This window comes from Helianthus annuus, chromosome 1 (genome assembly GCF_002127325.2).
Source record: "Helianthus annuus cultivar XRQ/B chromosome 1, HanXRQr2.0-SUNRISE, whole genome shotgun sequence".
Lineage (NCBI taxonomy): Eukaryota > Viridiplantae > Streptophyta > Magnoliopsida > Asterales > Asteraceae > Helianthus > Helianthus annuus.
Window position 1 is genome coordinate 55,020,091 of NC_035433.2, and position 72,089 is coordinate 55,092,179.

Here is a 72,089-nt window from a genome sequence, read left to right on the forward strand (position 1 = left end):
GAAATTTGGTATGCACTCACTGAGGAAGCTAGATAAGTTATATCGTTTGTTGGTTTTCCTGGGGTGTCACAGAAAAGATATCGTCTGATGTGCTTAAAACTATTAGTATTAAATCTAAAGATCAACTCGCGGATATGTTTAAAAAAGGTCTTCTTCCTAAAGCGCATGTTGATATATGTGAGTGCTTGAATATAATCAATCTCTTTGCCCATATAAACTGAGGGGGTTGTTAAATTATAAAGTGTTTTTATTCAGTTTATATGTTCCTTTTGTCTTTGTCTTATTTGTTACTATCTAATTCGTGTTTCCTTTTTTGAGAGATTTATTGGGCCGTTTGCCTTTGTGATGGGCTCGCAATGGGCTGCTGGAAAAAAAGGTTGCCTCCAGCTAGTCTTTCTAGGGTTGTGCAGCTTATAAACTTGGTCTTGGAGGTTGTGCTGAACACATCGAATTATTGGCTCCCCAGTGGTCTACCTTCGTTCCAGAAACTTCTTCGATGCTTATCGCTGTTCACTTAATATCACAGCTTTGATTCCTTTTTTTCTCAACTTGTATTTCGATCGTGTATAATCGATCATCTTCTGTTTGCCGAACGGTCGCTCTTTGTTAACCGATTCACAGCTTATTCATATTTCAATCTAGAGTTTTGTTCAAGTTGTTGCATCGAACTTGTGTTTTTGACAATATTTAAGAATGTGCATCACGTATCAACCCGTTTAAACCAAATCATATAACCGTGACAAAAATTGGGACTGTGATTAGCCAAACCCAAAAATTGGGACTGTGACAATGGTAGCCACTCCAATAGCGACTAATAGCGAGATGTTGTGTGTGTGTGAGGTCTTAAACAAAGGGAGCGCTATTGATGGGAATAGGAATAAGGGACTCCATCCCGTACGGTGTTATTGAGAAGAGGCAATAAATCCCTATGGTTGACGTGGCGCATACATGACGGAATGGAGCCCCTACCACCTCCAAACCATACCGTGCGGTCTAAGAATAAAATTGGTTTTCCAAATCAAACTTGTATTTTATTCTATTTCTATAAAAATATATAAGTACTCATTCCATTATTCCTGTATCTTCATTTTGACTGCAAAAGGGTTTTCCGCAGAACCAATCCACAAATACCCATCTCTCTCCATCACTTCACTAGCATGTTTCCATACTTTACCATTTACATCCTCCAAGATATTCAGTATCTCACCATCTACCCCCAACTTTGCTGCCAATCCTTCACCCCCTAATTTACCAACAATGTATGAACTCAATCTAACAAGGTCAAATGGAAACTTACTCAAAATATTTACAATCCAAGGATTTGAGTGAATCCAACTTAAAACTTCTCTCTTTCTTGAATACATTGCCACCCAAAATTCGCCTTTCTCGTTTATTTTAATATTGTCGGGGTACCCTGGAAGATCAGCAAACACTTCAAGTCTCCCAGCTTTTGGCGTTTTAAGCCAAAGTCTCAAAATTCTACAATTTGTCGTCTCTGCCACGAGAAGAAAATTTCCATCTTTACTTAATGCCACACCGTTTGGAAACGTGAGGTTATGAAGTACAACGGTCACATCTTTGCTTTCGATATTGTATTTTAGTAAGCTTCCTGTTTTGTCACCTGTTAGTGTGACAAGCATGTGCTCCCTACATAAAGTTAGAAAATACACTTTATGTGCTTGCAAGTTTCAACCCATGAAATGAGGGCAGTAAAGTGGGTCGTATTTATGGGTTGGCGAGTCAAACCCGACACAAACCCAAAAATTTGTGTTGCATGAACTCAAGCACGACATGAATTTTAGTAGGTTGACATGAAAATTTCTCACTTTTACATGAAATATTAATTTTGTTTTATTTGTTAACATATTTATACTCGAAAGATACAATTTAGAACCAAAAATACAAATGCCTACAAAATAACTACGCCAGTCTACAAAACCTAATGCTTATTCCGTTTTCGTCATGACATGTATCTTTTCAAAAGAAATTGTTAAAATGAATGGTCAAACAGGTGAACCAAGTATGGTCGACCCGCACATTTTAGCAAAACTTGGAAGTGGGTTCCACCCGAAACTTAACTGACCCTGTAGAGAGTAAGCCTAAAGCGAGCGAATTTCATGTTTAGTTACAACAAAAATTCACACCCCTACCTATGATCTACAATTTACAAGTCAAGTCTAACAAAACCTACGACGCGGATTCAAGATGATCGGATTCGTGACACTTCTAAATACCAGTTTAGGATTCTTTTTTTTTTTAAGAGAATTAGGACATAAATGAACATACCTACGGGTGTAACGCTGACTGCTATCTGTAAAATAGATGAATCCATTGGTGTAGTCAATGTCTATACCGTTGGTAAATTTTAATGGGAGTCCTTGGACTTTTGATACTAGTGAAGTGGCTAACCCACCATTTGGGCCCAATTCAAGTAGTCCAAAATATGCATCTGCAACGTACAAAATACCACTGCTTTTGTGAAACTTTAAGCCCAATGGACGTCCACATTTTTCCTCCATCGCTGGCCCATCACATGACTCCCTATCAATAAAATATATATTTAGTAGTCATGTATTTCAAATTCATTTATAACTAGATTTTTACCCGTGCCGCGCGTTGCGGCGGCAATGTCGCATTAGCAACTTCGTTACACGCGTTACGATGATGACATTAACGTGTGACGCTTTTGGGTGATATGACTTGTTTTAGACTTTGTCACACGCGTTACGTTCGTGACATTAACATGGTTAGACATAGATAAAGGAGAGTATAATGTCTCATACGTTGCGATGTAAATTCGTAAAAGTAATTTAAACAAAAGAATTGAAATGCTGGTGAAGATGAGGCGTGAAGTTATTAAGTAGAAAAGATTGGGGTCAAAGTTGACAATTATCAAAAGTTAGAGGTCGATATTTCACTTACCAAAAGATGTGGGTTGAATGTATAAAATATATGAAGTTGAGGGCTAGCCTGAAAAAGCCATGGTCGACACATGTTTTGTTCGTTGGTCTTTTTATCGTTTAACTAAAAAAACTATATAACTTTTTCGTATTTTATTTAGCTAAATAATTTAAAAAAAAAACACTAATGACTTAGTGGCATTGTATTTGGTTCAACACAAAAATAGTGTGAATTTAAATATTTAGTATAAAAAAACAAAATAAAATAAGAACTCAAGTTAAAGAATAATAGAAATAATGACTTGATAATTTATTGATTTAATGACTTGATTATAATTTATTAATTAATTAGGTGCAAGTATCAAATTTTACTAAATAAAATATGAGCTCAGTTACAAAAAAGAAAAGAGAAGCAAGTCATGATTACATGCACTTACAAAAAGAAATTAGAAGTAAGGTTCGAACCATTGACCTCTTGTTAAACTAAAACACCACCAACCAATAGAGCACTTTAACATTTAGGCTCCTATTCCACCGAAGATGTTTATATATAGAAGATTGGTGCCTTTTAAACAAAAGACATGGTCACCGACCATGCTCTTTAAGAATATATATATAATTTATTGAAAAAATATGTTTCATTTTCAATAATAACACCGTTTGGTTTGGTTTGCTAATGAAATATATAAACTTTAAGATATTAGATGAGATAAAACAATCTTAATCTGCTAAAGTTGCTCAGCGCTCACATTAATTCGTTTACACAGATAAATGAAATAAATGAACACGAACAAAGAGATTTGTTCTCATCCGTTCATTTAACTTTAGCTTAACAACTGAAGAGTTAAACAAACAAATTTTCTTATTCGTGTGTTCGCTCATAAAAAAACTAGCGTATTTGTGTCCATGCTCATTTATGTTCATTCATTAATGCTCTAAATATACATGTTCATTCATGGATGCTCTAAATATACATAAATGAACGTAATGAACACGAATGAATATAAATGACCAAAGACAAACAATTGATGTATGAATTTATAATAGGTTTAGAGTGTGTGTGAGCTAGCTGCTTAAAAAATGAATTTAGCAAATTCGAAATAATATATATCACACACACCAAATTGTTTCGATAAATAGTAAAAACAAAATTCTAAAAGTTTAAATTTAACCTCTTATGCTATAAATTATGTACTCTTTAAAATCATGCAATTTTATAATTAAATTCTTTATTCTAATAAATTGCGTTTGTTGAGTTTTCAAAAAAAAAAAAAAAAGAAAAAAAAAAAAAAAACCCTAAACACGCATTTCTGCTAAATCCTTTTTAAGTGTTATAATGAACAAAATCGATACTGACCAAACAATCTCCGTACCAGTGTCAGTATTAGTATTATTGGAACTGGTATTGGTATTTAGTCTTATGTTTGCGATCGAAGTAAAACATATAGTTTTACTCTTTTTGACATATCACGATTTTAATTTTTGATTTTTTATCACACCATATGTGTAGTTAAATTTAATACTACTGAAGTATTTTTTATTTCCTAATATACATTTACCTAGTGGCGGCTTTGATGGTGTGCGGGGAGCCGGGGAGGACCTCTGCACAAGGCCCGTTATTCAAGGGGCACGCGATTTAAAAAAATCCAATGTGTACATGTTATTTTTTTTAAATAGTAAACACATATCAAATCGAATGCCCATTTACAAATCATTTTTTATGGTTTAGAACTTAACACACTTGGCATTAGGTTTATTGAGCCCAATACTAGTTTGATATTTTTTTTTAATAATAATAAAACATTACAGAAGTACACATTTTTTCAAGCTCAAACATGATACGTAAATTCTCAGAGACGCCTCTGCATCTACCCGAGAGTATGAAACCTACTAGTTATGATCGATCACTAGTAGGAGCGAAGTATCAAAGGGGCGGGAGGGGGCACCCGACCCCCCGAACTTTTCGCTGAGTAGTGTTATATATGTAGTTTTCGTATAGAAGTTTTTGGGTATATACGTTTTCGACCCCCCGGTTCTATAGAAATTTTTTGGTATATACGTTTTCGACCCCCCGTCATTCGGGTCAAGCTTCGCCACTTATCACTAGCGTAATATTCTGAAAACAAATCGTAATTTTCCGTAATAACATATGTTTCTTTTCTCTTTGATGGTCTAAATCGATCGATCACTAGCGTAATATTCTACAAACAAATCGTAATTTTTCATAATAACATACGTTTCTTTTCTCTTTGATGATGAGCAGTTGATGAACAAATTTTAATATATTAATACTACTAATAATAATAATAACTAGAATCTACATTCACCTGTTCATCGAAGTAACGGCAAATTCAGTCCAGTGGCCTTCACTCTGCACCAATTTAACAATCTGACCATCCGAAACGCCGGTGTATGGACCCGAACCATCAACTGGATTGAAATCGAAGCTCTCGGGTCCAAACGCACCATCGTTGATCGGAATAACTTCGAAGTCGTCATCAGCGGAGTGATTATTTGATGGAGATCCGACGGATAACAAGAGATATATGATAAGAAATTGCTTAAAATTAAGCATGGTTGAAACAAGGGTTTATAAATCAGTTTCGTACTTGTTCTCATTCACCTCCCTATAAACCGACAATTCACACCTTGTATGGATATCGAATTTGAAAACCACGTGGAATAAACGTGAGTCATAATAGATGGTTCGGGTGGGGTCAAACTTTTGATTGGTTTCAAACGTTAGTGTGGAATTGACCCCTTAAAAGTTGGTATTTGGTAAGATAAGTAATATTTTTATTTTGAAATATTAGATTTTTATAATTATAATCTCTAACTATTTGTCGTTGGCTGTCAACGGTCTTAATTTTAAAAATAAATACTGTCAGTCCCAACTATTAAAATGTTAGCCTCCAATGGACCCTGACTAACATACCCTAACGCCGTTATTCTCCAGTCGCTGAAAACTCAACTTTTTCGTCCTAAACATCTTTGTAACCTTATTACGGGCCTTTAGGAATCTTTTTCTATTAAAAGCCCCAATAACTAAAGTCGCCGGAAAACTAAACTTTTTGACCGGAAAATTCAACATTTTTGTCCAAAACCTCTTTGTAACCTTAGATCAGACCTTTAGAAACCTTTTTATGAACAAAAACGAACAACGTTAGGGTTCTGTTAGTCAGGGTTCATTGGTGGCCAATATGTCAATAGTTGGGACTGCCAATGGTTATTTTTGAAGTTGGAACTTTTACGGCCAACGACGAATAGTTGGGATTATTAAAATCCAATATTCCTTTTATTTTTCAAGGATAAGTAATACTAGTAATATGATCCGCGGGCGATGCGTCGCGGGTCCGTTGCAAATATCGAATGGATTAGTTCATGCGTTAACCATATCAAAATGCATATTTTGGCATACTTGGGTCAGCTCATTGTAACCTATATAAGTATCGCGGTTAAATCAAAACGTAAAGTAAATTGAAATTACAATAAAAGGTGTATAGAGAAATAACTGACATGTTTAACCATAAGAGGCTTATTATATGATTTTTAGTATAGAGATATCGAAAGATTGACTAACTCGAATTTATATCGTCGAATGAAAATGTATTATACTTAACCGTACTTGGTTTGATACAACATTTATGTTGAAACGTAGACCAACTGGAAACGTATATAAAATAAGCACGAAAACGTATTATATTTGGGCTGACTCATTTCCAATACAAAATTTTTTTACGTCTAAACGTAAACCAACTAAAATTTATACCGACGCGTACATAAAAATACTTGCGTAAAAATTTAGTTTTTTGAAGTAAAGCCACGGAAATGATAAAACTCCAAACTTAAAAAGTTAAGGAGACCCATAAAATTTATTCAAGTTTTTATTGATTTAGCTTTCATTTGTTTTAATTTCCTTTTAAGTAACTTTTGGTAAAGTTACTTTACTTAATATATAAATATCTTTGAAAATGAATTATGAGTCCAACTCGATTAATAATAGGATTCAACTGTTTTGAGAGATCTGATAGGAGGGTGGAAAGGTAGGATTTTGAGTAGGAGTTTACAATTTTTATTTAGAAAATGCAGTATAGTTCATATAGTTACAGAACTACAGAATTTGCATTACAATCTTTTTTTTTTTTTTATATTGACTTGGGATGAAATTAATTATCAGATATTGCTACGTGACATGCAAGGGACTTAAATTGTAGTATGTTAAAAGCCTGTGGTTGTCTATGTATAATCCACCGACTTTTCAATTTAAGATAGTATAAATTTTACAAAAATAATATTTTTAGCAAATAAATAATATTAATAAAATCCAGATTTTTCTGCTAAAACAATTTCAAAAATTAAATCTAATAATTACAAAACTTGTTTTACAAACTTCACTCCAAATGCAATAACATAAATTTAAGAATTATACATTACGATACAGTTCTAAAATGATTAACTGTTGGGGTTGAACATGGTTTGATCAGAACATCATCATCATTTAGATGATTCAAACGTCTGTTGGCAGCGGACATACTTGACATATTTAACAAACAATAACGAACGAATGGACAGACAATTATCGAAGAGAATTGAGTGTCTTGGTACCGGTTAATGTTGCCGGTCCTTACATTTATATACTTGACAAACTTGGCGGTTAATTCAAGCGGGAAAACTGTCATTGGCAGTTTTGAATTACCCGCTTATAATACCCACCATAACTTATCACTATGATCCGAGTTCTAGCTATCATAAACATAAGTACATATACATATCATAAATTAAGTTTAATCGTTTCTTCTAATACTTCCCCCTAAACTTAATTACGTTTAGTAACACCCTTGAGAACGCTTGCATTTGCTTCTTCAACAGCTTTTCTTGCATGATCAAAATTGAATTTTCTTCTTTTCTTGTGTGCATTCCATGCTCCTTCCCAACTGTTTTCAGCATACAGTGCATACGATTCCATTTCAGTTGCCTTCTTGAGTTCTTCAGCACTTGTGCTCCTTCCGAGACTGCATTCAGGTACATCTTCCCTTTCCTTCATCCTTTCTGATTCGTTGGCTCTTGTCTGCACATCTTTAAACTTATAATAATACACTAGGATATCTAAATACATGGCATAAACGGTCCGCATGTATTCACCATCCTTGTATTCAAAGCCCATGTCTTTAGCGATAATCGGCCAGAGATTATCTTCGGTTACACTGTTGTAACCACCATCCCGTTCCACAATCATGTACAGACTCAGCAAATCAACTTTCCTGTTCTCGGTCATCACCGGAGGTATTGGCCTAGTTGTTATGCCCAGGAAAGTTATAACAAACCAAGACACCATTTCGTCGAATTTCTTTTCTAATTCGTACTTGTAATGGAACACAAACTTGCCATCCTCTAACATATTTAACAGATTCACACAATCTTTGAAATCATTGAATTCCAAAGCCCTTATGATCATAACACTCCAATCCGTTTCATCGGAGGAAACGTGTAAATCTTCAAAATAGGAATTAAGGTATTCCTCTTTATATTTTTCATTCACATCATTTAACCTTATCACCTTTTGTTTTTCTTTTAGGCCTAATTCATCTTCCTTCGACAGTCCCGTTATTTCGTTGACAGTGTTCTTGATAGGGGATGAGAACATAGGAAATATTTTGCAAGTATCTCCATCCTTTTTAACCGTAAAGCCTTGCATTGTTAACTGATTTAGACTGAGTACATTTCTATCTAATTCCGGTGTGTATAAGACACCCTGAATCAACAACTTTTCATTATTGGACTTGACTTCTACAACCCCTATGCCCCGCATAAACAAGAAATCGTTTTCCCCCGAGTTGGTTTCAACCCCCACTAAATGTTTGATACGCTTGAAAACATTTAGATTACCGGCATAGTGTTGTGTAAATGAAAGACTAACATACCATATGTCTCCCCACGTTCCGCCCTCTGATCCAGTCACAATCATCTCATTCCTTTCTTCTACCGATTCCCTTTGTTTTCGTATCCCTGCATTTACCGCTTGAGAGACAAGTTGTGTGTTTTCATCATTCTCCTTTGATTTGCAATCGTATATGAAGTGGCCTGGGCGATGACAGTAATAACACAATTTTGTCCGATGAATTTTCTTTTGCAGTCTGGTTTCTTCATCTTGGCAGTGTTGGCATGGAAGGGTTATCACCGTGGCTCTGATACCACATGTTGGGGTTGAACATGGTTTGATCAGAACATCATCATCATTTAGATGATTCAAACGTCTGTTGGCAGCGGACATACTTGACATATTTAACAAACAATAACGAACGAATGGACAGACAATTATCGAAGAGAATTGAGTGTCTTGGTACCGGTTAATGTTGCCGGTCCTTACATTTATATACTTGACAAACTTGGCGGTTAATTCAAGCGGGAAAACTGTCATTGGCAGTTTTGAATTACCCGCTTATAATACCCACCATAACTTATCACTATGATCCGAGTTCTAGCTATCATAAACATAAGTACATATACATATCATAAATTAAGTTTAATCGTTTCTTCTAATATTAACCAACAAAACTAATACAATTTAACACACTTGTAAAAAGATATCCAACAAACTTTAAATAATAACTAGGAGGGAACCAGTTTTTTCATAGCCTGGATTTTTTGTTGAAAATCTTGTTTTGCTTTCCTTTCATCTTTAACTGTTGAAATTCTTGTTTTGCTTTCCTTTCATCTTTAACACCAGCTTCGATTTGTTATAATAAAGTATAAGCGTATGTACGATTTGTTCGCCGTAAACCGCCGTTGCGGCGGAAGAAGCGACAGACTAACAACCTCCGTACCACCACACCCACCAATCGTCCGGTGGTTATGCTGTAGTGGCGGTGGTTCAGTGGTTGTGCGTTGATGGCGGTGCGGTGGCGCGTTGTGGTGGCGGTAGTTCAGTGGTTGTGTGTTGAGTGTGCGTGTATGTGGAGTTGATTACTTCTCCGCTTGCTCCCCTTTCCGACACAATTATAAATAATAAATTAATCCAGCCCAGTTGGTTCCCAAGTGGTTGGTTGGGCTGGTTCCTCCTTGGAGGTCACCGGTTCGACTCCCGGCTGCGGCGTATTGGGGGGGGGGGGGTCGTCTCAATGACGGATCGTTTCCTACTGAGGCATGGTTCGATCCGGAGGGCAACCCGGTTTTACCCAGCTGTTACCCCAGCGAGTCTCTCGTGTGAGGGCATTATGGTTTCCGGGCGAAGGTCAGTCAGAGCGGCAGCCGGGGCCCGATAGAACATCGCATCTGAGAATGCTGGGCTGACGGGTAACCGTCCTTGACGGGGACCCGGTGACCAATGGTCCATGTACATATTGAAAGTCACCTTTTAAAAAAAATAACAATAAAAAAAATTAACATTTAAATATAGTAATAAATTTTTTGTCACAAATGCGTAGCAAGTTGCTATGCATTTTGTAGGCGTTAATTAATAATAAAACTAATTAAACACTAAAATATAATTTAAGTATAATAATAAATGTTTCGTCACAAATGCGTAGCAAGTTGCTACGCGTTTCTGACGCAACAATTAATATTTAAATGAATTCAACATATAATTATAATTCCAATAAATAAACAATAGTTTCGTCGAAAATGCGTAGCAAGTTATTACGCATTTCTGACGCAATAGATAATAATGATAATGATTAAACGTTTAAATATAATTCAAACGCAAATATAATTCATCCGTTGTAAGTGCGTAGCAAGTTGGCCAAAAAAAATCAAGGCTTTCTTTCCGCAGGAAATGCGTAGTAAATGTGTCAGAATTTGCGACACATTTTTTTGCGTAGGAAATTTCCGTAGCAAAATGACTACTTTTCTAGTAGTGTAAAGGTTTTATTTTTTAATATATATTTTTAAACATTTCACGCATGCATTAAGGAGAAGCACAAATAAAAAATACTTAGGATTTTCATGTAATGATTAGCCACATATACTTGTATGTACACATGGATAGATTTTACAACCATGATCCTGGCTGCTAAGGATGCTAGAAAGTTAAAAGATCATCATCACTCGCTTGAGTTTCTATGGTAGAGTTTTCAAAGTTTAATCTAGCTTCAACTGGTTTTGTTTCCTTTAACCCGGCCCATTGATGGTCATGCATCGCAAGCTATGTTTTTTTGCGTGCTCCTGATGGTTAGTAGGGTATTGCTGATTAGTTGATATTATATCAATAGCCAATGACAATTCTTAGTTAATCCAATCATTGGTGGAAAGCATTGAGTTTCTCCTTTAACTTTTTAATCTCTATTTTATGATCCCCTTGCACCTGTTAAACATAATAAAATACTATCAATATCCTTATCAATATTTTCAAAGTAAATTAAGTAGACCATGTCCAATTAATACGTGAATTGTGAGACAGAATATTGTATATGTACCTGAAGGTGCAACGTGCTTAATTTCATCCCTTCTCCTAAACGTTTAAAGTCGGTTGCATTTTCAAAAACAAATCCATCTTCCTGCTCTAAGTGCTCCAAAACATTTGACAAATAATTCTTATTCTTGGTCATATGATCAGTTGGGGAAATCAGTTGAATGACAACTTCTTTGTCACCTAAAATGTTCACTGAAACTTTAGTACTTTGTTCCTTTATGCCAAGATGCTCTTTCCTTGTACTAGCAGATGGATGGGATGACAATTTTTCTTTTTTACGTTTTAGTATATCCACTTCCTTTTGTAGTTCGGGTATGTATTTTAGCGCACGAGATACTGTCCCCGGAATGCTCATATTTTTCTGTTGCAAAATGGAATTATGTATGGCTTTAGTACCACCTCAAAAAGAGAAATAAAATACTAGCATAGTTAGGAAAATAATAGCCTTTCTTTTGTAATAAATCAGGGAGGGAAAAGTCAAGTATTCAAAAGAGAGATTCTCAGGGAAATTGATATAAAACTGAATAAATAAACCATTATATGCGGTGTTTTTTTTATAGAGATCATTAAATTTGGTAGGTTATCTTAAATTTCGAGTTTACAAGTTGTACCGCAATTAAAAGATAAATAAACGTGTAAATTAAGACGCTCATTGGGTGACAATTCGTGGCCTTATTGATGGAATTCGGATCTACAGACGAGCCAATTTCATAGCTCCAAAAGGAAATAATATAAACCATTATAAAGTTCGAGTTTCATATTAACTAGTTGATGCCCGCCGCCCGCGTTGCGGGGCGATGGTCGAATAATCCTCAACCAATTAAAAAAAATACTATATTTTATTTTGAAACGGGGGCAAAAGCATAATTTTGAACCGATGGTAAAATCGTAATTTTGAACCAGGGGAAAACCATATTTTTATTTTGAACTGAGGGCGAAAACGTATTTTTGAAATGAGGGTAAAATCATATTTTTTAGCGGGGGGCAAAAGCATATGTTTATTTTTAGGGGGGGGGGGGACGTAATTTTAGTAATTTTAAACTGGAGGCGAAAAACGTAATTTTAAAGTAGGTGTAAAATAATAAACTGGTGTAAAATCGTAATTTTTAGCTAGGGAAAAACATATTTTTATTTTGAAATGGGGCAAAACCGTAATCTTGGTTGAGGGTCAAATCGTATTTTTTCAACTAAGGGCAAAATCGTAATTTTGAGCTGAAAAACGTAACTTTGAACGGACGGCAAAATCATAATTTTAAAGCAGGGATAAAATCATAAATTTATTGGGCCAATTGGTAAGTGTCAGGCAGGTGCCTGGCACTATTCCCCTTGCCACCCCTTTCCTCCAATCAATTGGAGGCACTATTCCCGTCGACCTTTGTATTTGTTGTGTTTAGGTAATTGGTGGGAGGGGGGGGGGGTAAAATCATAATTTTTAACTAAGGCAAAATCGTATTTTTATCTGGGGGCAAAAACAAAATTATATTTTGAGTTGAGAGCGAAATCGTAATTTTAAATTGAAGATAATATCGTAATTTGGCAGGACTATAGCTGGGGGCAAAAGCATTATTTTATTTTGAACTGAGAGTAAAATCCTAATTTTTAGTTGAGGGCAAAATCGAAATTTTATGCTGGGAATAAAATTATAATTTGAGAGAACAAATGAAGAAGTGGGAAACCGCTGGTTGACATTTCTCCATCTCCCTTTTTTAGTTATAGATAACTATCATATACTAAATAAAAAAAAAAAAAAAACCATGACCGTCATTTTTTGGCCAATAACCAAATAATACTATTGCTCTCCACTTAAATGTATATGTAGTAAATAAATAAATAAATTGGATGATCATAATAAAAATATCATTAGCTAGTTGAACACAAATAGGCATGATCAAAATAGTATTGGATGTCTAATTAACTTGAAAATTATAATTTTGTGATGTATTCAAGCAATGATCTAAAAGTTTCATAAATACAATATATAAGTACCTTTTGATCACTTGAAATGGGTAGCAATGAACGAAGAAACGCATACAACTCGTTAACCCTCTTACGACGATCTCTTTCACTTGCGTTATGATTGAGCTTCTTTTCCACCATCATATTGTCTCCGCCACCACTATTTACAGCTCCCCCAGAAGAAGTGGAATGATCCGGAAACGATTTATTCTTGATTTGATCATGTATTTGTAAATCAAGAAGTGAACTATAGGAGTTTGCTTCATTGCAATCATATGGAAGATTGTTGGCAATGAGCTGATCCTCCATGGGCCATCCATAGGTGGTTGAAAACAAGGGAGGGGAATGTGCTAGCATCTTTTACTTCTATGTTATATTAGGAAAGATTCTTCTTGTTGGTGGTTTGATAACATAGGGGATGATAAGTTGGTGTATTTATAAATGGTACATCTATTTATGCATACCCACTTGCATTATAAAACTTTGTTGATAAGTTTAAAACTGAAACATATTTAAAAATGATAAAAGAAAAACATATAATTTTTCAATTTCATTTAGTAAAAAAAAAGTTGCAATAAACCATGTGTATATACTACTATACAAAAACGACCATTTGAAACCATCAAAACGGTCCCGGATGCCCTTTTGCAACTCGTTTGCGACCAATTTTGAAGATTGATTACACCTTGGTCAATAATTACATTTGCAATTAGTTTTTAGGGTTATTGAGTTTTAATAATCCTAATTTTCACCTGTTAGCCGATAATAATCTAAATTTTAAAAATTCCCTCCAACGATTCCAACTTGTAAGAATTTGGTCCTCATTAATCCTTTTCTAACATATAAGAGTCTGGTCTCCTCAATAGATTTAAGTGCACCCGCAGACTCCTTAAATGATTTAAGTGCACCTAAGTTGGAAAAAGAATCAATGGGGGGCAAATTCTTACAAGCTGGGATCGTTGTAGGGAATTTTTAAAGTTGGGATTATTATCGGCTAACAGGTGAAACTTAGGATTATTAAAATCCAATAACCCTAGTTTTTAGGACCAGTGTTTGTGACCGAATTTCTTGCGACCGAATATCTTGCGACCGAATATTCAACTGGTATAAGTAAACTTTTCCACTTCCACATCGATTTTATTACTATGATACACCATAACAATTTCTACTTTACAAACTCGTTTCATCATGCACATTATGTTTTTTTGTGTCACTAATATACTTGTGTTTTCTATTGAGACGCATTAATCCCAAGATGTATCGTCTTCTCGTCTATGATCATCTAGTGCATCATGTTCCTTTATATCTTCTTCTAGTTCATCGTTTTAGTATTGTAGTGTTAGGATTAAATACATATAGGTTTTTAACATGCTAAGCATATAAATAATACTACAGTTCTTGAACACATAGGTTTTTAACATGCTAAGCATACAAATAATACTACAGTTCTTGAACTAGAGTAGCTATAACTTTACTTCATCTTTTGTAGTGTACGTTCAAAACTTTTGAGTAATAATAATTACTCTGGCTATATGTACGTTTGGTAGATTAATTCCATTTGTACAAGATCTCACCATAGTATTGTATAACAATGACATGTCGTTTTTCAAATTGCGAAGCACCAAATTTATAAAACAGAATCATGATGTAACAAAGTATAGATATAACCATGATACATTGCTAACATGTAACTATTGCCATAGGTTGACACCATTATCTTCAGAGTAAATTACAAAAATCGTTATTTATGTATGTCACTTATTGCAAAGTGTGTCATTTGTCGTCAATAAATACAGAAAACGTATTTGATGTTTGCAAACCCTTGCAAGTTATGTCTTTTAGCCCTAACTCAGTTACTTTTTGTGGTTAAATCTAAACAAATGGACCCAATATGAGAGTATTTATGTGGTTATATCTGACCAAATGGACCCCACATGAGAGTAAAAATACCAAAATACCCTCATGTGGGGTCCATTTAGTCAGATTTAACCACAAAAAATTAACTGAGTTAGGGCTAAAGGACATAACTGGCAAGGGTTTGCAAACATCGAGTACGTTTTCTGTAATTATTAAAGATAAAGGACACAGTTTGCAATAAGTGACATACATAAAGGACGATTTTTGTAAACCGTAATTTACTCTAATCTTCAAGCTCACAATCATCACTTACAGGGCCGGCCCAGAGGGTGTGCAGGGTGTGCCACCGCTCTGGGCCCAAAAATTTTAGGGGCCCAAAAGAAAATATTCTCATTTTATATGTATAAATAAAATATATATAGGCCAAAAAAAATAAAAATATTGATGCAGCTCAGATGGTTTGGCACTCCTAATAGCATATGTGAGATACTAGGATCGAAACCTGGTATCCCCTAACCTTTTTTTGTTCCCTTTGGGGCCCATGTTCTCTTTTTGAGCCAAGTTAAAAGATGAATTAACAAAGTTTGCTTCATTCTGTCTACTGCAAATTAGATAATTTGATTGCACCAAAGTAAAAAAGTATTGTTTTTTTCCATGTTATGGCTGTATTGTATGTGGGCTATGCAAAATTTCTTTGAATAGATTCTAATACAACTTTTGAAATTGAGTTGTTAACCATCTCGAAGTGATGAGACTTTGTGTTGTATGCCACCGCAACCGCAAGTTAGTGAGTTCTTTTTAATAGAGATCGAACACAATTAATGTATTGGAGAGATATTTGATGAAAACATTTTTCCTTTCCATGTTGTCAGGTTGGATATACTCAAATGAAATTTTTGTGTTAAAAACTATATTTATAGTGAACTTCTTGTTACGCTATTTTTGTTAATTTGTTTTATCTATTTCATAACAATTATCGTTGTATTATGGGTTTTTAGTTTTTATATATATGTGATTGAATCATTGATGAGTTTATATTACATGGAGATTTACGAATAGGGCCCACATTTTTTTATCTCGCACAAGGCCAAAATTATTTTTGTGATTTTCGGAGACGGCCCTGATCACTTACCAATAAAAACCGGCAATCTCTCTTCCTAAATACATCTAGAATTTATTTAAATGTATGTTTAATAATAAAAAAATAAGTCCTTAAAATAAAATGTCACCAAGTGACATGGTGTTTAAATTGAATAAACAAAAAAAAGGTGAGCACACCACACGCTATGTACACTTGCAATAGAGACGCCAACCAAAAACTTGCGTATGGCACGAACTCCACACGAATACATCCTCCCAGGGGTTTCTTAATTTTTATTAATGGAATAAATTAACATAATAAATAAACTAACTTGTGTGAGTTATCTTTTCTTGATGGCATGTAGGGATTTCTATGCATGTATTCTTTTGGGTTACAGGGGCGGACCCAGGTTGTACCCTATGTGGGTGACCGTACCCCTTGAAAAAAAAAATTAGTATATTTTTAAACAAAAAACCTGACCACACCCCTTGACAATATGTTTGAACCACTCATACACACCCCCAGCAAATAATTTTGGGTCCGCCACTTATAAAACCGGCTTAAAACAATATATTTAGGAATATGCATCGTGTAGCGACCCGGGGGGGGGGGGGGGGGATATTGCACGGTCCTCCCAACCGCTGGAGTGATCTCACTCCACAAGGTAGCTTAGCCCCATAGTTGTCTGGCGGTTACTACCCAACCGGAAGCGAAAGCCTGGAGGAAACTGTGCCTGCCAGGATTCGAACCCGGGTCCTCTGGAAAGAGGAGGGTGAGGCTGGCCACTGGGACACCCCAAGTGGTTGACCCGTTTAAACCAAATCATATTACCGTGACGAAGAACCAAAATCAGGACTGTAATTAGCCAAACCCAAGATAGTTAGTTTCGAGCTTGTAATATGATAATTAGCCAAACCCAAGATAGTTAGTTTCGAGCTTGTAATATGAAACCGATGCTTCTATTGAGTTTAGTGGCCAGGTATACGGTTAAAAACCCGAATGCATCGAAAGGGTGGTATCGTCAATTTATATATTTACAAATAATAATTAGTTTATATAACCATAAAACTTGCATTTTATTCTATTTCTATAAAAATATATATGCTCATATAATACATATACCTTCCCTTATGTTTCCTCATTCCATTATTCTTGTATCTTCATTTTGACTGCAAAAGGGTTTTCCACAGAACCAATCCATATATACCCATCTCTCTCCATCACTTCACTAGCACATTTCCATGTTTTACCATTTACATCCTCCAAGATTTTCAATATCTCACCATCTACCCCCAACTTTGCTGCCAAACCTTCACTCTCTAGTTTAGCAATAATGTATGAAGTCACTCTAACAATGACAAATGGAAGCTTACTCAAAATATTTACAATCCAAGGCTTTGAGTGAACCCAACTTAAAATTTCTCTCTTTCTTGAATACATTGCCACCCAAAATTCGCCATTTTCGTTTATCTTAATGTTGTCGGGGTACCCTGGAAGATCGGCAAATACTTCAAGTGTGCCAGCTTTTGGTGTTTTAAGCCAAAATCTCAAAATTCTACAGTTTGTCGTCTCTGTCACGAGAAGAAAATTACCATCTTTACTTAACGCCACACCGTTTGGAAACGTGAGGTTATGAAGTACAACGGTCACCTCTTTGCTTTCAAGATCATATTTTAGTAAGCTTCCCTTTTGTTCCGCGGTTAGTGTGACAAGAATATGGTCCCTACATAAAGTTAGAAAATACTTTTATGTGATTATGGGTTGGCAGTTCAACCCGAAAATTGTGTCAGACACACAAACTCGATCACAACATGAATTTCACGACTTTAGAACATAAGAAAATGACGTGTTTACCCTTCTATTTTAAATTTATTTCTTTTGATACTAACACTTTAAAAATACCATTTGCAGAAGGAAAAAAAATACAAATGTGTTGTATAATAATTACTTCTAAGGTATAAAACCTAATGTCTCTTTTCTCTTTTTCGTTAAAATTTTCGCATAAAATATCCAGCCAACTTAAATTACGGCGTAAAATATATCCTTTGAAAACTCATAAAACTAAATTATGTTAAACGGGTAAACCGTGAACCTGTCAGGCTGACCCAAGCATGACCCGTTTCAACTACTTTGGATGTGGGTTTGACCCAAAACTGACCCGGCCATGTTCAAGTAAACATGTTAAGTTATGACAAAAATCATAAATTTAACAAAAACAACTACGATAAGTATTCACAATAACTGGATTCGTGACATGTCCAGAAACCATTTTAGGGATTTTTTTTTTAATTTTTAGCGAACTGAGACGTAAATGAACATACCTACGGGTGTAACGCTGACTGCTATCTGTAAAATAGATGAATCCACGGGTGTAGTCAATGTCTAGACCATTGGTAAATTTTAATGGGAGTCCTTGGACTTTTGATACTAGTGAATTGGCTAACCCACCATTTGGGCCCAACTCAAGTAGCCCAAAATATGCATCTGCAACGTACAAAACTCCCCTACTTTTGTGAAACTTTAAGCCCAATGGACGCCCACATTTATCCTCCATTGCTGGCCCACCACATGACTCCCTATCATAAAATTTATATTTAGATGTCACATATTTCAAATTCATTTATCACTTGTTGAAAAAACTTATGCTTGAAAATTTTGTATTTTATCATTTGTTGAAAAAACTTATGCTTGAAAATTTTGTATTGATTTATAGTATTAAACACATACCTTTTTTTAATGATAACACGTTTTATTGATACAAATTAAATGATAATAACACATTTGGTTGATATAGATCAACTTTTATTCATTTCCTAAGCAGAAAACATTTATTAATAAATTTATATATAAACCTTTAAACACTAAATAAAAAAGCAAATTATAAGAACTTAAAGTAGCCCGTGAGAGGTGTTTACCCTTTAAAAGAAGCAAATGAACACGAACACAAATGGTGATGGCTTCGTGTTTGTTCAGCTTCATCCGAACAAACACGAGCACTTAAACAAACTTTTTTTTTTTGCTTGAGTTCGGTTTTGAAAGAATGAATGTGTTCATGTTTGTTTATGTATCTTATTAATGCTTCAAATGAACATAAACAAACACCAATTAAAAGTAAACAATACATCCAAACTAAAATCTCAAAAACGTCAAGTGACATTTTAAATTTAAACTAAACAATATGGGTTAAAACAGGTAGAGCTAACTCATATGAATGAATATGTAAACGAGCATAAATGTAAATGAACAAACCATACATATATTCATTTTCATTCATTTAGTTAATCGAACGAAAATTCTATTCATGTTCATTCGCTTAATATAAACAAACATCTCGCCAAACATTTACTGTGCGGCGAAGTGACAACCCAAACATAAATGAACGAAAATTCTATTCATGTCCATTCACTAAGCATAAACGAACTTCTTGACGAACGGTTTACCTGTAAGGCGAAGTGAAGCCAAAATCAGTCCACCGGCCTTCACTCTGAATAAATTTAACAATCCGGCCATCGGAAACGCCGGTGTATGGACCCGAACCATCAACGGGATTGAAATCAAAGCTCTCCGGTCCAACCGCACCACCGTTGATCGGAATAACTTCAAAGGCATCATCACCGGAGAGATTATTAGACGGAAATCCGACTAATAACAACACGTGTATGATCAGAAGAACCGTAGATGCTTTGAGAAATAGCTTAGAATTAAGCATGGCGGAAAGTGGGGGTGTTTGGCTGTTATAAACTGGTGTCGTGTTGTTCTCATTCATCTCTTAAACCGACAATTCACACCGGATTCGTGTTTATGGGTATCCAATTCGAAACCCACGTGTAATGGATGTGAGTCAATATAAGCGGACCGGGTCGGTTAAGATGGTCAAACTATGATCGGTTTCTAACTTTAGTATCGGATTGACCCGTTAAAAACATGTAGGAAAATATAGGAGTAGGATCAAATACAAACCATATTTTGCATACAAACTGTAAGAACCATTTAAAAAGTGTCACGTGTCATCCAAAAAATTATAGAAAAATGATAAAATAATATCCTAAATAATATTAATTATATTGAATTCTCTATAAATATGCTAACAAACAATTAATTCTTTATTTGGATCTTTCTTTTGTTTTCAATGTGCTGATTAAGAAAAGTGCTGATATCATTCAAATATGTGCTAAAATCAATTACCTTGATTAATTTTCATGTGCTAATATAATTCAAAAGTGCTACTTTTATGTATGTATTGTTTTGATATGTGCTAACTTAACTTTTTTTAAGTGCTAGGATCTGTTCTTACAGTTTGTAGGATAAATATGGTTTGTACCGGAACCAAGCCCGGAAAATATATACTTTTCTTTTTTAATCGGTTTCAAACTTTAGCTAGAAATTTCCGTTAATATGCTACATTTTGGTACGGTAAAAAGTTAAAAATGTATATCAAATATATATAAAATGGGATAGTACTACTTTATTTTAGATAAAGAACTTGTATTTTAATAATCTAAAGAACAGTATTACCTTATTATTTCTAGGGTAATTTATAATTTTATTGGTGATGACTGATGAAAGAAAGATACTTTTAACTTTCATTGTTTTCAACTAATTCTTGCCCCGTTACTAAGTCGAATATTTCTCTCTCATAACATGTACGTATGTGTTTCCGTTATTTGTACATATTACTCATAACATGATCTCGAAAAAAATTATATCGAGTCAACCAATTAAGACAAAACACTAAAATGCTTTTGTTAAAAAAAGGCTAAATTAAAACGATGAAAACGCTATAATTTTAAAGTTGTGGAAAATTGTAACTATTCAAGATAAATGAGCGTGTGCCAGGCAGCCGCCTCACGAATAAAAATTACTCCGATTTAACCAATTAAAACAAAACAATACCATAGTTTTGTCAATAAAAAAAGCTAAAACGATCGCATGACTGTAATTTTTCACCGAGGGCAAAATCGTAATTTGACAGGAAAAAAAAACAAAAACGATTGCAAAACTGTAAGTTTGAACTAAGGGAAAATCGTAATTTGGCTACGAGGGGAAGAAACAAAAGTAATGATAAACTGTAAATTTAAACAGAATAAAATCGTAATTTAATTAGATCAATAAAGAAGTGTCATGCAGCTGCTACTGTCAATAAACTAATATTTTTCTGTCCATAGTGAGCATTATACTATTTTTTTTTTATCTCAATTGAGATGCCATAAATTGATTTGAAACAATATAAATATAAATTAAAGTAATGTGCAGAAGAAGTTACTACTTTGTTAGAGCAAAATTCACAATAGAAATGAAAGTTAGAAGTTCCGTCATTGGTGCATTGTCACTTAATTATCACCGATCAGTAATTTATAGTTTGAATTATTAAAATCTAATTAGTCTTTTAGGTATGTAGTATGATCTGTTAGTATTATATATATTATTTTGCAACAATTTTTAGCATTTTTATTTGTAACATAATGCTTAGTGGCTTGTACCACTAAAGACAAATTGTTATTTCATTTAAATATGAGTTAATTGCTAAATTCGTCCCTGAGGTTTGACTCAAATTGCTAAATCAGTCCAAAATCAAGTTTTGTTGCTAAAACAGTCCCTGAGCCTAGTTTCTGTTGCTATTTCAGTCCAATTAATTGACGCCGTTAGAACCTTCCGTTAATGAATGGGTAAAATTGCTAAATTCGTCCCTGAGGTTTGACTCAAGTTGCTAGATCAGTCCAAAATCAAGTTTTGTTGCTAAAACAGTTCAGGTAATTTTTTGAATTTGTTAATTATAAACTTATTTAGGTATATAATTTTTCTAGACTTGCATTAATTTTTTGAATTTGTTATTTATAAACTTATTTAGGTATATAATTTTTCTAGACTTGCATTAGTACAGTATTTAAATATAATAGTATGTACAGTTGTATGTTAAAATAAGTGAAAAAACAAACCTATATACTAAACAAAAAACAAACATACTTGTTTATATCAAATTACATACTTAGTTGTATCAATTCAAACCTGTAAATAGAACAGTGTGCATCATTTAATTAATTGCAAAGAGTCATTATAAAATATAAACGTATAATTAGATAGTTTACCTATGATATATAATTTTGTTTGGTTAACTTGCATTTAGATATTAACAACTGAATCTCCACTTTTGTACCTGCATTGTTTATCATGTGATCAAATTATAAAATTTTAAAAAATAATAATATTCAGTTAGCGAAATATTAGGTATTTTTACCATGTTTTCAACTGCTGATTTAAATTCCCACAAGTTTTCAGTTAATAGACGAAGAAACTATCATGTAGTGGACAAGTGTGGTACGTTGAAACTGCCAATTACAACCTCTATATAAGAAGCACCACAATTAATTTTTCTATAATAAAATAGGTAATCAAAGTTTAAGCAAATTGAGCAAATACAGATGAAAGCAACAGATCTAAATTCAAAGGTATTTTAACTACTCAAATGTTTTAATACACGTACCTTCTAATTTGAAAGTTTCGTTTCACGCTAGGTTGAGCCAGAGAGAAGGGCCTTGCAACTAATGAGACTGTTCAGACTCACGCCCATTTTCCAGTCCTTTGACATCCGATATACACCGTGACCTAAAGTGAAGGTTAATATATTTAAAATTGTGTAATTAACAAATTCAAAAAATTAATGCAAGTCTAGAAAAATTATATACCTAAATAAGTTTATAATTAACACGACGCAATGTGCGTGTGTGATTAAATGTTTCTACGTCGTCTTTTTTTTTTCGTTTCACATGTTCATCGTAACGCTCGGGTCCTAAAACGACTTAGTTCTTTTTTATATGTTTTACGTTTCGATTTAAATTTTTTGCATTAACACGCTGCAACTTCAGTGTTGGTTGTCGCTGATAGTAGTGTGACGTTGGTGTTCGCCCCCACCGCAACGCGCGGGATGCTTAATACTAGTTTTGTTTAAGCTATGAATTTTTAATAGGAAATGATCAAGTTTCTTTGTCTATGAATACTTTTTTTTTTGGTAAACACTTTTCATCCTTTATGTTTTAACTGAATTGCAACGGACAACCTTTAACTTCAATAATTACAGTCACAGCTCTTTATTTGCAAAACTTGTTACACTTTACGTCCTTTAGTACTAATCAGATTAAAATTTTCAGTTAAATTTATTCACTTAAGGGTATTTTGGCCAATTCATGTTTTTATTTGAATGTTTAATAAATAAAACAAAAAATATTGCATATAAGCTTCATCCCCAATTTCCTAAACCTAACCACCACATCTTGCCACCACCACCTTATCCTTCGCCGCCCCAACTTCGGTCACACCCACCGCCCCTAACCCTTTGCAGATCTAAGAATAACGTTCAAACTAAATGCATAACTGCAAGTTCTAAGATGAACAAACTAAGAAACTAAAAACAACAAACTACTACTGTCATATGATTCATTCATCTCCACTATACCACCCTAAAATTCGAATGTACCAGTAATCGTTAAAGTATGTTCTAACGACTCCATCGACAATTCATCATCCAAACCCTCAGTCAGATTGACGTCTCACACCACCAAACTCACCCAAACCTCATCCATGTTGGTGCATAAATGTCTGTTAACTTTGTCTTGTATTGAGTCATATGTCTAGATAGGATAAACCAGTGTTCAGCAGGTCGGAAAACAGGTTTTGAGTGTCAAAGGTAATTTCGCACGAAATTACATGTTGGTAATTTCGCACGAAATTAGCAAGGTTAATTCCACATGAAATTAGGTAATTTCGTTTGGAATGTGATTTCGCATGAACAGTAATTTCGCTTGGTGATTCCGTGCGAAATTACTCACCCTATAAATACCCAACCTGTTGTGTCATTTGTAACATTCCGATTTCAGAGCCGAGGTGTTGCCGATTTGTCAAACGATCTATAAAAGCTTTGAAATCAATAAAAGGAAGATAATTAAGGAGAATCTAGCTGTATTCACGTTGATATCATTGATTCCGCCTTTGATATTGATGTTAAACTCTTCTGATTGACTCGTTCGGGTCACACGTCGATCCAACAAGTGGTATCAGAGCTCAGGAAGAAGAGTTTATACCAATTCAGCTTGTTTTCATCACTTCTACTCTTTCTTTTCAAAATTAAACGAGATTTAACGGACAAAATGGATTGAATTTCACATATATCACGTAAAACACCATTTTAATGAATCCTTGAAAGAATTGGACCAAAATTCGACCAAAAACCGGATCAATTTGACAAATTGGAGACCGAAATGCTGGTTTCATCATAATTTCGCTCGAAATTGTCACTGTAATTTCGCACGGAATTACATTTTGTGCCTAATTTCGCTTGAAAATGTTGATAATTTCACACGAAATCTAATTTTGTTTGAGGATTTCATGCGAAATTCCTAATTTCGCACCAAGTTAGTTTAATTTCGTTTGAAATTGAACTAATTCCGCACGAAATTAGATTCCGTTTGATAATTTCGCTCGAAAACGCTATTTCGCGTGAAATACCTAATTTCGTTTGAGTGGGTATTTCGTGTGAACTAATTTCGCGTGAAACTGTTTTGTTAAAAATCAAAAATTTTCTAAGTGATTGTTGATTGTTTCAGATACGTGAAGATGGATGAGTTTATGAATCCGTTCAGTGATATGTTTGCTTTCACGGGAAACACCGGAGATGATACATCAAACAACATAAATGAAAACGTTTCAAATCCGAGTACGAAGAAAACTCTATCTGATGCTTTGAGTGTGGAGAGTGCATACGGCACATACAACAAACCTCCCAAACTGATGGCGATTGAAGAATACAATAGATGGGCTAAAAGGTTTGAAGAGTCGCTAAAAGCATTTGTGTACCCAAGCTGGAAGAGTTTGAAGAATGGTTACAATAACGGAAGATCGGATTATGAAAATTTAGAAGGCACTGATAATGTAGAGAGTTTTGTTGCTGAACAAAAGTGAATTGCATTGCTTCATCAGTCTGTGAGAGACGACATAATATCGTTGATTGAATACATAAATGCGAAAGATCTATGGGAGAAATTGAGAGTGAAATGTGTTGGTAGTGCTGAGATAGTCAAAAACAAAAAGAAGTTGTTAAGAAAAGAGTTTGATTTGTTTGGATGCTTGAAAAATGAATCTGTTTCTAAGATGATTGAAAGATTTGGGCACTTGAAGTTGGAACTGGCAAGACATGGAATCATTTATTTTCAAGAAGAGTTAGTTGAAAAACTGTTTGATTCGCTGCCGGATGAGAAAGACTGGCAATACTTTGCTTTGATGTTGAAAAACACAATCAAATCGGAGGATCTGACGGTTGATCTGTTAATAGAAAGACTAGAGAGTCATGAGCTGGAGATCAAGAAATCAAACAAAGTCAATCATTCCTCCTATCAGCAGAATGTGGAGCCGTATTATCGAGGAAGTATGATCCCGAAGAATGTGTCTCCTAAGAAAGCTTTCTCAGCAGAAGGTTCTAACACGTCAAATCAAGAAAGTTCAAACAGTGGTTTTCATAGTGGTACATCGTCAACAAATCCAAGCCAATCAGCTTCGAAGAATCTGTTTCAATGTAATATTGCTGTGGATTTGAAGAATGCTCGTTTGAGGATTTCATGCGAAATTCCTAATTTCGCACCAAGTTAGTTTAATTTCGTTTGAAATTGAACTAATTCCGCACGAAATTAGATTCCGTTTGATAATTTCGCTCGAAAACGCTATTTCGTTGAAATACCTAATTTCGTTTGAGTGGGTATTTCGTGTGAACTAATTTCGCGTGAAACTGTTTTGTTAAAAATCAAAAATTTTCTAAGTGATTGTTGATTGTTTCAGATACGTGAAGATGGATGAGTTTATGAATCCGTTCAGTGATATGTTTGCTTTCACGGGAAACACCGGAGATGACACATCAAACAACATAAATGAAAACGTTTCAAATCCGAGTACGAAGAAAACTCTATCTGATGCTTTGAGTGTGGAGAGTGCATACGACACATACAACAAAACTCCCAAACTGATGGCGATTGAAGAATACAATAGATGGGCTAAAAGGTTTGAAGAGTGGCTAAAAGCGTTTGTGTACCCAAGCTGGAAGAGTTTGAAGAATGGTTACAATATCGCAAGATCGGATTATGAAAATTTAGAAGGCACTGATAATGTAGAGAGTTTTGTTGCTGAACAAAAGTGCATTGCATTGCTTCATCAGTCTGTGAGAGACGACATAATATCGTTGATTGAATACACAAATGCGAAAGATCTATGGGAGAAATTGAGAGTGAAATGTTTGGGTGGTGCTGAGATAGTCAAAAACAAAAAGAAGTTGTTGAGAAAAGAGTTCGATTTGTTTGGATGCTTGAAAAATGAATCTGTTTCTAAGATGATTGAAAGATTTGGGCACTTGAAGTTGGAACTGGCAAGACATGGAATCATTTATTCTCAAGAAGAGTTAGTTGAAAAACTGTTTGATTCGCTGCCGGATGAGAAAGACTGGTGATGTGTGTAAAATGCAACATATAAATTACATCAAATGAGGCATAAAACTAACCCTTTTTAAGTACTAATGTTGGAAAAAGAGTGTTTTTGTCTTCCTTTTGTATTTTCAGGATTAAATGAGCTCAATTTAACAAAAGAAGCAAAAAGACAGCTAAATCTAACATAAATACAAGAAAAGGAACATAAGTGGATTGCCTAACCCCTCGACAACATCCTCCCAAGCAAAACAGAGAAGGCAGAAGACTGAACACGCCCCGTGCTCAGCGAGCACGGGGCCGTGCCCAAGAAGCAGCAGATAAGACAAACCTATAGAAGCTTCTATTGCCCACCACGGGGCCATGCCCAGTGAACACGGGGGCGTGGCGAAAGTGCTGCAGGTGCATTAATTGTAATTGCGAATTACAATTAATGAGGAGAGAGATTGTCGGACAGGCACGGGGCCGTGCCCAGCGGACACGGGGCCGTGCCTGGGCTTCTGTTCAGCCTATAATTAGGAGTGCTTGGTTTCATTGCAACTCATCCCTTGGCACACCACCTCTCTCACACTTCATCCACCATCCACCACCATCACAACACCATCATCCACCACCATCATCCATTGTCCATCATAGAGTGTGTGAGTCGTCTCGGGATCCAAGATTGATCGTAAGAGTTCTTGACAATCAAGGCCATGTTTGCCTAAGTCTCTTACATCACTTGGTGAAGACAAGTGTTTAGTATAATACTTTTTATTTTTAATCTTTTGCACTTTTTATTTGGTTTTGTATTAATGACTTTAATAACTAGTTGCTTATGTTGAAGGTGACTCTTCCTTATCGTTTGTCCGTGGTGTCTTGGCATTATTTTACTGTCTATATAAAATAAAAGATTTTCACCATTCATATCTCCACGGTCTATATGGAGGTATGTTGGCTACCTGGTCGGGGGTTAAGGGAACGGTTTGGTAAGGGTCTTGCCCTTGTTCAGCGTTTAGAGGTCCTGCAAAGGACCTCGGTCAAATTTAGTAGGATCTCCTTCAATACCCAAAGGTATTGGATGGCGGGGATCCAAACTCTTTGACCCCCTCATAAGTTAACTACTATTAATACTATAACCCGGCTATTTAGGACTGTATCCCTGCTGACTCAGACTACTTAGTCGAGGATAACGTCACCTCCAAAAGAGGGGCCTACCATAATTTGCATTAATAACTTAATTTATTATCCTTCAATAATCCGACCCTTTAGGATTGTATCCTTGCTGACTCAAACTACTGGGTTGAGGGTAACGTCGCCTTCAAAAGAGGGGCCTACTACAATAACTAAGATAATCTCTTAAACAAGTGCAAAAGTGCGAAAATAATCAAAGGTTATACTAATACACGAGTCGGATCCAAGTGATTCATCTTGTCTATCTGTTTTTATTTTTATTTTATTTTTCAGCATTTAGTTAGTTTTATTTTCTTAGTTTAAAAATCTTTTCTAACATTTTGATTTGATTAGACGTTGAGGATAAACCGGTACTAAAAGCTCTTGTGTCCTTGGACGACCTCGGTATCTTACCAACACTATACTACGTCCACGATGGGTGCACTTGCCCATATGTGTGTTTAGTGTTAGTAAATATCGTGTTTTATAAATTTAAAACTTGGCGAAAAGTGTAAAAAGGGCTTAAAATATATATCTAAAACATATACACACTGACACGCATCAAGTTTTTGGCGCCGTTGCCGGGGACACAAGGATTTTAAGAAAGTTAGGAATCAACGGCCTAATCATATTTTTATTTTTCTTTTTAATTTTTTAGGATTTACTTAGTTTTTCAGCTTCTGCAGAGCTCAGCACGGGCCGTGCCTGCTGAACACGCCCCCGTGCTCAATCGTTGGAACTGGCAATCTTGTTTTAAGTCAGACAGTAAGCTGAACACGGGGCCGTGCTCACTCAACACACCCCCGTGCCCAAGATTCACTTACTGAAAACAGAACCGTTAGATCCCGGCGGTTGGTAATTTCTGACACAAACATGAGTGATGGTAATTCTTTTTTACTTTCGGCACTCTTATGGCACGTGGTGTCAATTATGTGGAGGCGAACATAAAGAATTAGAATGTTACTTTCTAAATTATAAGCCCCACTACATAGACCCACCGTTTGCCTATAACCTTAAGAGGGGCGAAAGTAAAAATAATCACTATCTCTCCCTCGAATGCGCCTAGCCAGATATTCTAGGAGAATTGCTCCTTGACGAGTTATTTCAACTAGAAAATCTAATTTTAAATTGGTTAAAAGAGCTTAGGAAGGATTTCATTAATCCACCCCAAGACGATGACCATGAAGAAATGTTGGGATCGCATTCCAACAACCTCGTTGCTCCCAAAAATACCTTCATACCTAGCAAAGACTTGGACGATAGTCGTCCTTGTGCCGATTGTGCCATAAAGGACTCTCCATCGACTTCGTTCGGTGCATACATAGACCTGAGCGATTCGGCATATACCTTCTTTAACGAGAGCCTGGGAAAGGGTTGGACTTGTCCACCTAGAATAAAAATAGGAATTACCCTCACCGACAACCTCTTGCGTTCTCGCCTTAGTCTAGGACAATTAAGGTATCTTAGGCACTTTGGGGTTATTCCAACCAGTAAGGAACCACCCGATATCAATAAGTTCCTTAGAATTAAAGAAACTCCATAAGACAGCTTCCAGACACGGGGCCGTGTCCAGGTCAACACGCCCCCGTGCTCACCTAAAAGATTCTCTGCTGATTTTGTCAGAATACGGACAAAATGTGTCAGGATTTCATCTGCACACGGGGCCGTGCCCAGTGCGCTGTCGTTTTCTTTAAATGCAGCCTGATTCCTGCTCATTTTTTACCACTTCAAAAGACAGAGATTCCTGGGATCTTCACTTATACCATCTTAGGTAAGTTCTAAAAGAAGGTTCCCAAGAACCATCTTGTCCCTTCCACTTTTATTCATTACCTCTTCTTTCAGTTTTTTTCAAACATTTCCTCCATGAAAGCTTGGGAACTCCATGATTCCAACCTTTAATGAGAAGTTTGTAAGATTATTGGCTAAGGAATCTTGTTTAAAGTTAGTTGTATAACTCTGTTTTAAATTATCTGTGCTAACCATCTTGTCCCTTCCACTTTTATTCATTACCTCTTCTTTCAGTTTTTTTCAAACATTTCCTCCATGAAAGCTTGGGAACTCCATGATTCCAACCTTTAATGAGAAGTTGTAAGATTATTGGCTAAGGAATCTTGTTTAAAGTTAGTTGTATAACTCTGTTTTAAATTATCTGTGCTTAAAACCCAGCCGAAAACCATAAAAATAATTTAAAACCCCAGGACTCCTTAGCCTAAAATCCTGCAGACAAGTGGACACGGGGCCGTGCTCAGCGAGCACGGGGCCGTGTCCGAGGTTCTGTTTCATAAAAATTTAGCTTTCTTCGGTTTATTTCCCAGAAATGGCAAGCAGAACAAGCGGAACATCTTCAAGAAATAACCGACAAGGGAGGAGATCATCAACGGCGGAAGACTCTCTTGTAAACTATGTTTACGCCCTAAGAGAGGCTATTGATGAAATGACGGGGGTGGAAGAAGCATTGGTCGACCGTATCAACCATCTAACGGTGGGACTGGAGGGATGTCTCCGAGAGGTAAACCTCTTGCACCAGAGGTTAAACCTTCTCGCCTCCCCGCCTTTGGTGCCTATAATAACCCAAAGGGCATGGAACGTGGTGCCTGAAGTCATCATACCGGCTGAATGGTACGCCATGCACCCTGAGCCTCCGCAAAGGGTAGTGCAAGGAGTCCCGGTGAGTGTTCCCCCTCCTCCACCAGTTGCTGAGGAAAATGAAGCTGCCTTCTTCCTTCCAAGGGAGATAGAAGAATGGCTTTAACTACATCTAGGGAAGAAAACCGTCGGCCGAAAGTCCTACTACATCGGGAAGCTATTCTCGGAATTTTCTTAAAAAGTAGAACTCTTTATGATAACCTCGTCTACCTCCTGACCTAATTAGTTAAGTTTTTATTTTATTTTATTTTAGGAACATTATGTATCTCTCTATGGTTTTAATGGAATGATGGTTTTAGGGGTTGAATGGGTCATAATAAATAAAACACACTCATGGTGGTAAAGGATGATAAGGGAAACGAGAAACATGGCCCCATGCACAAGAACAAGGCCACCCGACAACAATTTCTCCATTACAGTAAGTTCAGCACGGGCCGTGCCCAGCCAACACGGCCCCGTGCTGAACACCCTGCAGAAAAATGCCCAGTTCAGGTAACTGGACACGGGCCGTGTTCACCGGACACGCCCCCGTGTCCAGGCTTCTGTTTCTTTTCTTTAATTATCGTTACTGGCACCTGAACACGGGGCCGTGCCCGGTCACCAGGGGGCCGTGTCCAGACCGCCATTAACATAAAATTTTGCTTTTAACACCATATTACACATTCAATCAACCTAAAAATTTATTTTTGGGACACATTGAGGACAATGTGTAATTTAAGTGTGGGGGGGGGGGGGGGGGATGCTAAAACCTTGAATTTTGCAAGTCCTAATAACAAGCCTTACACAAAACTCTATTGGAACCGCTAATCACCCTAAATTTTTTTTCAAAAATATTCATTTTTTTACTTGTCTAAAGTTTAAGTTGGGAATTCTAAAGACTAACAAGGTTATATTTTTACAAATTTACAACCGATAGCATCGTGATAAAAAGAACCAACATAAGAAAATTATGAAACAGCATGACAAGCTTAGTTAAAATTCGATTATATATACTTGATCACATAAAAAACCCATTCCCACAAAAAGTGAGTTTTGAGCCTTTATTGAGCATACAAATATACATCTTTACGCTAAATGCTCGTTTTTCGTTTCTTGTGTGAATAGCCGCTTGGTTCTTACGACTCTAGAACTTGCCACGACAATTCATTCCCGGTCCTTACCAACTTAAACCCAAGTAAGTATATGATGGAGGCATTAGGACTAACCCTTTTTCTTTCAAAACCATTATTTTTATTTTTCTTTTCACCTACCCAAAAACTCCCCCTAGTTAACCCCTTTGAGCCTAAACCTTTTCATTTCTTAACCCAAAACCCTTTTTACCCACCAAAAACCCCTTTTATTTTTACCCTTTATTTTAGTAACTAGCTCGGTTTTCGTGTGACAAAAAAAAAGAGAGAGAGAATTTTACAATGAAGTTAGAAAGAAACAAACAAAGCTCCTAAAACAAAAGCTTTTTTTGAAGAAATACTTCATTAAAATAAAAAGTCACTAAAACAAAATGTTTTACGAAAACCGACGCTTTTTACGCTTTTCGCCCTTTTCTACTGACCACTAACCCAACTACCCACCTTTAGCCCAAGCCTTCACCCAAAAAAAAGTCCTCTTAATATTTACAAAGGTATAAAGTTAAAAAGGAGGAGGATTGATTGCTTGGCAAGCCTATGGTAGGAATAAGTTCCATGCCGCTCTCGAGTGATTCACTAAAAAAAATACACCTTCGGCCGAGTGTGAGTGATTTCTCCCGCGAGGTATGTGAACTTGTATATAAATGGAATTTTTTAAAAAAAAAGGCATGTTATGCCCAAATAAGTAATTTCTCTTATGAAACGTTCTAAATAAATCATAACGAATAGGATTGTAAATAAATAAAAATAAAACCCAATAAAGATCTTGGATTCCCGACACTCTAGGACAAGCCAAAACCTTCTCTTCTACCCATTCCATTTGAGAGTGTAAGCCACATATTAAAGAGTTTTGCTTGAGGACAAGCAAAAATTCAAGTGTGGGGATATTTGATGTGTGTAAAATGCAACATATAAATTACATCAAATGAGGCATAAAACTAACCCTTTTTAAGTACTAATGTTGGAAAAAGAGTGTTTTTGTCTTCCTTTTGTATTTTCAGGATTAAATGAGCTCAAATTAACAAAAGAAGCAAAAAGACAGCTAAATCTAACATAAATACAAGAAAAGGAACATAAGTGGATTGCCCGAACCCTCGATAACATCCTCCCAAGCAAAACAGAGAAGGTAGAAGACTGAACACGCCCCGTGCACAGCGAGCACGGGGCCGTGCCCAAGAAGCAGCAGATAAGACAAACCTATAGAAGCTTCTATTGCCCACCATGGGGCCGTGCCCAGTGAACACGGGGGCGTGGCGAAAGTACTGCAGGTGCATTAATTGTAATTGCGAATTACAATTAATGAGGAGAGAGATTGTCAGACAGGCACGGGGCCGTGCCCGGGCTTCTGTTCAGCCTATAAATAGGAGTGCTTGGTTTCATTGCAACTCATCCCTTGGCACACCACCTCTCTCACACTTCATCCACCATCCACCACCATCACAACACCATCATCCACCACCATCATCCATTGTCCATCATAGAGTGTGTGAGTCGTCTCGGGATCCAAGATTGATCGTAAGAGTTCTTGACAATCAAGGCCATGTTTGCCTAAGTCTCTTACATCACTTGGTAAAGACAAGTGTTTAGTATAATACTTTTTATTTTTAATCTTTTGCACTTTTTATTTGGTTTTGTATTAATGACTTTAATAACTAGTTGCTTATGTTGAAGGTGACTCTTCCTTATCGTTTGTCCGTGGTGTCTTGGCATTATTTTACTGTCTATATAAAATAAAAGATTTTCACCATTCATATCTCCACGGTCTATATGGAGGTATGTTGGCTACCTGGTCGGGGGTTAAGGGAATGGTTTGGTAAGGGTCTTGCCCTTGTTCAGCGTTTAGAGGTCCTGCAAGGGACCTGGGTCAAATTTAGTAGGATCTCCTTCAATACCCAAAGGTATTGGATGGCGAGGATCCAAACTCTTTGACCCCCTCATAAGTTAACTACTATTAATACTATAACCCAACTATTTAGGACTGTATCCCTGCTGACTCAGACTACTTAGTCGAGGGTAACGTCACCTCCAAAAGAGGGGCCTACCATAATTTGCATTAATAACTTAATTCATTATCTTTCAATAATCCGACCCTTTAGGATTGTATCCTTGCTGACTCAAACTACTGGGTTGAGGGTAACGTCGTCTTCAAAAGAGGGGCCTACTACAATAACTAAGATAATATCTTAAACAAGTGCAAAAGTGCGAAAATAATCAAAGGTTATACTAATACACGAGTCGGATCCAAGTGATTCATCTTGTCTATCTGTTTTTATTTTTATTTTATTTTTTAGCATTTAGTTAATTTTATTTTCTTAGTTTAAAAATCTTTTCTAACATTTTGATTTGATTAGACGTTGAGGATAAACCGGTACTAAAAGCTCTTGTGTCCTTGGAAGACCTCGGTATCTTACTAAAACTATACTACGTCCACGATGGGTGCACCTGCCCATATGTGTGTTTAGTGTTAGTAAATATCATGTTTTATAAATTTAAAACTTGGCTAAAAGTGTAAAAAGGGCTTAAAATATATATCTAAAACATATACACACTGACACGCATCAACTGGCAATTGTCACACCCTGATTTCCACGTGTCTCACCGGTGGGCCCGGTGGGGGATTACCGTGACGTAGTTGGTAACAATATAGTCAAACCACACAATATATGAATGCGCAGCGGAAGCATAAAGATAAATATATTTCAACGTTATGTGTAATATCAAAGTATCACCATTGTTGAAATAAAATCCACAGGGGATCAATAATAATAACAAAAGTATTGTTCAACAGACTTCAGGCATCTTAAGCTTGCGAGACTTCTAATGATGCTAAGGAGAAATCCCAGCCAATTACGCATAGTACCTGCATTTAGTCTTTTTGGGAAAATACGTCAGTTTACACTGGTAAATACATTCAACTGACACTTTTGTAAAATGTTTAATAAAATTGGTTTAAATGCACAAGGCACAAACTCTTTATAACTTGGGACAATTTATAAATAAATCTTGTAAAGAATTACATGTTTACTATGCGTTCGGTCGCCCGGGTCATGCCGGGTTAAAGTTTAATAGACACACCACTTAGTATTAGACCTTCGCGGGTAACCCAACAGCTATACCTTTATAATCATGGACATAATGCCGAGTGTACGCCTACACTCGGATGTCAGGGTCGTGGCCATTTCGTAAAATGCTGCCGAGGATATCCGGGACATGGTCATTAAGCCCCCAAAGGCGTAAAGCCAAACAAAACAAATTTTTAAACGGGTCACATTGATAATACCCAACTACTAAAGAGTTGGGGTCAATTGCCTGACCAAGCGGTATTTTAAATACCGTAACCCAAGCCCGTATAACGGAAAATAAGTTAAAAGTATTTACCTTTGCAAGTATAATTCCTTAATTGAAATAAATTGCAGATAGCTTTTACTGGTCTCCTATTCTGGAATGGAGGTTTAAAATAACCTATTAGAATCCTAACGGGTCTTTATATTAGCCGTAGCCTAGACCGGTCAGTTTTAAAGGATAGTTACGGTTTAATCGCGTGAAAGGCGAAAACCGTGAATGGAATGTGATTCGGACCCAACAAGTTTGAAGACTTGTTTTATATGGGTTTAATAATCACACTCTGGATTTTGGGGTCAAAACAATATGGTTTGACCCGTATCGGCTAATTTATGTAAACTAGTTACATAAGCCGAACCGTGCGCGCAAAAGGCATAACGGGTAACCGTAAGAGTCCTACACTGTTTTCCTAAGTCAATATGCCTTAAAGAGGTTGTGGTATCAGTAGGATACCTTCCATAATGCCCGTAACGAGTTTAAGTTCATATTATGCCCCGTAGGGGTATTTCGGTCTTTTTAAAGATTATAATAGAGGTTTCTGAGTTCTGCAGGAAATCTGAGTTTCCCGAACAGTTTATAAAGTTCAAAATACTTTATTTATTATTTAAAATCAGTAGCAACTGGAATCGGGTCAAAAGACCTTGTAGAACTCAAGTTATGGCCCAAAAGGGCATATTCGGTATTTACCGAACCGTTGCCATAACCGCAGGTTATGAGTAGGTTTAAAAATAATTAAAAATCTTTAAAAACCCCAAAATATTATTTTACATCAGTGAGTAAAAGGTTTGGTGTCGAAATCCGGGTTTAGATAGGCGTTATGCTAATTGCGCTATTAAATTACTAAAGTTTCCGTAATTTGCGCTATTTAGCATAACTCCCATTCTGGACCTCGGATTGACGTGAAATTTTATGGACATGCTTAGAAATCAGTAACTAAGGTTATGATTCTTTCACATGTCCGTAATTCTTGTTTTAAATCAAAAAGGGCGTTACGGTCAACTTTTAAGCATTTAACGGAAATGTGTAAAAGACTCGGACAACCAATGAACCGGTCACAGAGGGTTATACCATCATGTAACCTGGTCCTAAGAGAGTCCTAAGGCAGATCTATATCAAACTTTAACGGGTCAGAATTGAAGTCAAAGCAAAAGTCAAACCTTTTGCGACTTTCGGCTCCGAACCGGGTCAAAACAGTAAATGGTCGGATCAAACAAGCTTAGACTACTTAATATACTTATTATCATGTTCTATGAGTGTTTAAACAGATTACATATCATCTACATTACTGATTATGCAAGAAATCGCAAAATAGCATTTCTGTTGACTTTTTCTAAGCACGTTTGACTCGACATTTGGACTAGTTAGAGTGGGAATCAGAGGGTGCCCTTTTAGGGGTTTAAAGCCCACATGATTACCAACATATAACTATCTTTGATTCGATAAACCACTGGACCATTTGTGATTTATCGCAAAGTCAATCGTTAATTACGACGGGTTGACTTTTAAGCTAAACTAAGAAATAACTAAGCCACAAAAGGGTAGACACACTTACAGAAGCTTGGTGCACGACTTAGGGTGATAGAAGAATGCTTGGAAGCTCCAGAGATGATCAAGAGAGCAGGTTTTGAGGTGTGTTTCACTTATGCACAATGCCTTGCCTTTTATAGTGAAAAATTGGGCTTAGGATCATTACACATCAACCTACAAGGCATCATAGATGTTCAGCAGGTGGCCCTGGGTGCTAGGGGGCATGTAGAGGGCGCCCATGCTTCATTAATTGCTCAAATGATCGTTCACAAGCTCAAACAACAAGTCTGTCCAAAGTTTCTGCATCTGGGGCTCGTACGCGGCCCGCATTAGGATTCAACAACTCATACGCGGGCCGCATGAATCCTAATGTCAGAAAACGTATCTTACTCTGGCGCGCGGCCCGCATTAGCTCTATCTTATTCTGAACGCGGCCCGCCTGAGGGTTAATTATCAAGATTTTCAAATCTTTTGTAATGATTAGCCTGACCTTTCGGTTTTGAAGGGGTAACTTTGCGATTTGGCCCTCGATTATTTACGATTAAGGGCCTCGTGACTTTTACCCGCATTATTAAGTTCCCGGTTAGTTTAATTACTATCCGAAAAGCCTTAACTTTTATTGTTGACGCTTTTAGCCCCTCGCATACGAATTTGATCATAACTTTCTCGTTTTATAACGGAACTTCGCGAAATTTATATAGTATATTCTAGTGAGCGTATTTTACTGTTACAAAGCCTCGGGTTCGTCAAAGGGTCACTCAGAGGTATAATTAAACATGTTGACACAACTAACCCCTGTAGCTTGTAATCTCTCACTTTCTCCCGCGTTTCGCTCCGTACGATCCATGATTTATTCGTTCGAAGGTACGAGCATCATCTAGGGTTACTATACAGTATATTTACCCTTCGTTGACATTTATAACCATCGAATTTACATACTTTCAAGGTTTGTCAATTTTAATCCTTTATTTAATATTAAATGCCACGTGTAAACTCATGACACGTGTTAACACATTATTGGACACAAAATTTCGAGGTGTTACATCCTCACCCCCTTAAAATAAATCTCGACCCGAGATTTACTGAAATAAATAAGGGTATTTCTCTTTCATCGTGGCTTCAACCTCCCACGTGAATTCGGGACCTCTTCGGGCATCCCATTTGACCTTAACAATAGGTACATGCTTCCTTCGAAGCTTCTTTACATGTCGATCTTCAATCGACAAAGGTTTTTCCACAAATTTCAAGCTCTCATCTATATGCACATCTGTATGAGGTATCACCAATGATTCATCAGCGAAGCATTTCTTTAGATTGCAGATGTGGAACACATTGTGAATTCCATTGAGCTCTTCCGGTAAGTTTAACTTATAGGCAACGGACCCGACACGTTCGATAACCTCGAAAGGTCCTATGTATCTCGGGCTTAGTTTGCCTTTCTTACCGAAACGCATCACCCTCTTCCAGGGTGATACTTTAAGTAACACTTTTTCACCTACTTCGAAGTGAAAATCTTTACGCTTCAGATCCGCGTAACTCTTCTGCCTATCTCGGGCAGCTTTGAGACGGTCTCGAATCTAGACAATCTTGTCCGTCGTTTCGAAGATTATCTCTGGTCCTGATAATTGGACATCTCCAACTTCCGCCCAACAAAAAGGCGATCTACACTTTCTACCGTATAATGCCTCGAAAGGCGCAGCCTTAATGCTGGTATGGTAGCTATTGTTGTAGGAGAATTCGATTAATGGTAGGTTCTTATCCCAACTACCACCCAAATCGATAGCACATGCACGTAGCATGTCTTCCAATGTTTGAATAGTACGCTCACTCTGACCGTCTGTCTGAGGATGGTAAGCCGTACTAAAATTCAAACGTGTGCCCAAAGATTGCTGGAAGCTTTTCCAGAAATGAGACGTGTATCTAGTATCTCTGTCGGAGATAATAGACACAGGTATGCCATGTAGGGCTACAATCTTATCAACGTATAACTGGGCTAACATGTCGGAGCTATAAGTCTCCTTGATGGGTAAGAAATGAGCTGACTTAGTCAGTCTATCGACTATAACCCATATTGTGTCATTTCCTTTCCTCGTCTTGGGTAACTTGGTAATAAAATCCATAGTTACACATTCCCACTTCCATTCGGGAAGTTCAGGCTGTTGTAGCAAGCCTGACGGCTTCTGATGCTCAGCCTTGACTTGCGCACAAGTTAAGCATTTGGCTACATAAGCGGCTACAGACTTTTTCAAGCCTATCCACCAATAATTTGCCTTTAGATCCTGGTACATTTTATCTGCTCCAGGATGGACGGAGTATTTAGAACTATGGGCTTCCTGGAGAATAATATCTTGTAGTCCTCCATAAATAGGAACCCATATTCGCCCATTCAATCGTAAAATTCCGTCCTTGCTAAGAGTTAACTGCTCCTCAGTTACTCCTAACTTTTCCTTAGGATAGTTAGCTTCCAACACAGCTTCTCGCTGTGCAACTAACAACCTTTCAATCAAATTATTCTTCACTTTAATGCTCTTGGCATTGATTCGGATGGGTTTCACCCTTTCCTTTCTACTCAGGGCATCAGCGATTACATTCGCCTTGCCGAGATGATATCTGATTTCACAATCATAATCATTTAGAGTCTCCATCCAACGGCGTTGCCTCATGTTTAATTCCTTTTGATTAAACAGATGTTGAAGGCTCTTGTGATCCGAATAGATCACAAACTTGATACCATACAGATAATGTCTCCACAGTTTTAGTGCGAACACAACGGCACCCAGCTCCAAGTCATGGGTGGTGTAATTCTTCTCATGCACTTTTAACTGTCTCGAAGCATAGGCAATAACCTTGCCTTTTTGCATGAGCACACACCCCATGCCAGTGTGTGACGCGTCGCAGTAAACTACGAACTCTTCGGTACCTTCAGGTAATGTCAGCACAGGAGCGTTGCTCAGCTTCTGCTTTAGAATATCAAAGGACTCTTGCTGCTTAGGGCCCCAAACGAACTTTACCTTCTTCTTGGTCAAGGAAGTTAAGGGCGCAGCAATCCTTGAAAAATTTTCAATGAAACGCCTGTAGTATCCTGCTAACCCCAGGAAACTACGAATCTCTGTAGGCGTCTTTGGCTCTTGCCAATTCATGACAGCCTCTACTTTAGTGGGATCCACCTGGATACCACGCTCGCTGACAACATGTCCAAGAAATTGAACTTCTCGAAGCCAGAATTCGCATTTAGAGAATTTGGCATAGAGTTTCTCATGATGCAGGAGTTTGAGAATACAGCGAAGGTGTTTCTCTTGGTCAGCTCGGTTCTTAGAGTAGATAAGAATGTCGTCGATGAAAACGATGACGAATTTGTCTAAGTACGGCTTGCAGACGCGATTCATGAGATCCATGAACGCAGCCGGTGCATTAGTGAGCCCAAAAGGCATCACTAGGAACTCGTAGTGACCATAGCGAGTCCTAAATGCGGTTTTATGTACGTCTTCATCTCTGACTTTCAGTTGATGGTAGCCTGACCTCAAGTCAATCTTCGAGAAATAACTTGCCCCTTGTAACTGATCGAACAAATCGTCAATCCTCGGCAAGGGATATCTATTCTTTATCATGACCTTATTAAGCTCGCGATAATCGATGCACAGACGCATCGATCCGTCCTTCTTCTTGACAAACAGGACAGGTGCTCCCCAGGGAGATGAACTAGGTTTGATGAAACCTTTAGCTAGCAGTTCATCCAGCTGGGTCCTTAACTCCTTCATTTCGGTTGGTGCTAGCCTGTAAGGTGCTCTAGCAATAGGTGCTGCTCCAGGGATGATATCGATCCTGAATTCCACTTGCCTATCTGGCGGCAAACCAGGTAGATCTTTAGGGAAAACTTCTGGATATTCCGAAATGACGGGAATGTCTTCTATCTTCGGTTTAGGCTCTTCAAGAATCACCTGTGCCATGTAGATGACACAACCCTTCTTTAGACATTTTGAAGCCTTGAGCATAGTCACTTGCTCAGGAAATCCGTACTGGGTATCTCCCCGAATGGTAAGCGATTCACCAGATGGAGTCTTTATCACCACTTGCTTTCTGTTGCAGACGATTTGGGCCTGGTTGTGAGATAACCAGTCCATACCCAATACTAGGTCAAAACCGGCCAATTTAAAGGGAAGTAGAGATAGAGGAAAAGAGTGGTTCTTAATGGATATCACACATCCATCTAACACAGTGGAGACGGTTTCTATGGTGCCATCTGCTAGCTCTACCTCGTAATTCACATTTAACGTTTTGACAGACATATTCAGCAATTTGCAAAATTTATGATCTACGAAAGACTTATCAGCGCCCGAATCAAAAAGTACTCTTGCAAAGATATCATTTACGAGAAAAGTACATGTGATCACGTTATCATCTAGCACTGCTTCTTTCGCCTCCATCCTGAAGACTCTTGCATTGTTCTTCTTGGCTTCTTCAGGCTTCTTGGCATATTTAGGGCAGTTGCTTTTAATGTGCCCCTTCTCGTTGCAGTTATAGCAAGTTGCATCTTTTATCCTTTTGCAATCCACGGTCTTGTGGTCCTTGGATTTGCATAACCCGCAAGCATACGACTTCGACTGAGTCTGCGAGTTTGATTCGAGTCTACACTTTCCAAAGTGATTTCTCTTGCAATTCTTGCACTTGGGCTTCTCACCAGACTGTTGCCCATCCTTCCTTGACTCCGACCCTCTCTTGTTATCACCGTTTCCACGGTGCTTCTTGCCCGACCTCCGTGAAGTATCATCTTCACGCTTTCTCTTCTCAGCCTCTTTGTTCCTCAGCGATCTTTGTCGGACCGCATCAAGAGTAAGGGACAAAGATATGTCAGCTATAGATCTAAAGGTCGCTGGCCGAGAGGCCTTTATGCTTGCCTTTATCTCGGGGGCTAACCCACCGATAAAACGAGCTATTCACTTTGGCTCCGAGGTTACCAGATACGGAACCAACCGGGACATCGTGTTGAAGCTCGTGAGGTAAGCTTGACAGTCAAGGTTCGTCATCACCAATGACAGGAAGTCAGTCTCTATCTTTTCAACCTCATGTTGAGGGCAGTAATTCTCCTTGATGAGAGAAATGAATTCCTCCCATGTCATGCTGTATAGAACAGCCTTTCCTGAGGCCTGAACCAAAGCCCTCCACCAAGCCAGGGCCTCGCCCTTGAACGATTGTGAAACAAACTTTACCACGTCCCTCTCTGCACAGCCACTGATGTCCACCACGGTGTCCATCTCATCTAGCCACGTCATACAATCTACTACGCCTTTCTCCCCAGTGAAGTCTCGGGGTTTGCACGATACGAAATACTTGTAGGTGCAGCCCCTGGCGCGAGATGCATCAGTATAAACTTTTTCTTTAGGACCGACACTGTTTTCATTGGACGAGTGATTATCATCGTCCTTTTTAGGCTTGGACGGTGGCTTGCTGTGAGATTTTGAGTGGGTTTTCGGCTTTGAGTGTGGTTTGGATATGGTTCTGCTCCGGGATTCAGTATACTCCTCGTATTGTCGATCCAGGGCTGCCTTAACAGCATTGTCGACAAGAGCTTTTAATTCTGCGCCCGTCAAATGAACCTGGGCGTTATCATATTCGTCTTCTTTTGAATGACTATTCTCCCCACTAGGATCAGCCATGGTAACTTGAACCTGCTACAGAAGATAACGAAAAATTTTATTTAGGAGTTTATTATGGAATTGTCTTTTATGGCAATTCATTAACCATGGTAACAGAGACCATATCTGGTTAATTTGTTACTCACTTTTATTTAGGATCTGAACATACTTATCCTAATTACAAATAATATTGTTAGTGGCATAAAAGCCTAGTCACTAGGACGTTTTTATAATATTAGCCGGGATTACAGAGATTCAAGGCATGAAGGTTTGAACCATAGTCCCTTACCTTTTCTGACAGGGAGTCATAGACCACCACTGCCTTTTGTCTTATATGACAATAATTTGGCCCGTAGGCACTACATCACCAATGGATGTTTATAAGTTTTGGCCCGTAGGCACTACATCACTAACGGATGTTTTATAATTTGGCCCGTAGGCACTACATCGCTAATGGATGTTTAACAAATGGTCGTCTTTATTGACGATTTAACCCATGATTTACAACTCATTAAATTGGGCCTTGAAATCCTTAGAAGGATTCTTATATAAGAATGACGCGTGCGATTTTAACGAATCACATCTGCCATGAATGTTAACATGATTACAGAGGTTAAATGGAAATCTGAATCTTTTAATCAGGTCTTACCATCTTGGCCGGGTCTAAAAAGACACCTGGCTAGGTTTCACTCTTAAGATTCTTTATTTAGGCAGATTAATTTAAAATGAATGATTTTTGATTTATTTCATATATAATAACAAAATTGAAATTCATAACATAACATTCTATAAACTTCAAATATGCTTACACGCTGCCCTAAACGGGACTTTTTAAATAAGTAATTACCTACGCAGAGGTCTATAGAAAAACAAGTCCACGCAGGGACCAACACAAGATAGATGTCCGCACAGGGACTAAAAAGATAAGTCCACGTAGGGACTGAAATAAGATAAATGTCCACGCAGGGACTAAATTGTAATAGTAAATACAACAATACATAAGGAGACTAATGGTCTCGTTTCTTCCTCCCTTTTAGTAGGTTTGCTAGGCCCTTGAGAAATCCACGATTACTCTTTCGTTCTTGTTCGAAGTCTCGTTCCACACGGTTTAGACGGTGGAGTATTTCTTCTTGCTCCGGTGGAGAAAATCGTGGCTGCTGCGACGGTTGCTGAACCGGAGGTCTAGGAGGTATAGGATACCCATGAGCTGAGTAATCTGGTCTCCAAGAGGTTCCATGGAGGGCATTATAATTAGCCGCTACCACATATGGATCCGCATCATAGTTATAGTTGTAGTGCGTGTGAGTCGGCTGCTCAAACGGATTGTACGCCGTGGAAGCACCGTACGCTGGTATCGGATTGTCATATCCGAATGGTGGCGGAGGTGGTGCAACTGGTGCGGAATTCACCTCTACAGGGTGACCAGAAGGTTCCCCTAATTGTGGTTCTTCTTCAGGCACTGACGGAAAGTGACTAGCACTCGAGTGGCGAGGGGTGCTGAAATGAAATTCCCCTCCTCGGGTAGACATCCGTACGCCTGATCTTCTACGCCTTGGCGGATCTGGAATTACTGGTTGAACTGGTGGCGGTGGTGGTGGTGTAACTGCCACAAACCGCGAATCCTACGAAGGATCCTGTTGTTGCTGTTGATCATGAGGCGAAAAGTGATGACATGGTGTAAAGTACCAATTATATTGGTCAAACCTCGCCTGGTAGCTGTCGGGACCTTGATAGGGTGTTCCATGGAAGGATGACCCATCGGAGATCTCGATTGGATAATTGGGAGTACCCCTTGCAGGCTCGACGGGATCTGTATCCTCGTCCATATCCACTGCATTGTCTTCAGAAAAGTGATCCTCTGGTCCTAAAGGGTTATACCCTATTGGCTCTTGGACATAATCCGCTGGGTTAAACTGTCCTATGAAGAAAGGTGAAGGATCGCCATAAGAACGGTGCGAAGCAGATCGCTGGAGAGGTATAAAGGATGGTTGAGGGTTATTGGGATTGTTTCCCGAATCTGGTCCAAACGAATGACGGTATGAGTGTGTTGAGCTATGCGAGGTAGAATGTCTCGCAGGTTCAAAGAGGTTTCTTCTTCGTCTCTGTGGTTCTTCACTCCTTGTACTGGAAGGAGCTCGCATGTTCGAAGGTCCAACCTCGTGATCATTGTGAGTAATGATCGTCCCTTTGCCTCTTCCTCCTCTTCCTCGTCTGATTGCAGGTAGCATATTTCCTGCTTTCAAAACTTTAAATAACAATAAACAATAAAAAGACAAACTGGAATAACAATTCGAATTTGTCCTATGTTCTTGTCTAGACTCAAGTATGTGCAATTGTGTCATTGAGATTAAACACTTAAAGATAGTGTTTAATTCACTCAATGTTGGCTCTGATACCAACCTTTCACACCCCGATTTCCACGTGTCTCACCGGTAGGCCCGGTGGGGGATTACCGTGACATAGTTGGCAACAATATAGTCAAACCACACAATATATGAATGCACAGCGGAAGCATAAAGATAAATATATTTCAACGTTAAGTGTAATATCAAAGTATCACCATTGTTGAAATAAAATCCACAGGGGATCAATAATAATAACAAAAGTATTGTTCAACAGACTTCAGGCATCTTAAGCTTGCGAGACTTCTAATGATGCTAAGGAGAAATCCCAGCCAATTACGCATAGTACCTGCATTTAGTCTTTTTGGGAAAATACGTCAGTTTACACTGGTAAATACATTCAACTGACACTTTTGTAAAATGTTTAATAAAATTGGTTTAAATGCACAAGGCACAAACTCTTTATAACTTGGGACAATTTATAAATAAATCTTGTAAAGAATTACATGTTTACTATGCGTTCGGTCGCCCGGGTCGTGCCGGGTTAAAGTTTAATAGACACACCACATAGTATAAAACCGTCGCGGGTAACCCAACAGCTATACCTTTATAATCATGGACATAATGCCGAGTGTACGCCTACACTCGGATGTCAGGGTCGTGGCCATTTCGTAAAATGCTGCCGAGGATATCCGGGACATGGTCATTAAGCCCCCAAAGGCGTAAAGCCAAACAAAACAAATTTTTAAACGGGTCACATTGATAATACCCAACTACTAAAGAGTTGGGGTCAATTGCCCGACCAAGTGGTATTTTAAATACCGTAACCCAAGCCCGTATAACGGAAAATAAGTTAAAAGTATTTACCTTTGCAAGTATAATTCCTTAATTGAAATAAATTGCAGATAGCTTTTATTGGTCTCCTATTCTGGAACGAAGGTTTAAAATAACCTATTAGAATCCTAACGGGTCTTTATATTAGCCGTAGCCTAGACCGGTCAGTTTTAAAGGATAGTTACGGTTTAATCGCGTGAAAGGCGAAAACCGTGAATGGAATGTGATTCGGACCCAACAAGTTTGAAGACTTGTTTTATATGGGTTTAATAATCACACTCTGGATTTTGGGGTCAAAACAATATGGTTTGACCCGTATCGGCTAATTTATGTAAACTAGTTACATAAGCCGAACCGTGCGAGCAAAAGGCGTAACGGGTAACCGTAAGAGTCCTACACTGTTTTCCTAAGTCAATATGCCTTGAAGAGGTTGTGGTATCAGTAGGATACCTTCCATAATGCCCGTAACGAGTTTAAGTTCATATTATGCCCCGTAGGGGTATTTCGGTCTTTTTAAAGATTATAAAAGAGGTTTCTGAGTTCTGCAGGAAATCTGAGTTTCCCGAACAGTTTATAAAGTTCAAAATACTTTATTTATTATTTAAAATCAGTAGCAACTGGAATCGGGTCAAAAGACCTTGTAGAACTCAAGTTATGTCCCAAAATGGCATATTCGGTATTTACCAAACCGTTGCCATAACCGCAGGTTATGAGCAGGTTTAAAAATAATTAAAAATCTTTAAAAATCCCAAAATACTATTTTAAATCAGTGAGTAAAAGGTTTGGTGCCGAAATCCGGGTTTAGATAGGCGTTATGCTAATTGCGCTATTAAATTACTAAAGTTTCCGTAATTTGCGCTATTTAGCATAACTCCCATTCTGGACCTCGGATTGACGTGAAATTTTTGGGACATGCTTAGAAATCAGTAACTAAGGTTATGATTCTTTCACATGTCCGTAATTCTCGTTTTAAATCAAAAAGGGCGTTACGGTCAACTTTTAAGCATTTAACGGAAATGTGTAAAAGACTCGGACAACCAACGAACCGGTCACAGAGGGTTATACCATCATGTAACCTGGTCCTAAGAGAGTCCTAAGGCAGATCTATATCAAACTTTAACGGGTCAGAACTGAAGTCAAAGCAAAAGTCAAAGCTTTTGCGACTTTCGGCTCCGGACCGGGTCAAAACAGTAAATGGTCGGATCAAACAAGCTTAGACTACTTAATATACTTATTATCATGTTCTATGAGTGTTTAAACAGGTTACATATCATCTACATTACTGATTATGCAAGAAATCGCAAAATAGCATTTCTGTTGACTTTTTCTAAGCACGTTTGACTCGACATTTGGACTAGTTAGAGTGGGAATTAGAGGGTGCCCTTTTAGGGGTTTAAAGCCCACGTGATTACCAACATATAACTATCTTTGATTCGACAAACCACTGGACCATTTGTGATTTATCGCAAAGTCAATCGTTAATTACGACGGGTTGACTTTTAAGCTAAACTAAGCAATAACTAAGCCACAAAAGGGTAGACACACTTACAGAAGCTTGGTGCACGACTTAGGGTGATAGAAGAATGCTTGGAAGCTCCAGAGATGATCAAGAGAGCATGTTTTGAGGTGTGTTTCACTTATGCACAATGCCTTCCCTTTTATAGTGAAAAATTGGGCTTAGGATCATTACACATCAACCTACAAGGCATCATGGATGTTCAGCAGGTGGCCCAGGGTGCTAGGGGGCATGTAGAGGGCGCCCATGCTTCATTAATTGCTCAAATGATCGTTCACAAGCTCAAACAACAAGTCTATCCAAAGTTTCTGCATCTGGGGCTCGTACGCGGCCCGCATTAGGATTCAGCAACTCATACACGGGCCGCATGAATCCTAATGTCAGAAAACATATCTTCCTCTGGCGCGCGGCCCGCATTAGCTCTATCTTATTCTTAACGCGGCCCGCCTGAGGGTTAATTATCAAGATTTTCAAATCTTTTGTAATGATTAGCCTGACCTTTCGGTTTTGAAGGGGTAACTTTGCGATTTGGCCCTCGATTATTTACGATTAAGGGCCTCCTGACTTTTACCCGCATTATTAAGTCCCCGGTTAGTTTAATTACTATCCGAAAAGCCTTAACTTTTATTGTTGACGCTTTTAGCCCCTCGCATACGAATTTGATCATAACTTTCTCGTTTTAAAACGGAACTTCGCGAAATTTATATAGTATATTCTAGTGAGCGTATTTTACTGTTACAAAGCCTCGGGTTCGTCAAAGGGTCACTCAGAGGTATAATTAAACATGTTGACACAATTAACCCCTGTAGCTTGTAATCTCTCACTTTCTCCCGCGTTTCGCTCCGTACGATCCATGATTTATTCGTTCGAAGGTACGAGCATCATCTAGGGTTACTATACAGTATATTTACCCTTCGTTGACATTTATAACCCTCGAATTTACATACTTTCAAGGTTTGTCAATTTTAATCCTTTATTTAATATTAAATGCCACGTGTAAACTCATGACTCGTGTTAACACATTATTGGACACAAAATTTCGAGGTGTTACAGCAATACTTTGCTTTGATGTTGAAAAACACAATCAAATCGGAGGATCTGACGGTTGATCTGTTAATAGAAAGACTAGAGAGTCATGAGCTGGAGATCAAGAAATCAAACAAAGTCAATCATTCCTCCTATCAGCAGAATGTGGAGCCGTATTATCGAGGAAGTATGATCCCGAAGAATGTGTCTCCTAAGACAGCTTTCTCAACAGAAGGTTCTAACACGTCAAATCAAGAAAGTTCAAACAGTGGTCTTCATAGTGGTACATCGTCAACAAATCCAAGCCAATCAGCTTCGAAGAATCTGTTTCAATGTGATATTGCTGTGGATTTGAAGAATGCTCGTTTGAGGATTTCATGCGAAATTCCTAATTTCGCACCAAGTTAGTTTAATTTCGTCTGAAATTGAACTAATTCCGCATGAAACTAGATTCCGTTTGATAATTTCGCTCGAAAACGCTATTTCGCATGAAATACCTAATTTCGTTTGAGTGGGTATTTCGTGTGAACTAATATCGCGTGAAACTGTTTTGTTAAAAATCAAAAATTTTCTAAGTGATTGTTGATTGTTCCAGATACGTGAAGATGGATGAGTTTATGAATCCGTTCAGTGATATGTTTGCTTTCACAGGAAACACCGGAGATGATACATCAAACAACATAAATGAAAATGTTTCAAATCCGAGTACGAAGAAAACTTTATCTGATGCTTTGAGTGTGGAGAGTGCATACGGCACATACAACAAACCTCCCAAACTGATGGCGATTGAAGAATACAATAGATGGGCTAAAAGGTTTGAAGAGTGGCTAAAAGCGTTTGTGTACCCAAGCTGGAAGAGTTTGAAGAATGGTTACAATATCGGAAGATCGGATTATGAAAATTTAGAAGGCACTGATAATGTAGAGAGTTTTGTTGCTGAACAAAAGTGCATTGCATTGCTTCATTAGTTTGTGAGAGACGACATAATATCGTTGATTGAATACACAAATGCGAAAGATCTATGGGAGAAATTGAGAGTGAAATGTGTGGGTAGTGCTGAGATAGTAAAAAACAAAAAGAAGTTGTTAAGAAAAGAGTTTGATTTGTTTGGATGCTTGAAAAATGAATCTGTTTCTAAGATGATTGAAAGATTTGGGCACTTGAAGTTGGAACTGGCAAGACATGGAATCATTTATTCTCAAGAAGAGTTAGTTGACAAACTGTTTGATTCGCTGCCGGATGAGAAAGACTGGCAATACTTTGCTTTGATGTTGAAAAACACAATCAAATCGGAGGATCTGACGGTTGATCTGTTAATAGAAAGACTAGAGAGTCATGAGCTGGAGATCAAGAAATCAAATAAAGTCAATCATTCCTCCTATCTGCAGAATGTGGAGCCGTATTATCGAGGAAGTATGATCCCGAAGAATGTGTCTCCTAAGACAGCTTTCTCAGCAGAAGGTTCTAACACGTCAAATCAAGAAAGTTCAAACAGTGGTTTTCATAGTGGTACATCGTCAACAAATCCAAGCCAATCAGCTTCGAAGAATCTGTTTCAATGTAATATTGCTGTGGATTTGAAGAATTCTCAAAATTTCAGTGAAGAATCCGCAAAGCAGCAAATGGTGTTCTTAGCTTCTGTTCTAGAATCATACGAGAGCCTTGTGGCAGGCAAGATTGGAAACACTAACCTCACCAAGGAGGACTATGATCAAATCGACCCAGAAGAAATGGAGTTGATAGATATCAGGTGGTATATGGCTAGTGCAGTCCGGCGAGCACAAAGGTTCATGGAGATTACAGGCAGACATTCGATTGGCGGACCTTCCACAAAACTCGGTTTTGATAAATCAAAGGTCACGTGCTTCAGATGTAAACAAAAAGGACATTTCAAACGAGAATGTCGAAACGCACCCGCTGATGATACTGCGAATCCATTTCGTGAAGATTACTACAAAAGAGTAATTTATCATCAGAACAAATCAGAACCGCCCAGAATGAAGCAGCTTGAAGATACCCCCAAAGAAAAATCAAGAGCTCTTGCTGTTATTCATGATGACGAAGGTTTGATTGGAGTAAACTGCTAACAGAAGAGGATGCAGTGGGCTATGCATTTGTGTCAAAGCTTGTTCCTTTCAAAGACAACAGAACAGATGAAGAAAAATTCATCAACAGAAGGATGCTAGCTCAATTCAGGATGACCAGAGTCTACAATACATTCAAAGAAGCTAAAAGAGCGAAGAGATGGGATGCTGATAGAGAATGTTATCTTGATCCCAATGGTAATATTGCTGTTGATCCAGATTCAATTAGTATTGAAACTATCATCCAAGAAATTGCTGATTACGAAGAAGGAAATCAAAGAATGTGGTGGGGAGGAGGAGAAGCTGATGAAAAAGAAAAAGAAAAAGCAGAAGAAAAAGAAAAACTGAAAGAGCCGCAGTTAAAGAAAGTTGATGATGGGATTATTGATACATCACAAGAGTTTACTGCTGAAAATATGAAGAAGATGGCTGACAAAGTTCTTGCTGCAAAAGAGCTAGAGGTAGTTTCTGGTTCTGGAACTGAGTCCAAAAGCAAGGTTAGTCAGAATGATGCAATCAGTGAGTCAGGTAAGAAAAATAAAACTAAGAGCGACTGCAAAAATTGCATGAAAAACTGCAAGGTTTATAGTACACTTCCTTACCTCAATGGTGAAAAGACCAAAGATCTGACAAAAAGAGTCAGAGATGTTGAAGATCAGATTTTAAACCGTGATAAATTGTTAAAAGCTTCAAATGAACGATCAAAAGAATTAATTGAGAAAATCGAAAAAGATAAAAATGACGTAGAAAGAATTAGGAAAGAAAATGAAAAACTAATTCATGAAAATCGTCAACTCACAGAAAACTTTGAGAAGCTAAAACGAACGGTAAAAGATTCTGATGAGAGAAATGTAAGACACACAAAGAAAATGTGCAATTGTCAGGAGTTCTTAGAGTGAAAGAAGAGTTAATCAACCAACAACTGGATGAAATTGCTAAATTGAAGCTTCAATTTCAAGAAGCTAAAATTGAAAATGAATGCATCCAATTGAAATTGAACAGTTACAACTCCGCAAGTTTTATTTTTCAACATATCATTCCTAAACCAATTGGGAAGAACAAAGCAGGCGGAGATGTATACCCAGATGGAACCAGGGTCGGGTATCATCAGGTTCCACCACTAGTCTTAAACAATTTTTCAAAGAAAAAATCCGGGTTGGTTAATGATGAAGAAAAAAATGAAGTTAAGCTTCCAGACACAATTGATGTCACATTTACTTCATCTTCCGATGAAGATAGTGTCCAATCTGAAGTTGTGAAAAAGCATGGTTGAAAATGTGTTAAAGTCTGAAAGTGACACTACTGAGGATGATGAATGCTTTTTGGACAAATACATCCCGAAATCAAAATCCAAAAACAACTTAAGTGAAGAACCTAATCTTGTGATGTACAAGATGGCATGATCTGATAAGTTGTATTCGGATCGTGATTTTCCTTTGGAGAATGTGAATGTTGGAAAATTGAGAAATGTGTTCAAGTTGATTGAGATTGATGTGTCGGAAATTGAAGGTGTCACACCCCAACCAATGACGGAAACATCGGGATGAGACGAAGTGTGAAGATTGCTAGAGACATCATAACGCTATTTGTGACAATATTTAATAAACTGATTTCATTTCAAAATTCATTTGTCAATATTACAAGGAAATCAAATAACATCAAGTTCAAGGGAAATACAATACAACGTAATCAAAATTGATACAACGATTAAACCTAAACGTCTATATGTGTATCTAGGCATCAACGCTACTTCATTTCATAGCATCATCATCCTCAACCTGTAACATGTTTAAAATAAAGTTCAATGCAAAAGCAAAGGCGAGTATACAAGTTTGGTACATACGTATCAAAAGATAAGCTTAAACAATTCCATGTGGCAAGCTCTTGATACGAGATAAACTATAAAATTGGCATGTGTCAAACATATCAAACCAATAATGAAACGAAATATGCTCATGACATAACCACAAGTCTACGGGCGGGTCGTTAATCCTATAGCGCTATATATGTCATGGTTTGGCTCGTACGAAGTTAATGATAAGTCTAACACATAATGTCCTCAACCCAAGTTTAAAGTATCAAGTAATCAAATAAGCATGCGTGTAATAGGAATGTCTATGTATTATGATAAAGTTTGTGTGTAAGTTTATAAATAACATGTTACACCCTAAAAAGTGGTAAACGAAAAAGGGGTTCAAGTATACTCACAATATTGCATATGCTTTCCGATTATCCAATGTGACGAAGTTGATGAGGTTAGAAGGTTGAATGTGCAAGGGTTAAAGTTCAAGTATGTTTAGAGTCGAGATTCGGTATTTAAAACAACATAAAAATAAGATATGAGAATAACATGTGAAAATAATCATTTAGTACATATGATACTTGTTCTTGACACTAGAAAACTCTAAGGAGTTTAAATGTTTTCATGGAACAAGGTTCCATTAGAATTGTGACAAGTTATCATAGTCTAGGATGATGTTCTACAACTTTGACAAATGAATATGAATTCAACATCAAAGGTTCGAATATACATAGATATTAGTTAGGTTATATAGTATATATTAATAAGTCCATTAGTACAAGTATTTCAAGCATGAGGTAGAAGATTAAATCTTCATTTAGGTACCTCAAATGTGTCATATAAGTCATGTAGGAGGTAGGAAGAACAAGCTTCCATTTAGGCACCTCTTATGTGTTCACCACTACACTTGTTGTAAAAACATACAAGGAGGGTCATGAACTAAGATTAGTACAAGAATGAGAAACATATACACTATGAGAAATCATCAAGAGGTGTGGGGATTTTATGTTTGGACAACCCAAGTTAGTCCACAATCACACCTTCATCAAGCTTGAAGCTTAAACACCACTTGTGGGTCAAAAACCCTAAACAAAACAGAATTATTTGAGGTTTAACCTCTGATGTTTTATGTCTCCGCCCCGTTTTTAAGCTTAACTAACCATAGAAGTGGTTATAAGCATAAGGACGTGGGTTTGAGTGAGTTAAACTCATGTCTAAGCAAAGATTAATGAAAACAAACTTGAACAGTGGACTTTGAAGCCTTTTTGCCGGAGTTCCAGAGACTTGTTTGCTGTGAAACACCCCTAGAATCGAAGCCAAGGTCAATCCAAGCACATAGGAAAAATAATGAGGTAAAACAGACAAGAAACGAGTGAGTTATGCTCACTTTAGTGAAGAGGTAGCAATCTGTCCAAACTTCAGAACTTAGCTGCGTTTTTGAGTGATTTGGGAGTGATTAGAGCGTTTAGAAAAGTGAAAAATGTGGGGATTATGCTTGGGTTTTATAGGGGATGGATTAGGGTTGGGTTGGTTGACAATTAATATAAGTGGTTGGGGTTAATTAAAAAAAAAGAGTTAAATGCTGCCTTTGGTACGATCGGAATTCTAACAGCATCCATTAGATTCTTTTATTATAACATTTTTTTACATTTAAATACCTATTTGTAGTGCATATTATGTCTATATGATGTGCAAATATTATTCATGTGAAGCATGGTCAAAGTTGCAAGTTAGTGGGTTTTAACAATAATAAAAAAAGTCAATTAAAATTCAGCCAATGAAGCTGGCCGATCGTGAGGCTGTATACAACCTTAAGGCTATTATTACCTTTTGTTTTGAACATAAATTTTAAGCATGAGAATGACTATTATGCTTTATATATATTGATGATGAGTTAATGGGGTATTGTAGGTAGTTAGTTAATTGAAACAATAAAAAAAAGCATTTTAATCAGCCCCTCATGTCTGATTGGACTGCTACCTTTACTCCTTTTTTTTAACACAATAACTTAAGTTTGGTATATGATGCATTAATTTATGTTATATTAATGTGACATACTATCCATATTTATCAAATGTATTAAGTGGAGAATATTATGATATTCCAAGTATCTTAGAGGTTGCTTAATAATAGAAAAAAGGATTCAAATGGGGATGCCAGAACAAATCTTACTTGTTGGGAAACCTATATATTTTTTTTTTGTTTTTAAAACATTAAACTTTCAGCAAATAACACAACCAGTACATGAACTTTAACTAACCCACGTTATGTCATATCTTAAAAGAACTAACTTTATTAATTAAACTAACTAAGTTATATTGTTTTTTTTAAAGAAGGAACTAACTTTATAAAACAAACTAACTAGGTTAGTTTACTAATTTTAAAATTTAACGAGACTAACTTAGTTTATTATAAAAAAATAAACTTTTTTAAATTGTAAAATTAATTAATTTAATTAATTAAACAATGAAAAATTAACCATATTTATAACGAATTAAAATAAAGATAAAAGATTTCTGATAATATAACGGATTATAATTTTTGAAAAAGGCAAGCTTCTAAAAATTGATTTTTAAGTCTCGATTTCTAAATAAGCAAAGTTATGGAAACGCGGAGCGTTACAGTCTCCCCTCCTTTAGGAAATTTCGTCCCGAAATTTATTTCAGAGAAGGACTCGAAAGGGTTTTTGGCAAGCCGAAGAGGATTGTTTAAAATTGAGGCTTTGGAGTTTGAGACAATGGAGAATAATTAAGGTATAAGGGTGGACGTTTGATATAATAAACAATTATGAGTATAAGAATAGCATAAGTAACGGGTAGACGAAAGTAGCGTGCTAAGAATGAAGTCTCATCATGGATAATCGAATATAATGCGTTTGTGAGTTGTTTAAAGTTTGTATTAGGTCCAAAGGCCTGCAAAACACTGAATTTCTCATGGCACGTTTTACGAAATTTTGGTAACATGGTGAAAACACTTATGTATAGGAAGTACCAGCGGCGTATCCACCATGTTTTGACCACATTACGTTCATTTCGTATTCGGTGTCATGTTACATGCCGTGTCTTACCATGCACAGCAGTACACTCTAGGGTTCTCATGCGCTTATCACTATAATCTCGTGTGCACCCGCGATTATAATGATCGTCGCATGATCCGCATAGCTTGTACTAGTTGTGTATGAATTAGGGTATACATAATTTTAAAATTTTAATAATGTGTACGTGTAAGAATGTAGTATGTAAGCAAGTCCATGCTTAAGTATGTATAGGACCCACGTAAGCGAATCCCTCAGATTCCACTCGCGTACGGGTACGAATGTATGTATCATGAGTATGAATGAAAGTATGAGCATAAAAAGTATGAATATGAGCGTAGGTACAAATAATAAAAAAAAAATTATGTATATGGTATGTGTTGAAACATAACGAATTTAGGCACGTAAAACGTTTGAGAAATTTGAGTACGTAGGATGATATAAACAAAAGTGTCGCGAGGTATTGACTAAAACGTGTGTGATGATTTAGATGTATAGTTGTTTAAGCGAAACGTTGAGTTTATCAAATCAAAATAAGATTGAGCTTGGTTTGAAAGGTAGAATATAGTTTGCCTATGTAAGAGAATATAAAGTACTCATTGGTTAAGCACAACATATTTTGTAATGCTTGAAATGCTACTTTTGTTTAAAAAGGGAGTTTACGTATGTTGAAGATTGTCGGTCCCCATGAAGTCTTCTAACCCACGTGTTTTGAAATTTGAATGACGAATTAAGCGATATAGAAAAGGTTTTTTTTTTTTTTTTTTTTTTTTTTTTTTTTTTTTTTTTGAAAATAACGGGTTTGTTTCACTTATATCAAAACAAGAAACTTTGAATTTAGGAGGTTCTTGTGATAATGTTGATCCTTAGAAAAGAATTTAGCAAAAGGACTTAGCGAACGGTGAAAGGAGTTTTTTAACAAATGATTCGTTGATGTTGAAAATAGTCTTTGGTAAAACGATCTTATAATATCTATAAAATCTTATAAGTATATGAGAAAGTTTGGTTTGAATTCCGATTGAGGACGAAAGTCTTTAGTATGGTGATATAACGTGGGTGTGTTTTAGTTATCAAGTCGAATATAAAGTTCATGGGCAAGAGGTTCATTGGACCGATTAAATTGATAGGTAGCATTTCGTAAGGTTTTGAAATTCGGTAAATAAAACGTTTTAAGACATGATTAAGAATCTCGTGTACATGAGTTGAGTGAAAATAGAATGTAGGTTAAGAAGTACGTTTGCTAAAACAATGTATTTTGAAATTGGTATAAGTGGGCAATTTGAATAATGATAAGTGATTTACATATAAAACATGATCGGGTTTACATAATAAAATATTTTGAAGTAATGTTTTGGTAACGATCACCTAGGTAAGCGAATCACCCCTAACTCATTGGTGAGGTCGTTTTAAGGGAAGAGGGAGTGGGGTTAATCGTCAAGGTAAGGAAATCACTCCTATCTCGATGATATGTCTCCCTTTGTCGTTACAAGGAATATGAATTTTAAATCATATGAAATCATGCATATGTATAAATGTATGAAAAAGATTTGGTATGTTGTGTGTGTAAGGAAAATATCGAAAGTAAATTTGAATTTGGAAGGTTGTATCGTATAAGATAAATAATAGAAACACATGTTTGATTAAAATTTGGATGTTTCCAAAAACGAAACTTTGACTAACCAAAGTGGTCGAAAAGTCTTTTGAATTTGAGAAGCATGCTTTGGCCTAATAGGTGGAATACTCTCGCCGACAAGTCGGTTAACGGTATTTACCCTTCCGGTTACTACATGCCCCAAATCAATCGAAATTTCGAGACTTGGTGGGATTTATAACAAAAATCGAGGAGTGGAACTAGTCGACAAGGTGTGGGTTTCACCCCTAACTTGACGATTTCGTATCCTAAGTGTGGTTGGTACTCGTCGGGTCAAAATTTAATTTTGACACGTTGATGAGGGTCCACTAGAATTTGAAATTTAAAATTTACCATTAAGATGTGGATTTCACTCCTAGCTTAATGGCGACATTTCGTGTAAAAAGAATAGGTAGATTGAGAGTCGTTCACCAAATTGTGGGTTTCACGCCTATTTTGGTGAATTCATCTCGTTTGTGTAATACGTGTGTTTACGGATTTAGAATAGTCGAGTAAAATGTATGAGGAAAAGCGTATGTTGAATATTAACAAACAAGTATAAACATGTCAAGAATAGCACATAAAGAATGGAATATTAAAAGAAATATTAACGCATAATGAAACAAGTATTAACACACAAGAATTGCATATCAAGTATTAACACATAAAAGGCATATACGTTTAAAGGATAAAAGAGGAAAAATAAGAAGTAATTAAAGTAGCATGCAAGTAGCTTCAAGAAAAATGTAAAAATAAGGCTCTAAAACTATAGACTAGGTAAAAGCATTCCTACTTTTCCTGATTCCCTATAGTTATGGCTCTGATACCAATCTGTCACACCCCAACCAATGACGGAAACATCGGGATGAGACGAAGTGTGAAGATTGCTAGAGACATCATAACGCTATTTGTGACAATATTTAATAAACTGATTTCATTTCAAAATTCATTTGTCAATATTACAAGGAAATCAAATAACATCAAGTTCAAGGGAAATACAATACAACGTAATCAAAATTGATACAACGATTAAACCTAAACGTCTATATGTGTATCTAGGCATCAACGCTACTTCATTTCATAGCATCATCATCCTCAACCTGTAACATGTTTAAAATAAAGTTCAATGCAAAAGCAAAGGCGAGTATACAAGTTTGGTACATACGTATCAAAAGATAAGTTTAAACAATTCCATGTGGCAAGCTCTTGATATGAGATAAACTATAAAATTGGCATGTGTCAAACATATCAAACCAATAATGAAACGAAATATGCTCATGACATAACCACAAGTCTACAGGCGGGTCGTTAATCCTATAGCGCTATATATGTCATGGTTTGGCTCGTACGAAGTTAATGATAAGTCTAACACATAATGTCCTCAACCCAAGTTTAAAGTATCAAGTAATCAAATAAGCATGCGTGTAATAGGAATGTCTATGTATTATGATAAAGTTTGTGTGTAAGTTTATAAATAACATGTTACACCCCAAAAAGTGGTAAACGAAAAAGGGGTTCAAGTATACTCATAATATTGCATATGCTTTCCGATTATCCAATGTGACGAAGTTGATGAGGTTAGAAGGTTGAATGTGCAAGGGTTAAAGTTCAAGTATGTTTAGAGTCGAGATTCGGTATTTAAAACACATAAAAATAAGATATGAGAATAACATGTGAAAATAATCATTTAGTACATATGATGCTTGTTCTTGACACTAAGAAACTCTAAGGAGTTTAAATGTTTTCATGGAACAAGGTTCCATTAGAATCGTGACAAGTTATCATAGTCTAGGATGATGTTCTACAACTTTGACAAATGAATATGAATTCAACATCAAAGGTTCGAATGTACATAGATATTAGTTAGGTTATATAGTATATATTAATAAGTCCATTAGTACAAGTATTTCAAGCATGAGGTAGAAGATTAAATCTTCATTTAGGTACCTCAAATGTGTCATATAAGTCATGTAGGAGGTAGGAAGAACAAGCTTCCATTTAGGCACCTCTTATGTGTTCACCACTACACTTGTTGTAAAAACATACAAGGAGGGTCAAGAACTAAGATTAGTACAAGAATGAGAAACATATACACTATGAGAAATCATCAAGAGGTGTGGGGATTTTATGTTTGGACAACCCAAGTTAGTCCACAATCACACCTTCATCAAGCTTGAAGCTTGAACACCACTTGTGGGTCAAAAACCCTAAACAAAACAGAATTATTTGAGGTTTAACCTCTGATGTTGTATGTCTCAGCCCCTTTTTTAAGCTTAACTAACCATAGAAGTGGTTATAAGCATAAGGACGTGGGTTTGAGTGAGTTAAACTCATGTCTAAGCAAAGATTAATGAAAACAAACTTGAACAGTGGACTTTGAAGCCTTTTTGCCGGAGTTTCAGGGACTTGTTTGCTGTGAAACACCCCTAGAATCAAAGCCAAGGTCAATCCAAGCACATAGGAAAAAGAATGAGGTAAAACGGACAAGAAACGAGTGAGTTATGCTCACTTTAGTGAAGAGGTAGCAATCTGTCCGAACTTCAGAATTTAGCTGCGTTTTTGAGTGATTTGGAAGTGATTAGAGCGTTTAGAAAAGTGAAAAATGTGGGGATTATGCTTGGGTTTTATAGGGGATGGATTAGGGTTGGGTTGGTTAGCAATTAATATAAGTGGTTGGGGTTAATTAAAAAAAAGAGTTAAATGCTGCCTTTGGTCCGATCGGAATTCTCACAGCATCCATTAGATTCTTTTATGATAACATTTTTTTCTTACATTTAAATACCTATTTGTAGTGCATATTATGTCTATATGATGTGCAAATATTATTCATGTGAAGCATGGTCAAAGTTGCAAGTTAGTGGGTTTTAACAATAATAAAAAAAAATCAATTAAAATTCAGCCAATGAAGCTGGCCGATCGTGAGGCTGTATACAGCCTTAAGGCTATTATTTCCTTTTGTTTTTAACATAAATTTTAAGCAAGAGAATGACTATTATGCATTATATATATTGATGATGAGTTAATGGGGTATTGTAGGTAGTTAGTTAATTGAAACAATAAAAAAAGCATTTTAATCAGCCCCTCATGTCTGATCGGACTGCTACCTTTACTCCTTTTTTAACACAATAACTTAAGTTTGGTATAGGATGTATTAATTTATGTTATATTAATGTGACATACTATCCATATTTATCAAATGTATTAAGTGGAGAATATTTATTATATTCCAAGTATCTTTGAGGTTGCTTAATAATAGAAAAAAAAGACTCAAATGGGGATGCTAGAACCAATCGCTACTTGTTGGGCAACCTATATATTCTTTTTTTTTTAAACACTAAACTTTCAGCAAATAACACAACCAGTACATGGACTTTAACTAACCCACGTTATGTCATATCTTAAAAGAACTAACTTTATTAATTAAACTAACTAAGTTATATTGTTTTTTTAAAGAAGGAACTAACTTTATAAAACAAACTAACTAGGTTAGTTTACTAATTTTAAAATTTAACGAGACTAACTTAGTTTATTATAAAAAAATAAACTTTTTTAAATTGTAAAATTAATTAATTAAACAATGAAAAATTAACCATATTTATAACGAATTAAAATAAAGATAAAAGATTTCCGATAATATAACGGATTATAATTTTTGAAAAAGGCAAGCTTCTAAAAATAGATTTTTAAGTCTCGATTTCTAAATAAGCAAAGTTATGGAAACGCGGAGCGTTACAGAAGGTGTGAAACATTCAGAAAGACATTTGAACTTTAAAAAAGATAAATCTTACTATAAAAAACCAGTTGTACCACCGCGTTTCTCTAACAACAACCAAAACAGATGGTCGGGTGGTTATCAGGGTGGTAAGAATTATCAAAGAAAGAACTTTCACAACAAAAAGTTCGTTGAGAAAAAGGTTTTTGTGAGAAGTTCGAGTTCAAGTTCGCTTTCTGACGAAGAGTAAAATTTTTTCAAAATCAAATGAAGAGTTCTTTGAGAAGAAGGTCTCACAGCCTCAGACCGAAGGCAGAAGTCGAGTAGTTGATACTCGTACATGCTTCAAATGCAATCAAGTTGGCCACATTGCACGAAAGTGTACCAACTTAAAGCCTAAGTCTGAAACTGTTGAGATTCAGAAAAAGAAAGTTGATGCAAAAGGTAAAGCTCCAATGGTTGTTGAGAAGAAAGTTTTGAAAAATGAAAACACCAAAATCAAAACTGAACTTGTAAAGAATGTGGTAACCAAAAATGACAAGTTTTACACACGGGTTGCATCATCTCAACAAACATGGAAGCCAAAAGTTGTTGAAAGAAAACAAGTTCTCCAAAACCAAAGGTTTCAGAGTCAGAAAAACAATCATCTTCTACTACACCGGTAAAGATGAATGTTCCTTTGGATTATTATGAGAAACTTGAAAAACAAATGCTAAATTCTGAAAAGAAGGATGTTCAAAAGAAAGACCAACCATTTGGTCAACCTCAAAAAGATGAATTTTTCTTATATAAAGAGGTTGAGGTTGGATCTGAAGAGAGTTTAAAAATGAATGACAAGAATTTTCCACCATTGTTAACCAAAAGAACTGTCCTCAATGTCAAGTTACCCGAGTCAAAGAGGCTTGGGTGGCATCAAAATCTAACTAAGTGTTTTTGACATGTGAAGGAGCTTCCAAGATCCGTTTCACGTTGGATTATGGATAGTGGAGCTTCTCGGCATATGACAGTGAAGAAAACCCTGTTGTACGATGTTAGAGGATTTAATGGAGGATATGTAGGTTTTGCAGGAAATCAAGGAGGTCGAATAGTTGGTGAAGGAACTCTATCTAATGGTATTGTCACGTTCGAAAAAGTGAATTACATCGCCGAGCTAGAGAATAATCTTCTGAGTATTTCTCAAATCTGTGATAGAATGTATACAACGCACTTCACAGAAAAAGAATGTTTGATCTTGAAACCAGGATTTGTTGTTCCCGAAGAGTGGTTATCATGAGAGCACCTAGAGTCAATGATCTGTACGTGTTGGACATGAGCGTAGCTACTACTACCACGGGTCAGGCTCATTGCTTCATGTTGAAAGCAATGGAAAAGGAGTCACAGTTATAGCATCGAAAGATGGGCCATATACACCTACGAAAAATGAACTACTTGGTACAAAATGACTTGGTCAACGGAGTTCATTTGAAAGGTTTTCATCTGGAAGTGGACTGCATTAGCTGTGTCAAAGGGTAATTTTGCACGAAATTACATGTTGGTAATTTCACACAAAATTAGCAAGGTTAATTCCACACGAAATTAGGTAATTTCGTTTGGAATGTGATTTCGCATGAACAGTAATTTCGCTTGGTGATCCCGTGCGAAATTACTCACCCTAAAAATACCCAACCTGCTGTGTCATTTGTAACATTCCGATTTCAGAGCCGAGGTGCTGTCGATTTGTCAAACGATCTGTAAAAGCTTTGAAATCAATAAAAGGAAGATAATTAAAGAGAATCTAGCTGTATTCACGTCGATATCATTGATTCCGCCTTTGATATTGATGTTAAACTCTTCTGATTGACTCGTTCGGGTCACACATCGATCCAACAAGTGGTATCAGAGTTGTGTCAAAGGCAAGCAAAAGAAGAAATCACATCCTCAAAAGAAAGTCAACTCAGTTTCGGGACCTTTAGAAAGACTTCATATGGATCTTTTTGGTCTAGTGAACGTCAAAAGCATAACCGGTGATCTCTATTGTCTTGTAGTAACTGATAGTTACTCCATATTTTCATGGGTATCATTTCTGAAGTCTAAGGATGAGACATTTGAAAGTTTGATGGCGTTGTTCAGAAAAATTGAAAACTTGTACCATGCTCGTATCAGTAGAATTAGGAGTGACAATGGTACAGAGTTCAAGAATGTCAGAATGGAAGAATAATGTGATGAGAAAGGTATATTGCAAGAATTTAGTGCTCCTTACCCTCCGCAGCAAAATGGAGTAGCTGAACGAAAGAACAGGACGCTAATTGAAACGGCCAGGACGATGCTTGCTGATTCAAAGCTACCAATCAATTTTTGGGCAGAAGCAGTGTCAGCCGCTTGCTATACACTCAACCGGGTTCTCACAGTAAAGAAATTCAACAAGACATGTTTCGAGCTGATCAACAACCGTAAACCGAACCTGAAGTATCTAGAACCGTTTGGGTCTCCCTGCACGGTTATAGAACCTCATGGTAAGTTTGGTCTAAAGAGTATTGAAGGAATTTTCGTGGGATATGCAAGTCCAATGAAACGAGTCTTTGTTCTAAGCTATAAGAAGATCATCGAAGCACACAATGTTGAATGTCAAGGTTATTCAATGCCTCCACAGAACCCCGGCGACTCATGGCGATTTAACTACGATCCTCTGTGGGATTCGTTTGACATGGAAGAAGAAGAACCAGAGTTCTTTGACGAGTTGGATATTCTGAGAGAGTATGAGTCGTCACATGAAAGGTTCCCAGCTGAATATTCGAAAAGTCAACGGCAAACTTCAAATGATGATGAAGCCGGTCCAAGCAATGCTGGTGAACATGATGATATTCAACAATCTCCAGAACATGCTCCTGAAAATCAGACGACAGTTAATGATAATCAAGAATCTAATAATATGCCAGTGTTCGATCGTGGTGATTCAGACTCTGAGGGGGAGCAGATCCAGATTTCAAGTCAAACAATTCCAGTCAGTGAACAAGATGCAAATCAGAATGTCACGAATTTGGAAGGCGAGGTAGATGTTCCAGGTGAGGTGATGCCACGAACTCTTTCATACCATCCAGAGGAGTTGATTATTGGAGAATTACAATCAGGCATTCGCACAAGACGACAAACTGACCAAGGGCTTACTTGTTTTTATTCTACAGTAGCTCCTTTACAAACTAAGTTTTCACTAAGTTGTTTTATTTCGCAGATCGAACCGCGAACATACAAAGAGGCGCTAACTGAAGATTCTTGGGTCAATGCTATGCAAGAAGAGTTAAGTCAATTTGAGAAGTTAGGAGTGTGGAAGTTAGTAGATTTGCTTAATGGTCACAGGAAGATAAACATAAAGTGGGTGTTTAACTGCAAAAGAGACTACTGAGGGGTTATTATTCGTAACAAAGCTCGACTCGTAGTCCAGGGCTTTAGTCAGCAGGAGGGTATAGATTTCACTGAGGTATATGCTCCAGTTGCTAGACTTGAAGCGATTAGAATCTTCTTAGCGTTTGCATCATGGAAGGGATTTAAAGTTTTTCAGTTAGATGTGAAATCGGCTTTTCTCTATGGGAAGGTTAAAGAGGAGGTATATGTCGGACAGCCACCGGGCTTCACCGACCCAATCCACAAAGACAAGGTATATTTGCTGGATAAAGCGCTGTATGGTTTACACCAGGTCCCTAGAGCTTCGTACGAGACATTGTCTCAACACCTGCTAGCCAACAGCTTCATCCGAGGAAAAGTGGATGCCACTCTCTTCACCAAAGAAGTCGACTGACATCTTCTGATAGTTCAGATATACGTAGATGATATCATATTTGGGTCAACAAATGAAGATTTGTGCAAAGAGTTTGAAAACGTTATGAAGCAAAAATTTGAAATGTCATCGATGGGTGAGATGAAATTCTTCTTGGGACTTCAAGTTGATCAACTGCCTGAGGGAATATTCATACATCAGACGAAGTATGTTCATGATATCTTAGAGAAATTTGTGATGTCAGGATCTACTCCAGCTTCCACCCCGTTAGCGACGAATCATGGGATAAACCCTGATCTCACCGGAGAGAAGGTAGATGAAACGATGTATCGTTCCATGATCGGATCGCTGATGTACTTGACTGCTTCAAGACCCGATATCATGTATCCTACCTGCCTCGCAGCAAGATTTCAATCTAACCCGAGAGCTTCGCATATGGTGATTGTAAAACGGATATTTCGCTACCTGAAAGGAACTCCATCATTGGGGTTGTGGTATCCAAAAGAAGGCGATTTCACGCTCGAAGGGTATTCCGATTCCGATTTCGGATGCTGTAAAGTTAACGCTAAATCAACAACAGCGGGTTGTCAGTTTTTCGGACCTCGATTGGTCACCTGGAAATGTAAGAAGTAGACCTCTGTAGCTTTGTCCACATGTGAAGCGGAGTGTGTATCTGCTAGCAGCTGCTGCTCTCAGATCTTGTGGATCCAGCAACAGATGCGCGACTACGGTTTGCAATTTCTTAACACCCCTATCTTTGTTGATAATGAGGCAGCGATAAACATCACAAAAAATCCTGTTCATCATGCAAAAACTAAACACATCGAGATTGGTCATCACTTCATTCGCGATTGTTTCGAGAAGAAGTTGATACGAATTGAGAAAATCCACACTGACATTCAAAAAGCTGATTTACATACCAAAGCGTTTGATAAAAATCGGCTTAAATATTTGTTAAAACTGAATGGTATGAAGCTTTTATCAGTGTCGGATGGGATTATTGGCGTTGATGAAGGTACCACTGTAGATGATGTTGAAAAGCAATCTGCAATGGTTTGTCGATTTTTTACTTGTTTTGGTATTAGGGGGAGTAGGTTAGTTAATATTTTCAGAAAATACAAAAACAGTAACAAAATTCAAAAAATCCAAAAACATGAAATATGTTAAAATCCAAAAACAATAGAAATCTAAAAAGAGCTTGTGTAAAAAGGGAAAATGATAGTACATCAGTTAGACAGTTTCAGTACGCTAAAGAAATGTAAAGTTTTAAAGCATTAAACAGTCTCGCTGATGATGTGCCGGTAGGTTTTTACACATTTAGTAGGTTTGTTCGGGATATAAACTTAAAATCATCACTTGCTTATTTCGTGGGGAGCATCTCTCGGATATATAGGTAACCCCTGAAATCTTGTTTGAAAGACGCTATTTCTGACATACTAGGTCTTTGTATGTGATGATATCTGGGGTATTATACCAAGACTTCTGATTTTGCGGAAGCAATAGCCTAGTCCTCGTATAATGCTTTACATTAAGCTTTAATCTTAAAGCTCACCCTCAGCATAAAAATGATAAAACATTGCAAAATGCTAATCATGTGCTGTTGAATAAAAGATCCCCAAACGGGACCCACTTAAAGTCGAACCATCATCTCTCTGCACGAACGGAAGTTCTGACCTGAGCTCTCATGGTTTCGCATTCACCCCATTACAGATATCATTAGTGTGTGTTCACCTGTAAGACTGAATCTAGTTGTCTGGATACGGGAGTATATTCTGAGATGGTACACACGTATAAGCCAAGTCTCTAAAATATTAATTTCGTATCCTGAACAGATTGAAATTTGTGTGAGAATTTAAAATGGACCAGTATATCGACAATCTAAGCAAATTGTTTAATTCTGAGTATGACATCAAGCTTAACGGTGCTAGTAACTTGTCGATAACTGATATGATTCCCTAACACGCTCACCAAAAATATATTTGTAAATAGTTTACATTTACTGCATTTCATTTCTGTTAAACTTCAAAACTCAAAAAGATTTTATAACTTCCTAGTTTAGAATCTTTATTAAAATCCAAAAAGATTTTTCATTTCTGCTTTATTTTCCGACAAACCAAAGTGGAAAGCTGATCTTCAGATTCGCAGTTTGAAGCAGATGCAGGAAGATTCTAGCTGGAAGATGAGTTTGGAGCTAATCATGATAAAACCTGAAAGTTGAAAAGTCAAAACAAGTTCATTTATTTGAAACTTGTAGTTTTCAGAAAATGTTTGAAAAAGTTTGAACAAAAATCAGTTTGTTTTTGTCACAGGTCAACCAAGGTCATTAAGTTGGGCTTGGTAGACAAATTGAGTACCCAGGGTCATTAACTTGGACCTGGAGACTTAAGTGGATTATTAAAACTGAAGAACATCAAAAGGAGTTTAAACGAGAATAGATTGTAATGTCATATCTTTGAGAAGCAGGTTACAGGTTTGAAAGTGTGATAGCAGAAAAGTGAAATCCCCATGGCAAAGATTTTGTAAAGATTGAACCAGAATTCAAGTCCCAGCTTATCGAGAGGGGGAGTCTTCGTTAGGGCGAGTCAAAATTCTGGATCAACATTTAAAAGGGAGTTTGGAGATAAAGACTGAAGGATGCTTTCAGAGTCAAATCTTTTTGGAAAGATAGGCAAGACTGATCAAGACTGAAGACTCGATCCTGAAGACTTCGTCAACATCCAAGGGGGAGTCTGTTGGTGCATAAATGTCTGTTAACTTTGTCTTGTATCGAGTCATATGTCCAGATAGGATAAACCAGTGTTTAGCAGGTCGGAAAACAGGTTTTGAGTGTCAAAGGGTAATTTCGCACGAAATTAGGTAATTTCGTTTGGAATGTGATTTCGCATGAACAGTAATTTCGCTTGGTGATTCCGTGCGAAATTACTCACCCTATAAATACCCAACCTGCTGTGTCATTTGTAACATTCCGATTTCAGAGCCGAGGTGCTGCAGATTTGTCAAACGATCTGTAAAAGATTTGAAATCAATAAAAGGAAGATTATTAAGGAGAATCTAGCTGTATTCACGTCGATATCATTGATTCCGCCTTTGATATTGATGTTAAACTCTTCTGATTGACTCGTTCGGGTCACACGTCGATCCAACAACCCCTAATCTTCTCACCAGAACCATCAACCGACATCTTAAACCGACAAACCGGACACGACCCATGAAACTTCAACCACTTTCAAACTCGTCCGTACATTTAATCTCAGTAGTCGGTAAACTGTCGATCGATGCCTGACTCGCCGGCGGCTGAATCGGTTTCATTAACTCGTTCATCACTACCATGTGTTGTGTTAGTGGGTTGATCAGGATGATCTGGTTCGGTTCTTGTTCTAGAGATGAGTTGGGTCGAGTTGTTGAGACTCTGCGGTATGGCGATTTGGATGGACGGAGGTGGCGGTGTGGCGGATCTGGATGGAGGCATTGTGACGTGTGGTGGATCTATATGGAGGCGGTGGTGTGGTGGATCTGGTGGTGGTTGTCACAGTGGTGGTGGGGGTTGGTTTGAGAGAGAAAGATTGGAGAGACAGGAGATAGAGATAGAGAGGTAAAGGATGAGATATTATTTAGAGTAAATTACAAGCTTTGTCCTTTATGTATGTAACAAATTGCAGGCGGTGTCCGTTAACTTTAAAATTGACTGGTTTTGTCCTTAACATTTAAAAATCATGCACGTTATGTCTTTTAGCCGTGACACAGTTAGGTTTTTTGGTTAACTATAGTCATGTATCTTGCACATGAGGGTATTTTTGTCAATTCATCTTTCAGAGAGCTATTGTGTAAATAATTTTTATTTAAGGGCTATTGTGTAAAATAAAAAAAATATAAACTTATCTCTTTTCTCTCTCTCTCTCTCTAAAATCTGAAACCCCTCTGTATCTATTCTCTCTTTCTCTACTCAGTCTCTTACAAATAATCTAAAACAGAAACACTCCTCTCTCCACCTATACATACATATATATACCCCATCCCCCAAATCAAAATTCAAGTTCAACCGTTGTTTAACCGGCCGGAAAACTTCACATCTAATTGGAAAACACAATCATCATATATATAACCAAATGGGCACATGCACATCAATTCATTATCTAAAAGACAGAGCAACATTAGAAATCAACAACATGAACCAATTATCAACAGCTAAGGTAATCTACTCCTTTGACAGAAAACTACAAGAATTCCGGCAACCAATTACGACCAGCCACATCCTCTCCGACCACCCAGACACATTTTTCCTGTGCAGCTCCGAAAACATGTTTGTGAACTGGCACGTGCCTCACATGTCCGGTGATGAAGATCTTGAACCGGTGATGAAGAGGCGGTGGTTAGAGGCGGTAGTTGTAGGCGGTGGAGGGTGGAAGTGGTGGAGGGTGGAGGTGGTAGTCGTAGGCGTCGGAGGGTGGAGGCGGTGGTTGTAGGTGGTGGCTGTAGGCGGTGCAGGGTGAAGGCGATGGTTTGTAGCCAATGGAGTGATGATTAGGTGGTTGGAGGCGGCAGTGATGGTATTGTGTATTGTGGTTGTAGGTAACTAGAATGAGGGAAAAAGTGGTGAGAGTGAGTTGAGAGAGAGAGAGAGAGAGAGAGAGAGAGAGAGAGAGAGAGAGAGAGAGAGAGAGAGAGAGAGAGAGTGAGTGATTTCAGTTGTTTATATTCTTTTTATTTATGTGTATTTTTTTATAAAATAGTCCTTGATTATTAATTATTTATACACTAGTCCCTGGAAAGATGAAATGACAAGAATGCCCTCATGTGCTAGGCACATGATCAGATTTAACCAAAAAAATAAATTGGGTTAGGCTCAAAGGACATACCGTGCAAGATTTTGAAACATTAAGTACAAAACCCGTCAATTTTAAAGACAAAGGACACTGCCTGTAATTTGGTGTAAATATAAAGGATAAAACTTGTAATTTACTCTATTATTTATTTTCTTAAATATATTTGAAGTATAATAGTAAAATTACTAACCTACCCTCATATGCAAGGCACATGTCATATTTAACCGAAAAATTTAACTTAGTTAGTGCTAAAGGATGTAGGGTGTTATAAGTTTTACAAAAAAATGATTGTGACTGTAATTATTGAAGTTAAAGGTTATCCGGTGCAATCCGATACAAACATAAAGGACGAAAAGTGTAATTTACCCTACTTTTTTTTCTCTAATTTGGGGATAAAATCATATTGGCTTCTTAGTTTTATCGATTTATAAAATAGTTTTTTTTAAGTTTGTTTAAGTTATTATTTGAATTTAAATAGTTTTATGCTTTCGGGAGGTAGTGATAGATATTAGTAGAGTTGTTCTGAAACACCCTAATTTTGTAATTGACTAAAGTCGCAGCGGAAACACGTACCATAAAAATTTCTTTCCTTATAATTACCTTGACTTACTTAAAACTTCATTTTAATACAACTTTTTTTTTTTTTTTTTTTTTTTTCACATGAAGTCATCAAATAACTCATTTACAATTAAATACATGACATGGGTTTTCTAAATTTCAACACCAACGTTCCCGTACAATCTGTCTTGTGACTCGATCCTCGATCTCTAATCCTTGAAGATCCTCGTGACTCATACAACCTGCACTCACCACATTCATTCATACATTAGCACACATTATATAAACAAGATTCATTCACGAACACTTCACTATTCGTCATTTTTCAAACTTTAAGCATTACATCTGCGTATCCATTTCCTGGTGAGGCTTCAGTAATGTACCTGCATTACTTTTCATTCTCAAGGTACACCATTAAAACGTTAACACTCTACGTGTCTAAATCATGCTTACATACATACTTACATACAAACATACATTCACATCTACATACATACATATTTTTCCTACAACTTCACATACATGCATACACTCATACATGTCTTTACACATACATACATACACAATTACATACATACATACATACATACCTTTCCTACATCTTTACATACATGCATACACTCATACATGTCTTTACACATACATACATACACAATTACATACATACTTACATACATACATACCTTTCCTACATCTCTACATACACCCGTATCCACATCATCACGCACACTCATGACATTATACATCTATACATGCATACATCCCTACTTGTACACCTTTCAAACTCATACATGTCTACTCTCATACATACCGTCATATAACCACGTACTTGCTCACATACTTATAAACATACATCCATACATAACTACACATGTTCATACACTTAAACTTATAAAAACGTGGGTTTAATTAGTCGTACGTAACTTGAAACGCGTTTAAAACGAGTTCACAATACAAAACAGAGCAAACGAACAGTTTTCGCCAATCAGCCACCCACCTATATATTTACCTATGCCTTTCTACTTATATCGCTCCATGTATATATACATACACGCTTATCGCATCCCATAAACATTCTATAATAAGTTTAGAATACGATTCGGGACTCCTTTTCGGTTACGGGACTGTTCTGTACGAATTCTACACATTATACTGAACTGGCAGCTGATGCACGGCCATGCGTCCAACCGCACGACCGTGCAGTGGCAACTGATGCACGGCCATGCATCCAACCGCACGACCATGCAGTTCCTACGACGATGGGGGCACTGGCAGTGCACAAGCTAGTGCAATGATTTGCTCGAAATCGCACGACCATGCGACCAAGCGCACGACCATGCGGCCAGGTGTGACAACCCTCTCAAAACCAGGTATCCGTACGACTTAATTAATTATTAATTATTGCCTAATTACTGTGCTTTACTGAGTTTGCTGATAAACTGCTACTTGATTGTTGGTACTTGTACATATCTGCATCATACTTTGATATTCCTGTCACTACACTACTTAATTGCTGAACCTTAGTGACAAACATGATGCACAAAAGCACAGTAGCACTAAACGGATACACAGTGAACATGCTGATATAGCCAGCATCAGGCAAACGCTGCCTCTAAAGGCCTGAATGAGCCAGAATTATTTTACTACACCCATAGTGTGTGTAGGGATACAAGGGTTGTATGATTACGTCTCTAGGAATAAGATATAGAGATTTGGATGTGCCTAAAACATACTTTAAGCACGAAACACAACACTTTTATCAACACACTAGCTTCTAGCTAATTAATAAAGTGCCAAAATATGAGGAATTATTCCCGACACTTTGCAGAATAAATTGTGTCGCTAAAAATATTATTTATGACGCTTAACGGATATCTTAAGCACTTTAACGGATTACTATCCGACCGAACAACCGGACAATACCCGGAACATAAAAATATTGCCAAAATTAATATTAGTACTTTTCTGAGCCAGTTAGGGTCCCTGATTACCCTAACAACCGCTTTATAATGCATTAAACAACTAACGGGGTTAGACCTCGCACTTAACGCACTTAACCAAACTGAACCGTAACTGAACGATTGGAAACGAACCGAGCACCATTACAACCTAAAGGAATCGGCCAACTAGTGGGACCCGGGGGAGTACGTCCTTTATTATTTTATATTAGATTACGCGAGGATCGAGGCAACTTTTTCTATAAAAACCCTCACCTCTCTCACACTTGAACACACACACTCCAACTTTCACTCTCTCCCTCTCCCTTGCCCCCTCTCTCGGCCGAACATCACCCCACCCCCACATCCATTTTTCGGTTCAAGTCTCTACATTCCAAGTATACTCAAGTGTCGGTGGTTACATACAACGGAGCTCGGAACAAACGGAACGCGAAGGACCTCTACCGTTTGCTATTATCCACGCAGTTTTCGACTAGTTTCTTCCCTAGCCCCGAGCTAGAGGTATAACGTTTAAAACTCATTTTTGGTCATGTCTAAAGTGGTTAAAAGGATATTTGTCGGTTGAATGTCGGTAACCCGCTTAATGGAACTTTAAAGTTTACTAAAACGTGTATATCGTTGGATAAAAGCTCAAAACGCGTGTAAATGTCGTAGTATTTGAACATGTTGATTAAAATGGCCCGATCTATGATGTGGTGGCTCTTATCATCGTTTAACCCGACTTTGTTAAGATCTCGAATTTTGGCATACACTAGATGCCAGCGGTTCAAGGGTTAAAAGGTGAAACTCCACCACACGAGAAACATGAACTTGTATAAAAGTGTTTTAACATGAAAAATAGTATTTAAAACAAGCCGATCTACGTATGTACAAGTGGTATATTCGTAGGACCGAGTGTCGAGAAAATCATGTTTTTATCAAAGTGGATAAAGTGTTAA

The 72,089-nt window shown here is 37.1% G+C and overlaps 3 protein-coding genes across 3 annotated transcripts; all 3 read right to left on the reverse strand.

The window, feature by feature from the left end:
* Positions 1 to 1,044: 1,044 nt before the first annotated feature.
* Positions 1,045 to 5,516, reverse strand: LOC110901078 (protein STRICTOSIDINE SYNTHASE-LIKE 10). Its single transcript, XM_022147931.2, has 3 exons — positions 5,228 to 5,516; positions 2,287 to 2,541; positions 1,045 to 1,647 (listed from the first exon to the last, which is right to left on the reverse strand). The coding sequence occupies exons 1-3, from the start codon at positions 5,473 to 5,475 to the stop codon at positions 1,071 to 1,073; spliced, it is 1,080 nt and encodes a 359-aa protein (XP_022003623.1). The 5' UTR covers positions 5,476 to 5,516; the 3' UTR covers positions 1,045 to 1,070.
* A 5,302-nt stretch (positions 5,517 to 10,818) lies between these two features.
* On the reverse strand, positions 10,819 to 13,824 carry LOC110902841 (transcription factor ORG2). The gene is made up of 3 exons (XM_022149211.2): positions 13,294 to 13,824; positions 11,312 to 11,668; positions 10,819 to 11,199 (listed from the first exon to the last, which is right to left on the reverse strand). The coding sequence occupies exons 1-3, from the start codon at positions 13,618 to 13,620 to the stop codon at positions 11,134 to 11,136; spliced, it is 750 nt and encodes a 249-aa protein (XP_022004903.1). The 5' UTR covers positions 13,621 to 13,824; the 3' UTR covers positions 10,819 to 11,133.
* Positions 13,825 to 17,201: 3,377 nt separating this feature from the next.
* LOC110898249 (protein STRICTOSIDINE SYNTHASE-LIKE 10) lies at positions 17,202 to 20,031 on the reverse strand. The gene is made up of 3 exons (XM_022145008.2): positions 19,642 to 20,031; positions 18,523 to 18,777; positions 17,202 to 17,924 (listed from the first exon to the last, which is right to left on the reverse strand). Exons 1-3 carry the CDS (start codon positions 19,965 to 19,967, stop codon positions 17,348 to 17,350), a joined length of 1,158 nt encoding a protein of 385 aa, XP_022000700.1. The 5' UTR covers positions 19,968 to 20,031; the 3' UTR covers positions 17,202 to 17,347.
* Between the last annotated feature and the right edge of the window lie 52,058 nt (positions 20,032 to 72,089).

What these genes read in the sequence shown, in the direction of transcription:
- LOC110901078 (XM_022147931.2), bottom strand. Translation starts at nt 5,475, where the DNA reads ATGCTTAATTTTAAGCAATTTCTTATCATATATCTCTTGTTATCCGTC. An exon ending in GCCGTTACTTCGATGAACAG is followed by an intron (nt 2,542 to 5,227) that starts GTGAATGTAGAT and finishes TTTTATTGATAG; the next exon opens with GGAGTCATGTGATGGGCCAG. An exon ending in AGTCAGCGTTACACCCGTAG is followed by an intron (nt 1,648 to 2,286) that starts GTATGTTCATTT and finishes AACTTTATGTAG; the next exon opens with GGAGCACATGCTTGTCACAC.
- LOC110902841 (XM_022149211.2), bottom strand. Translation starts at nt 13,620, where the DNA reads ATGCTAGCACATTCCCCTCCCTTGTTTTCAACCACCTATGGATGGCCC. An exon ending in CCATTTCAAGTGATCAAAAG is followed by an intron (nt 11,669 to 13,293) that starts GTACTTATATAT and finishes ATTTTGCAACAG; the next exon opens with AAAAATATGAGCATTCCGGG. An exon ending in TAAGCACGTTGCACCTTCAG is followed by an intron (nt 11,200 to 11,311) that starts GTACATATACAA and finishes TATGTTTAACAG; the next exon opens with GTGCAAGGGGATCATAAAAT.
- LOC110898249 (XM_022145008.2), bottom strand. Translation starts at nt 19,967, where the DNA reads ATGAATGAGAACAACACGACACCAGTTTATAACAGCCAAACACCCCCA. An exon ending in GGCTTCACTTCGCCTTACAG is followed by an intron (nt 18,778 to 19,641) that starts GTAAACCGTTCG and finishes ATTTTATGATAG; the next exon opens with GGAGTCATGTGGTGGGCCAG. An exon ending in AGTCAGCGTTACACCCGTAG is followed by an intron (nt 17,925 to 18,522) that starts GTATGTTCATTT and finishes AACTTTATGTAG; the next exon opens with GGACCATATTCTTGTCACAC.